The sequence below is a fragment of the Stigmatopora argus genome, chromosome 16 (assembly GCF_051989625.1).
Source record: "Stigmatopora argus isolate UIUO_Sarg chromosome 16, RoL_Sarg_1.0, whole genome shotgun sequence".
NCBI lineage: Eukaryota > Metazoa > Chordata > Actinopteri > Syngnathiformes > Syngnathidae > Stigmatopora > Stigmatopora argus.
This window is the reverse complement of record NC_135402.1, coordinates 7,308,875-7,367,258: the sequence shown is the minus strand read 5'-3', so window position 1 is coordinate 7,367,258 and position 58,384 is coordinate 7,308,875. Positions and strand designations below refer to the sequence as shown.

Genomic DNA, 58,384 nt, shown 5'->3' with positions numbered 1-58,384 from the left:
GTCCGCATAATTATCTCTTCGTTCCGCCCCCGAGACCGGAATGCAATATGCGGTAATGTGTCGGCGGTGTCTGATTGAAATGCATTCTGGGACATTCGTATTAGAAACACATCAGCCATGTATCACTTTCGTCTTCGCTTGCAGGTAGGAAGTCATTTTTTATGCAACACTCGGGGCACTTCATATGCAAGTCACAAGTAGAGCTACACTGATTTATACCGGGAATCGACTTCTGATGAATGAAATGCCTTATTTTTGTCTAAAGCGCCACTGTATAACATTCAAGCAAAATTCATATTTTGGTCACAGTCTGTTTGTTTGTTTGTGGTTATACTTAGTTCTTTTCCTTGAGGTGACTTGGGTTGATTAGGTTTTCTGTCCCAATTGGGCCCGATAGCACCTCGTGTGTGTTTGGCCTAATAAGCTTCTCACAGCCACTAAGGTCGCTACCTTGATTGTATGCGGGTTCAGTCGATGATGGTACGTTATCGTTTTTATTCCCACGTTTTGCCCTCCCAATGGCTGCGTTTACATGGACCGAATATATCAATTACAATCAAATTATAAGACCAAAAGTAACCCGTACAAACACCTCCATAAACATGAATAAACAAGCTGAATCCGGATTGAATTTCATTCCAATTCGCACAATATTTCTTTTTGAAAACTGTAGCATAGTCAAATTTTTCAGAAATTGTCCCGTCGCAACGAAAACGAAAATGTATGTTTTATTTTGTAGCGCATGTAAACACCGTCCCAGGTAAAACAGTTCACCTGACCACTTCAATTGGAGTGATTTTTATTGGGAAGAAATATTTTCCATGTAAACCTAACGAGTCAAACCTATGATTTGTTAATACCTCAAATACATATAACAATGGCAATGACATCAATTTACATATATAAATACTTTGAGCAACATTTTTTTATGGTCATTATACTCTTTAACTTACCTCCCTCTTTGGGTAACAGGAAATGCCCTGATGCTTATGATTAGCTGATGAGAAAAAATATAATGTTTTAAAGAAGTTTACGCATGATTAATGTCTATTAAATATTCATTCAAATACACCCTGTTGCAGCAGTATTGTTATGTTCTTATTATATTTCCTATTTTTCCAAGATTTTTCTGCTAGATTAAAAACAAACTGCATTTTCTGTGTTGACGTTGTATTGTATCACCAGGTGATATCTTCATGAATTAAGCTCTTATTTGGCATTTAGAAACTTCGATTGGATGAAATGTGAGCTCATTTGCAATTATTATTTATCTAATGGATTCATTTCTTGACCTGACAAATGAATAATAATAATTAGAATAAATTTATAATTAAATTTTATAAACAGGACTCGTCCATCAATTATCTAAGTTTTCTAGTTTGATATAAAACTCATCCGCTACAAAAAAAACAAGAAAAAATTCTCAAGCCCATGAAGAAAAACATAGAATAACAAATTGCTCATTTCCGAACAAGAAAAGCTTTGATGAATGACCTCAACATATAACTAGTGAATCAGCTTTCAATTAATCCTCTGTGAATAAATTACTACTTTAAATGGGTGATAAATCTTCCCCCCTCTATTGCGCACTCTCGGAATCTTTAACTCTGCCTGCTTGTTACTGTTGTCACCATTCATAATGCTACAAAGTACAAACGCTAAAACTCAGTCCTGCAATCACCCATTTTCTCATTAAGGCTCTCCCGGTGGTGCCGAGGAACATCTCGGGGGGTGCCTGTGGCATCTATGAGGTGTTAACTGCTCCCCACGGGGAGGCCGTCTGGCTCTCCATCCACCCGCCGACCCCCTTCCCAAGTCCGCCCCCGCCCACGGGGAGCCACACTCGACAGTGCACTCAGACTCACAGATGGTTGCAAGACAAGCAGCCGGCCCGCGTGTCGTGCTTTTCAATTACCGGCGCGAGCCAGAGGGAAGGTCATCGCTCAGCTGTCAGCGGGATGGATGGCAGACGCCGAATTCCGGCATACGCAACCACTGTTGGAAGAAGCTCAGCGCCAAGTGCCTTGTTACCACCATGCAAGAATCAGTGGCGGAACAAATATGAACAAGGCCCTGGTGCAATGAGTATCAACGGGCCTCTTTAGTATGCGTCTGGGGGGGATTAGTCGCTAGCCCCTTGACTTTTCCATGGCACAAATGTCTTTGAAGAAAAAACAACAACAACAATAACTGAAAGTGTACAAGTGAAAATACCATTCATTCATTCATTCATTTTCTGAACCGCTTATCCTCATAAGGGACACCGGAGCCTATCCCAGCCAACTACAGGTAGGATGCAGAGGACACCCTGAAATGAATGCCAGCCAATCACAGGCCACATAATGAATTGCAATTGATTAAAATGACATTTCAACTTAAAACTCCCTGTGTTGCTTTCAATGATTGATTTGGAAATGACACCCTTTGCTTCCTGATTTTGTTCCAATAGAATCCTCCTCCTGTCAAATAGCTTTACTAAACTTCAATCAGTTGTGTCAAGTTGAAAACTATTATAAAGCTACTTAATTCACCTCAAAAGCTTAATTAAAAGCAGCATACTGCAGTTGGGTGATATGTGATATTTTGGTATCGTTTACTTGTGACAATTATCCTCTCATTTTCATCATTATAAATCACAAGAGCGTTTTTTTTTTCTGTACCACTTATCTCCACAAGGGTCATGGGGGTGCTGGAGCCTATTTCAGCTAACTACGGGCACCAGGCGGGGAACACTCTGAATTGGTGGCCAACCAATCACAGGGCATAAGGAAACAGACAACCATTCACGCTCACAGGGACATTTTGAGTGTTCAACCAGTCTACCCTGCATGTTTTTGAAACTGGAGTACCCAGAGAAAACCCACGCAAGCCCAGGGAGAACAAGCAAACTCCACTCCAAACTTCTGATCAAACCTTCGATCTCAGGACTGCGTGGCCAACGCGGTAACCACTCTAGCACCGGATTTAAATGCTTCTGATGACATCGTATTGAATAAGAATTTTAAAATGATGGACAATCAATGTAGTTGAGTGAAATAAACATCTCAGATTTTTTTTTCTTCTGAAATACCAGCTCATTCTCAAAGCCTATTGCAGACGTGCATGATTCATGTGAACAAAATCAATATCAACCCGCACATACATCAGTCTAATTTCCATTATTTCTCCCACATTTCTGGATATTGCATATGTAGAGTGGCGGCATCCATCTCATTCCCTTAATGGCTGTGTTTGACGCCTGCGCCACAACAGCTGACAAGACGCACTTTTTGGCAACGGCGGTAAAGGAAACAAGTAAAAAGGATGAATTTGTATAAGGTGTACAGGTTCAAAGTTCAAGGTGCAGTCTGCCAACCAAATGTGTTTATGTCCCTAATAAGAATGAGTGGATTAAATAGATTGTTCGTCCCTGACCTTGGTGATCAGGTGAACCCGGCGGCACTATATCACGGCCGAGGGGACGGGAGGACGTCGTTCGTGTCTCGGTTGACGGCTGCCACCCGAAGACCTAAGATGGAGGGTGGGGGGGCCGTCGCAAGCGATGGGAGGTGAAGGGGCAGCGGTGGCATGCATGCTTTGCATCTTGTTTGCATTGAGGCGTAGAGCTAGAGGGCGCCTGAAGGACGTATGCAAAGAATATAGAAACGTGAATGTCACGCTTATTTTTGCATATGTATAAACTATTAAGGCCAACCAAAGGATGGGGAGAATTAAGTTACACTATTACAATAAAGAGTCGTAAAATTACGCTTCATACTTTGGAATAGGAGATTAAAGTTGTGGAATTACAAAAAAAGGGGTAATATATCACTATTTTTTCTATTACATTTCATTATTGGAAATTGTATTTGCCATTGGTCTCATTCATCTGATCTTATATACATCTGGAATTTAAATTTTAATGATGCAATTCATAGATTATTATAAGAATTTAAGAATTTTTTGTTTTGTTTTTTTTAATCACAGACAAGGTGTTTCAAAGATAAAGGAATTGAAGCCATGTCGATCGTGCGTGTAATTAAATGAAATGACATTGTGCTATGGTCAAAAGTGAATGTTAATAAAATAAAATTTAATACAAAATACAGATATTTAGAAAAATGTCCTTCAAACCTTTTGAGGAGAAGCGGAATGGAAAACGAATAAGAAAATATTTCATTTGGGCATGATTAATACTTATATTCTTTATAAAACCTTCAAAAAGCTCAAAGCTTTTATCCTAAATAGTTTTAGCCCTCTTGTATCGGATCTAACTGCGTCACAAATATCCGTTTCATTTCGCTGAAAAGACTTTAAATAAACAAAAATATTAAAAAGTCATCCCCAGAATCACGAAGGGAAATAAACCATCTCCCAGGTGGGAAAATATCACATGACAAGTTTTGAACACGATAAAAAAAAGAGCATTTAAACAAGAATACCACAGGGAGCAGCTGCTTTTTGTGTGCAAACTGACTGGACTATGACTCAAACAATAGTCGTGCCTTTTGTCTTTTGTCCCTGAGCCCCCCCGCACCACCACCAGCAGCACCATCACATCCCCTCTTCTCCCCACTCTCCAGAAACCAAATTATAAAATCATCGAGAGCATGATGAGATTGCTGCTCGGGTTATTAATCTTCAATAAATACATCTTGACCCGAGGATTAAGTGTGTGCCCCGGCCGTCCCCCGACCGACCACACAAACACACACACGCTCATCTCTCCAGAGATGCTTTGACATGAATTATGACAAAAAATAGGGAAAGAAAACAACAATCTGTGGGTTGAGGGGAGAGAAAGAGAGGCTGGGAGCCAATGTTTCAAACGGGGATTGAGCCTCGGCGACGGATGGCGGTGACCTTGGATTGGGGATTGCTCTCCATTTTGAGGCTGGATTGCTTCTTCCTGTCGAGCCTAAAGACAAATAGCATGAAGGGCAATGTTGTCAATTTATAGCTCAGGGAATATCTCAGAATATCCCATTCAGGATCAGGTTAGTGGTTCAGTCGTTATTTGTGATGCCTTTTTAAAAGTATTGTAACTTGAACTCCGCTAGGCAGACTACACCCTAGAATGGTCACCAATCAGTCGTAGGGCACACACAGAGACAGACAAATATTGGCACTCACAATCACACTGTCAACAACCGGGAATCGAACCCATGCTACTACTACTACTACATGGTCAGGTGGTCTCCCTTAGAGGGTGATGCTAAATAAGCGCAAATTTAGACATGAAAGACTCCAAACTGCTAGGAATAGCAATCCAACCGCCCTTGTCTAATATCGAACAAAGTGCTCCCCTCTTGACTCCATCTTTTCTTCGAAATGACTCAAGAAGCAAGACAAGAACGATTAGGAGGGAGGGCTGCGGGGGGTGCCGACGGATTCGAGGGATTTACGGTGACAAAATGCCGGGGTCAGCCAGGGTGTTCGGCGGAGGTATTGATCAGCGAGGCGTACGCTGTTCCGAACTCTTGACCCTTAAATAGCGAATGAATCTCAATCCAATAGACTGGAGCGTCCGCTACAGCGCGCACACTCAAGCACCACACAAATATGAGTGCTTGAATACACTCTCGCACATCCGCAGGAGAACGTCGACCCGGCCTCTGCGATCGATAACACCGGCGCATGATTTCCACATTATAGATTGCCGCTGCTTTCATAGTAGGAAAGGCGCATGTACCTTGATGGACACTGAACGAAAACCAATTCAAAGTTAGAAGGAAAAGGCTAAAGCCCACCTAAAAATTTGAAGATTTTTCAAGAATAAGACATTATTTTATAATTCAGAAAGTCATACAAGCACTGAACAATAATCCAAACGCAACTGTAGACATACACTTATATGTCCTTAACCCATTTACAGAGATAGGTGTCCAAGCCATTTAACCAAGTGGCAAGTGTGTAGCACGTCGGACTCACAGGTTTGGGGTCGAGGGTTTGATTCCCAGGTCGCTCCATACTGTGCGGAGTTTGCAAGTTCTACCCAGGCTTGTGTGAGTTTTCTCCGGGTACTCCGGTTTCCTCTAACACCCTAAAAATATATCATTTTTTCATGTGGATTTGCACATCCCATTGGCAATAAATGAGCCCATTGAAAATGTATAGGCTTTAGTCAAATTCTGGTGGAACTTTTTTAGAGTTTGAATTATGTAAATCATTGTAGAAGTAGCATTTGGACCATTTTAAAATCTTTTTTTTTGCCAATGTAAATAAAGGGGGCTAAAAAAAAACATGTTTTTGCCACATCCGTGTACATGAGACAACAAAGAGAACCTGAATAGTGTTGAACGTTGGTAACGGGTGCCCACAATGAATAGACACAAACATGTTGACAGTACAGTACTTTGCCAAATAAAAACACTTCAAATAATCGAGCCGCTCTCTATTCTTCATTTTGGGGTTTTATCATAAGAGTTGAGATCCGACTGTGTTTTACATCACTTAGGGCTTTACTCATAATCACATCTTCTTAAAATACACACACATACACGCACATCACTGCAACAAACACAAACCCTTTTCCATAATGAAATTACACAGAGTCATATGTTACGTCGTCAACTTGAGTTATGGAGGAGGGGGGGTTTAAATAAAATTCACATTGCGAGTGGGGGGGGCGAGAGTGGGGTGGGAGAGGGATGCATGTGTGCATACGGATTTACATTTTATTAAAGAAATGAGCAAGGTGCGGTAAAATAAGGTAGTGGATGAGGAGCAGAGGGGGAGAAAAGGAAGGGGAAAAAGGCGACACAATTTCCTGTTCTATCAGCTCAAATCCTGGCAGCCATAAATAAAACCAGCTCACGTACACACACACACACTTTTCCATGCACACTCCAATAAAAATATGATTTTAGTGGCTCCAAATTCCAACGACATAAATTCTTTCAGTGCCTGTGACGATGACACACGTCCAATCTTGTGGCTTCTTATACTCCGCTGTGACTTATAGACCAAAAACTAAGATAAGTGCTTACAACAGTTAATTATGAAGCTCAAAATTGACCCTAGGTACTTCATGTGTCATCTTGATGGCAACCACAGCTCACTTGAAATACACCTTCTGTAAATTCAAATGGTTGGATGTAATTTGGAAAGGCTGACCCACATGGAAAATGCCTGAAGACCTTCGAAACAGGATTATTTTGAGGCACAACCCCAGGGATAGAACAAATACTTTATCTGCTGCCTTCTGGGTTCCAATCAGCGAGGTGCCTGCCATCATCTGTAAATGGAAGATGTTTCGAACCATCAGAACTTTTGCCAACGATGGTCTACTGTCTAAAATGAGCAATGGGGGGTTAATAAGAATGTCTTCAGTGATTGTGGTAGCATATCGACGCTGTAATTACTATTAAAGATGCATCAGCAAAGTATTAAACAATGTCTGTAAATGCTTAAATTCATGTGATTTTACTTGTTTATTTTTCATTCTTTTGAAAAAATATTTTTCTCTAGAATGTTAAACAACTTTAAATGTCCCATCCAGAAGCAAAGCGTCCTCCTCTGATCTTAATCCAGATCTCGACCGAGCAAATATCATATAATATACGCATATATATATTTACAACAGCGGATTATGTTTTTTATTTTTTTATTTTTTTATTTTTTATTACTGGCACTGAAAGAGCGTTGTGTTGCGGAGGGCTCATATGATGAGGCCCGACTGACAAGATTACCAGGAAAACCCCCGGGACTTAAAAATCGAACAGAGGAATAATAATGATGATTTATTTTTAAAATACATACAGTTCTTTGTGTAAAGATTCCAGGATGCTGAAAACAGGTAAAAGTAGGTCTAACACAAGAGTTGTAATCCCAGGATGAGCCGGAAATCATTTGACAACAGGACGCAGTTGATTACATTCGTGGAAGATGAGTGATTAAAAAAATGTACATACAGACCGAGACAGACAAAGCAGACAAAGAATATGAAATATGGACAAATTGATATCTTGCCTTTAGCTGATCCCGACCTACCAGGACAGAACCAGATTACACCGTTAAAAAAAAAATAATAATAATAATATATGACAGGGAAACAAAAAATGTCATTGTCAAATAAGCAACAAATCAAAGGGAAAAAGAAATATTTCATTTTATTTTGTATAATTAGTAATATTTACACTACTTTTTAATTTACTGGAATTCTGGCAACTGCTCTGCAGTAGCACAGTAGTTAGCACGTTTGACTTCCAAGGTAAAAATGTGTATTCAAATGCTGACTGTTGGATAGATACAAGGAGAAAGGGAGTGATGTGATTGGGACAGGTTTGATCTCATTACAAAATGGCTGTCAATGCCTGCCATTGACAAAAATAGATGTCCAATTCACTTAGATTAGGAGGACTGGCTGTAAATGCTCAGCTTTGACCTTTCGTTCATTTCATTCATTCTGGCGCCGTTATTTTCTACTTTTTTAACGGTACAATTCTGGCCAGCATTTAGCATTTCATATTGTATTAAATTTTTTTAAACGGTTTAGTATGGATCTATTGTGAATGTAAAGCCAACGATATGGCCGACAAACCAACGACCTTGTCCGGAAATAACAACAGCAAGCCTTAATGTGTTGTATTACAAGATATGTGATAAAACACTTTTATAGGGAAGGCTGTAAATGCTCTGGTGTCACCACACACACCAGCGTCCCCACCACTCAGAGGCCTATTTTCTACGGGGGTCCAGAATCAGAGCACCAATAGGGGGAAGTGTTGAAGGGTGAGGAGTGGCTGGTTCAACGTCTTTGTTGTCACCTTGGCCCAGGTTAGTAAATGTCACGCGAAGACAAGCATTATGGTTATAGGAATGATGCAATACTCATTTCAGGGCAATATAACTTGTTTATCATTGGAAAAAAAACTGCAAAAGCGTGAGAAAGTGCTAAACTGCTATTTTTATTATTTAAATTGGACTCTTCGGCAATGTTCCCTCTATTGTTTTGTTTGTCTGGGCAGAAAGACAACCTACCTGAGCACACTGAGTACCGGTGTGAGCAACATCATCATTGCTTGCTATGGGCACACACCAGTATCACTCCTGCCATAAGCAGGTGCATGTCTACTACACATAAATTATTTAGTAATAATAAAATGTAATGATTAATATCTATGAATGGGGCGGCCCGGCGGATGAGTGGTTCGCGCGTCGGCCTCACAGCTAAAAAATAAATAAATAAAAATTTGGGATTTTATTTTGTGCGCTCCATATGATTTGCTGTGCGCAGAGAAGACGAGAGTAGTGCGCAATTGCACATGCGCGCAGCTTAGAGGGAACATTGCTCTTCGATAGTATTGCACTGGTACCATTTTTAAGTTGCCAATACCAATACCATGTTTTTTGAAAGAATTTCATTTTTTACATATTTGCTTTTGAGTAAAGTAGTTATTGTTATGGCTTGGTCAGACACTGTTTAACTCATTGTTGGTGGTAGACGTCCAATCAGGCAGTGTGACTTCCCGACCCAATGAGGGACCATTTTATGGCCAGTTTTGTCCACTCCAATAGGCAAATATACTTCATCCAACAGGAGCCTGTGTGATTCTTCAACTAACTGTCACTCTTTTAATTCCCCCTTGTTCACCTCCCCGCCTTGTTTGTGCACCCCAGCAACGGTCCTGGCCCTGACACTCGTGTTAGGCCAGGACTTATTGATCAGCCTATAAATTACCAATGCATCACCCGTCCTCGCCTTCGGGGACCTTATAGAGACGAGCGGCGTAGTCGGGAAGGAGGCAGAGAAGGAGAGAGCGAGAGTCTGCGGCAAATTGTTAATTAAATATAAATCAATCCCCCGCCATTCATCAAGCCGGGTGTCCGGCTCACCTTTGAGGGGAGGCGGGAGGAGGAGGGGCGAGGGGGAAGACAGACAAATCGATAAGTCAGACCAAGGGGAGGGATAAGTGTTTAATCTACCAATCAAACTATATCACAGGCATTATAGAAAGACAACTGGACGTTACAGCAGTGGTGGACCGTCAGGGCCTGCAAGGTCTTCTCTGCTAGCCTAAAAAAATATCTGAATCACAGACTGATGTTAATTATGTTTTGTCCATGAATACTTATTATTAATTCCAAATTCTCTGTCAGCTTCCTTTCATTGCTGTTCCCCTGGTTGCGCTGCTTCCAGATGTGTGTTTTCATATTTAAGCATCTAACCAATCAAATTTCAGCTATTTGTTGCCAGGGTCAGAAATCTGCCTTGAGGCCTTCACAGTCAGTTCTGCAGGCTCTGCAAGCGACGATAAAACTGTTGCTTTAACCAATCAGAATTCGATTTGGCGACCCCAAAGCCTTCTCGCAGGCGTAGGGATACGTCATTGCCTTCTCGCAGGCGTAGGGATACGTCATTGCCTTCTCGGAGGCGTAGGGATACGTCATCGCTTTCACCAACAATGATTGGCTAGTGGTAGAGTGGAATAGCCAGAGCTACTAAACTGTATCTGGAGCGAGGACAACTCCAAAGCAAGCAAGCCTGTCAAAACCGGGAACGAGCATTTTCAGCACTAAATCGAATAAAAACGTATGCCAGAAATACGACAGGACAGGCTCGACTTTCAGCATTAGCTTCGATGGCGATAGAAAAGAAGGAGGAAAGAAAGGAGGATGGATATTGTGTACAAGTAAAAATGATTTTTGGTGAGTAAAATATGGCTATATTCCTAAATAATATTTCAGTTGTATGAGGTTATTATTGATTATTTTTATTTGTCGCAGCTGTAGCTGCAGTAGAGGTTTTATAGCCATAAAATAGTTTTTGAGGGTTGGATTGATTCCGACAGCTGAAGGCGTCGCTGGGAAATTCACGGACCGCCACTGTGTTACGGGGTGATCAGGAAGAGATGATATAAGCTCTGCTGGCAGTAAAATGTACATTGAATGCCTTTTGTGTGTACTTTGGCTGCTATTTAATAGTGACACCAAGCGAACATAATGGAATCCACAAGAAAAACTTAATATTTCCCCTGGACATTTTTGAAGAACCTGGTTGTCTTCTTTTGCTTCAAACTCTGGCAGCTTAACCCGAGCCAGCATCTGTCTGTGTCCCGGCGAAAGGCAAAGGCCCAGATGTCAGGCAGATTGGTCTTATGGGTAGTCGGCTTCTTGGCCCCTTTACTGGTCCAGTTAGCCGATTAAGAGTTACGACATATCCACTAGCCCAACACAACGGCTGCCCGCTTAACACCACCTTTGCTATAAAAATCTATCGACGAGCGCTTAAATTCAGCGAGAGCCGTCTTGACGGATCGCCGCAATGTCGCTGGCATAAAAGACAAATTAACAAGGTGTCCCAGATAGAAAAACGTCAGGCGGTGGAATAATGAGGCTGATTTATGAAGTGGGCACAGATACATATTTATCACTTATATTTATCGTCGTCCAAATATTGCTCTTGGCGCCTTGCCTCTTCGCGGGTGCCCGTCCCGAGGATATTAACCACTTAATGGCCACGCAGTGTTACACGTCAGATGGATTTTCCTCTATCAGTGTTTGCTTCTGTTTCTCTTTCCTTAATCCCCTTCCACTGGAGCTTTCCTTTTGCCTCCTAATCACGGGCACAATCCCCGCTGCAGCTGGCTTGCCCCGTATAAGCGCCGCCAAAGAAGTGAGCTCATCCCATCTCATCCCTTTTCTGTTATCCGTCAAGTCCTTCGCATCCCTTTCTCCCAACATTACTCCTTCATTTCTCACCCGGGACATTTGGGTTGTTTCTTTTTTTTTCCACTCTTGCCCTGTTTCCTGGAAAAGCAACTTTTTAACTCTGTGAGCCAGGCCTGGGTGATAAATAGATTTTATGAATTCATTGGATTTTTTTTGTGCAGATTTTTTTTTAATTAACATGCCTTTTTTTCTTGTCCTGATTTTTTCAGCAGCTTAGGATCAGACAATAGAGAGAAAATCTGTGTTTCTTTATAGGCTGAATACGGAATGTGCCACATGGTAGTTTGGAGTACTCCTGTTATGTCAATTTGTATATATTTTTTGGATTCAAAGAAAATTGGTGGCTGGAAAAGGGATTGGGGGTAATAGGGAGGAAGGAAAAACAGACAGAAAATCATACAGAATCGTGATCCAAAATTAAAATACCATTAAAAATACATGCTACCGAATACAAGTAGCCTTGCTATTTACTTTACTGAAGGAACACTATGTATGGAGAGGATATCTAGTGGCACTTATCTATGAAATCTATGACAATGGCAAAATTGTACTTGTGATGACATAAATTATAAAATATACTATGCTAGTGTTGCTTAGGTATTTAAGTATTTGGGGCTTTCAAAATTACTTCATGTGGATTTTTTCTTGTTAGTTTTGGGGCATTTTCGGGTTGTATAACATCGTTACTGCCAGCCTATGATTTAAATGAGTTCCCTACAAAATGTTAGTAGATCTTGTCTGCTTACTCACAATGGCAGAGTTCTTCTTATCATGGCAAGCCCACTTTCTACAGTCAACAATCAATAGTCTAGTGTGATAGGTCGTTTTTGCAAGAAAAACACACACACAAAATAAAGAATGAGAGGGTGACATTGAACGGGCAGGCCTTGTTTCTTCAGATGCGAGAGGCGGGATTGGACTGTGGACCAGGGAGTGATCGGAGTCCACCATCAAGGCGAGGCGGTAGGGGGCCAGGAGAGAGATGATGAGAGGTGGTTTGGTGGTGGTGGAGGGGGGTTTGGGGGGGGCAGGTTAAAGTGGGGAGATGAGAGTTGCGGCACCATTTTTCACAGCAGACAAAAACATTTGCCGGGATATCAATTTGGAACTGTGGCGGCAGTCTCCCCTTCCTAACCCACCATCCATCATCTTTTCGGGCACCGCGATGAGTGGGTGACCCATAGGCGTCGTGCGTGGGAAGGAAATGCCGCACTGGCTACTGGGCGGCGCGGGTTGCCAGGGAGGCCGCCCACCTCCCTGCCGTCCATCTCCCCCGATTCACCCTCCGCCCCCAAGTCTTCTCCCATTAGCGCCAGTGCCGGAGACCCCGCCCTCCGCCTGCCCTCTTATTGGCACCTTTGCCTGCACCCCATCACTCATCTCCCGGCCATCATCCATCACCCATCGCGATCAATAGGAGGCCACGCATTCATCAAGAAGGCGACGAAAAGAAGGAGGATTGCAGGAACCCTGAAAACACACGCGCGGCAAAAAAAAACAAGGAAACACCAATGAAAAAGGAAAAAGATGTTTCACACAATACATGGGCTAAATATTCATGCTTCGATTAATTAAGATAACATATAATTTACCTTGGAGTGGTCCAGTGAGCGAGTGGTTAGCGCATCGGCCTCACAGTTCTGAGATCGCGGGTTCAATCCTAAATCCAGACCTTCATCTGTGTAGTTTGCATGTTTGCGTGGGTTTTCTCTGGGTATTCCAGTTTCCTCTGACATCCCAAAAACATGCGGGGTCGGCTAGTTAAAGACTAAATTGCCTGCAAGCATGAGTGTGTGCGTGAATTATTGTCCGTGTCCTTGTGCCCTGTGATTGGCTGCCCACCGATTCACTGTCCCCCACCTCATGCCCGGAGTCAGCTGGGATAGGCGCCAGCACCTCCCGCGACCCTTAACGATTCAGAAAATGGAATGAATGAATACATTTTGTTTTTAAAACATATTTGTCCGACTTAGATTATAAATTATACTGAACAAACCCATATAGTAAGCCACTTCGATTCATCATTACAACTCTAGTGTCAACATTTAGCTAATGTCGGATAGTTTTGTAAAGGTAAATATCAAATTCATCTGAAGTTTTTTGTTTTTCATTGGTGTCAACTGGGGTGGCAAGCTTGTCCTACCACCCTCGTGGATCCACCCTAATCATACCGATACTACCCCGGTATTATCGCCCAGATATGTATTAGAATGCAGCAAGAAGAAGGGATGAGGCACATTATGTTGTAATTCGGAGCAGTCGCATGTGGCGTTGACAGCGATGGCGCCATCACGTTGACAAGTCGCCGTGTCATGCGGATACTTTGAGGGGAAGGGAGAAATATTACCAAGTGCAGCTTTAATCAGACACAAGCACACACACACACACTCACTGAGGCTGAGAGCGAAATGGCGCAATGTCACTGTCAGTCATTTTGTGCTTGTCAGTTTCCGGCAAGGCTGCGCACTTTGTGTTGACAGCCCATAAGTTGTGTTCGATGCACACACATGCGCAATGGGGTTTAGCACGCATACACACTTTTTCAAAGTGGAGCCAGAAGAGAATAGATGCTGTTTTAAGAAGATTGATGCCTCCTCTGCCCAGAAAGATTAAGGCCTACTGCGAACGATAAGTTACCAGGCGATGCGTTCAGTGTACACGGTAATTGTGATGACTAGAAAGACGAGTACATGCAGAACTGTGCTGTGTTTGTGTGGCAGATGTGGAGGAAATAAATAAATGGAAAAAAAGTGCAAGATTGCACGTGTTCATTTATCACAGTTATTCCTGCAGGGTTTAAATGTATGTTTTGATTTTTCTATGACTTCATGCGCACTGCCAATGTTTAAAAACATCCAGGCATATTTGGTTGGTCGCACTCATATTTACACAGTTTATAGAATACAGAGCTGTTTTTTATTATGGGCAACGTGGGCGACTGTCTAGGGCGCAATATATTTGTCTATGTACGATAGCCCTTCTCCCAAATGTGTTTTTACTGATATTACTAGTTGTCCCGAATATTATATTCCTTATTTCCACCTCAAATTAATGACATATGTATTCGAAATTCCGAAAATATTGCTTTGCACTTCCAGAAAGCATTGAGAAAAATTACAACATTATATAAACTGTCCTTTCGTATCCAGAAAATAAAGTCTCCCGTCGTCAATGGCAGTTAACAAATGAGTTCCACAATTATTTTAATAGTTTAACTAATATCCGCTCTTTCCGACCATTACAAGCGTAGTAAACCATCAGAATAGTCTAGTCTTGTAAAAGTAGCGATGAGGTCAAAGAGCTCCTGTCCACATCCAGCGTGTCACGTGTCAGGTTCTCGGGTTTCGAACCCTCACGAGCACCCTCCATCTGCTGGATGCTTGTTTTGGATTATTTATGAAAAGCTAAATGGTCTGTGAGGAATGTTTACCTCTTGATAACAAGGGAGTGTTGTTACTGAAATTGGACTCGTCACAGGTCTAAAGTGCTAGGCATGTGAAAAACAACAACAGTCGATGAGTGAAAATAGAATTTGATCGGATATGAAGTTGCAAATTTAGTTTTATTTCTTTATGTTTATCCATCTTCACTCAATACAATATCGGTTCACGCACCAGCATAAATATTTTGTCTTGATTAGTCCAATTATTGTTTTTATTCACACAGAACAAAGTGATTACTGGTCAACATTTTTTTTAAATCTGGATTATTACATTAGTTAAATAAATATGGAAAAGTCTAGAACATTAAAAGCTTAAACAGTGAGGATGGGTCATGTAATAAATGGACAGTATAAGAAAAATTGCATTGTGTAAGGTATAATAGTGATATTTTGAGTCTTTGAATGAAAAGTGATATTACTGTAAATGCTTTTCCTTATTTCAGCATAGTGTTTTTAGCAATTATGTAAAAGTGTCTCCTTTCCAGCCCCCCCGTTAGCCCCTTCTCTTCGGCAACATACATAATGCGGCACTGGCAATGTGTTGGTATTTTCTTTGTCCCCACAGAGGAATGGATAGATTTTGGCTGCAACCACTAGAGGCACTGTTGGTTCACGACTACTTTATGATCAGAAGAAGAAAAATACATACCTATATTATAATATTTAGATTTTTTTTTAAGTCCAACTCATTAGAATGAATTAACGTTTTGGTATGTTTGTAATTTCTGAAAGAGAAGAGTCAAAGTTTCAGCCACACAATTCAGTTCAGCTGGGATATGCTCCAGCACCCCTTGCAAGCCTTGTTAGGATAAGCAGTACAGATCATGAATGAAAGATTTTCTTTTTGAAAGATTCCAAATAAAAATTGAAATGGCATTGATTGTTATAAATCGATTGTAGAAAGCTCGCACCTCAATGCAATTATTTATAGTCTATTTTTGTAAAATCATGCTATTCTAATGCATCTGAAAAAATAAATGAGTTATGACCAGTGGCACTAAAATAACGAGGATAGCAGAGTTGTTTGTATAGGCCTTTAGCTTTTAAACAGTTTAATAGTCAATAGAGAGCAAGCCAGCTCCACAAAAACCGTGTCACTCCTTAACGTCCTTGTTTTATTAATTATTAATTGACACGAGAGGCGGAAGATACGCTAGAATTTAAAAAGGTATGCAACACAAACATCTTGCGGCCCCTTATTTATTTATTTATTTTATACTACCGTGAGGTAATTTGCTGCATAAATCACGCCACGTTGAAAATGTTCCGTCAAGAGCCGGTCCAGAGGGTCGCGGCGTAAATCAGCATAAGTGATCGGATAGATTTTTTTTCCACCCTCTTCCTGTTAATGTACACCAGCGTCAGAGAAGACGCAGTAATTCAGGTCTAGGGGAAGGTGAGCCTGGCAGACCCGGCATCATGTCCCACCGTTGGGTCGCGCGATCGACAGGGTGATTGACCTGTCGATTGACCTCCGCTGACCCCTCGGGCCAATCTGGCTAATGGCGGCTAGCACAAGTTATGCCAACTTTCCCATGGCGAGATTTTAGCACGTTTCAGGGCACAGTATTCTTGTAGTTTGTTGTTAATTTGGCAATGAACATTTTTAATGGTATATTCTAGCAAACACAGCTTCCAATAATTTCCTCTGAATTCTGTTTATTTTTATTTATTTATTTTATTTTTTTACAGTGAAAGTAATTATGTATGTAGTGTGTGCATCCTATTTTTACATAATGTACTTTCTAGTGCCTTGATGGAGATAGACAGACAATTAATTTGAACTGGGAGGTTTGGTAGTGAATATATAATAATGCATGTTTAAGTTTAAGTTTGATTTATTTAAAAAGGGACAGCACATATTAACAAACATATTTATATTCATGTTAATGAACATATATGTATGTAAAAATGTAAGATTGTAGTCAATGGCTAATTTCCATCTTTAGTCCCTTGTGCAGGTTGAGGGTAAACAATGACACAAACACGCACACACACACACACACACACACACACACACACACACACACACACACACACACACAATTCCACATAGAACTAAACCCAGGAGAAAGCCAAGTAAACTCAACAAAGTAAGTCAAGTCCAGGCACACGGATTCATCTCTTTCTCCGTTTCCCAAACAAGCGGCCGTTTTGATTAAAACTTTCCATCACAATGAAGACTCCCTCATCTTATTAGCCTGAATAATTGATTTAATTTGTCTCACACCAAGTCCCGCCACTGACCTCCACTTAGTTAATGAATTAACTGATTGAGCGTGTTTGAGAAGCAGAGTAGACGAGGCCTTGGGCTTTAATCTTGTGAGCCGCGGCGCCCATGTTAACTGGGGTTAGAGTAATTAAAGCGCAACTTTAGTCTTCCTAGCACAAACAATTGTTCCCCTCTGACTTTTTTCCCTTATTAAACTATTTCATCATCATTGACCATGATAGACGTCCAATTATGTGGCTCATTTTATGCCTCTTTTGTGACTTTAAATGAGCGTGCGTACATTTATTTGTGACTTTTTTCCCTTATTAAACTATTTCATCATCATTGACCATGATAGACGTCCAATTATGTGGCTCATTTTATGACTCTTTTGTGACTTTAAATGAGCGTACGTACATTTATTTGAATTCCCTCCTATCGCTGTCCGTGAAGCCAGTGTGTTTAGTGATTTAATTTCATGGTTTATGAAAATTATCTTTCTTGAAAAAGACAGGAACTCTTTTTGAAGAAAGGTAGGTCTGGTGAATGAGTGGTTAGTGCATCGCCTTCACATTTCTGGGGTCCTGGGTTCAAATCCAGGTCAGTCTTTCTGTGTGGAGTTTGCATGTCGTCCCCGTGGGTGTGTGTGGGCTTTTTCCAGGTATTCTGGTTTCTTCACACATTCCATAACACGCAACACAGGAAAGGCTCCGGCACCCCCCGTGACTAGTGAGGATAAAGCAGTTCAGAAAATGAATGATTGTAGAAACTATTCCTTTAGCATGTGAAACCTTATAGTAAAATCTCTTTTTTTAAGAAAAAACATAACTTTCTTTTAACAAGATTATGATCTTAGTTGATTAAATGAAAATGTACATCTTTTTTATAATAATTTTAAAATAGATAATGTCACCTCTAAATTATTCTTTTATATTTGTGTTTTATCAATTTATTCATGCATTCATGATCCTACTGGTTAATTTCCAAGGGCCCTTTGAGGACTAAAAATTGAAGGGGGTTACAGGGGGGACAAGGGGGGGACAGATCCCTCACCCTTTTTGCAGTGTAAGCACGCCCCCTCACGGACAGAAAGACATCACGTCCCAAAAGATATTTCATTTTATGAATTTGGCTTCTATTCAAGAGGAACCTGCAGTGAGTTTCATTACTAAATCCAATCATCGGCCCATAGAAAACGGTTAAATATATTGAGTCCGCCCAGGACAGCTTTATGTGTGTTTGATTAAACATCAGAGTAATGTTTGTTTTTCTAATTTTAGCTGGCTCTTAAATCCTCAACAGCAAAATGAAGCTTTTCTAAGTTTAATAAGCTCTTTATTTATTGGAGTTATGTAGCCTCCTGGCAGGCTCACAGATATTTGACACATGTATGTGAATCTGAAATTAAAATGATTTAGCAGAGTGGCTACCATTGACGTATATAGACGTCGAAAAATTTGATTGGGAAGGTTCGAAAGGATCATTGTTTGTTGTCACCTGCAGAGTTAAATTGGATTGGAAGTCTATTGTCGTCAATGAAAGTGAAATATGATCATCAAGTTTAAATTGATTTATTTGATGGTTATCACTGTCAATGGCAAAGAATGAGCTAAAAATAATTAATCATAAAATAAATGTATAGAATACTATATAAATACATAGAATGCTTGTTCTGTTTGAGAATATTTGGCTGTATTACATGATATTAAACATGATTTCTAGACTAGGTATATAAAATATGTTTAGAAAAATAGGTAGGTAGGTATACAGTTTTTCAAAAAGGAAAATAATATTAAAAATTATTTGTCTGATTGTGACTAAATGTGACTTTACGATCATATATATGTGTATATATAGTAAAGTGTGCATGAGCTCCAAAATTACAGTGAAAGTACCTTCTCCGTAAAGTGTACTGTGCCTTTAAATGCACAATGCCGTACAACCAGGTGTCGTACTTGAGTTTTTGCGACATTGGCCAATGATTTCCGGTAACCTCGTTTTAGCAGGAGGAAATGTGAGCATCTCGCTATAGGAAAAAAACACATGACAACAAAATTCAACAAGGTGACATCGTGACTCTTTTTTAGTTACCGTGATGTACTTTAGGGTGGAAAAAGACGCCAGTAGAGTGGCGTATTTCATGTAAGTATCCTTGGATGATGAATTGCACGATGGAAACAATGACAGGACTGCTAAGCACAAACAAACTGTAGTTTATTATTCATTATTTCGGGTTAAGATGAGCCCATTTGGATTGGTACGTCATGTTAATTTGATTTGGAACAAGGTTTTAAGTCGTTATATGGATAAATGTAAGGACAACACATATATGTAAAATTATAGCCGAAGGCTAATTTCCACCTAGTCCCCTTGTGCAGGTTAATGTTAAAAAACGCAAGATAAAATCAATAAGGCAATAATGGCTGCCATTGACAGTGATAGACGTCCAGTCCATTTAAAACGCAACTGCTAATTTACTGCCATCCCTCCGCTTCAAATGGATTGGATGTCTAATAAATTGATAAATTGATTTAAATTCACAGCAGGAGAATGGAAAAAAGACATATACATTTGGTCCTGGTCACTTTTGTAAATATTCCACTTTCCAGGTTGGCTATACATGCTATGCTTGCAAATGGAGGCTTTACTGGGTCTTGCCTGGAAAGCCTTGTAGTATATTTGTTCACACGTCTTAAAATCCCCAAAACTGGCAATAATATGATAAACTTGCTCTTTCAGACGCTGTGGATTCAACCGGGAATCGATCAACGCCCGCGGAAAACGGCGGTAGCCACCACGACAGGAAAGACGCCATCTGACCGGGGGGCTCCCGTAGCCCACCCATGCCTGTGATCCCCATCCCTCGGCGAGTGCGCAGCTTTCACGGCCCCCACACCACCTGCATGCACTCGGCGTGCGGCGCGGCGCACGCCACCAAGCTGGTGCGCAGCAAGTACAACAACTTTGAGCTTTACGTACGCTCGCGTTGCATCTACAGCTTTCTGCGCTTCCTGCTCTACTTTGGCTGTAGCTTGCTCACCTCCCTCCTGTGGGTGGCGCTTTCTGCGCTATTCTTCGCGCAGTACGTCAGCGTTCGCGCGCTCCTGCGTCTACAGTACAAGCTGTCCGTTATCCTCTTTCTGCTCGGCCACAGGCGCCTGGACTTCGGCGCGGTCAACGATTTGATCATATACAGCATGCAGATCACCATGTTCATGGTGGGCGGTCTCGGCTGGTGCTTCATGGTCTTTGTGGACATGTAGGAGGAAAGAGGGTGAGGCGGAGGACCTCGTTGTAGGTATGTGTATATTTTTGGGTCTCCAAGCAATTTATTATTTGGCTCGTTTTTGATTTTTTTTTTAACCAACAAATTGTTTCAAAGTACACAAATGCGTCGGAGAAACCCCTGCAGTTTTTGTATGAAGAATGACTTCAAGTGGCAAGCTGTTTTGAAAATAATTTTAAAGTTTTTAATGTTTTCATTTCACAAAAAAGAGCATACACACAAAATATACAGTTTACTGCCTTTTATTTTGGCAAATTTTAGCAGTTTGAACAGTGCACACATGATGGAATAGGAGAGAATGTGAAATCATCATAATTGTGCTCATGAATTAATCAATATTTTCTTCATGAAGCTAATAGTTTATCATTAGTCATTAATTAAGATTTCCAGTGATACCTTATAACAATGGGTGAGGAAATAAGTCATTTCGAGGCCTTTTGTCGCACAATGATAATGACAAAATGGGTTACAAATTTAGATCTGGAGACCCATTGGACTTCTTTTATACATGCTGATGAAAACTAACTGTACTTCCCCGTGTATTACTTTTTATAGAATGTTGATCATGCATTTTGAAGTAGAATTGTTTCATGCAGATTATACTTTTACCCCCAAAATCTTTTGTCACTTACTCATTGGTGACATTTTTATATTTACTGTTCAGCATCTCAAAATTTGGGAATATTGAATGTTGAGTGTACAAGTAGAAATTCTGTTACTTTAATGTTTTGTGAGTTATAAATGTTTTGGGATTTTTTTTGGGTGGGGGATTTTTACAATTGCATTGTAGAACATATTGAATTCTCTCAAGGGACCCACAAACACCCATTAGGGGGGGAAAAGAAAAAAAATAGAAAGTTAATTGTGCATAAAAATTGACTACTTACTGGAATAAACTCCAAAGTGTCCGACATTTGTGTTTTTCACTCTGCTCTTATTACATAAAATTATCATAACAAACATGTTTTATTAACAGTGCCCATCAAATTTAACAAGAAAGCTACATTACTAGGTGCAAATTAATTTAAACGTGTGAGAATGAATCCAAATAATATTGCTGCAGTACTGTCAAGCAACTCTTGGAGACAGTCTAAGCCTGCTTCAAAGAGTAGATTTACGTCAAATTGACCGTTTTCTGCTTAATTCCAAATTTTTGTCCATCCATGAGACTGATTGGCTGCCACTGACGGTTATGGACGTCCAATCTATTTGAAGTGGGGGGCAGTGAATGCACAAACTATTTGTGACAGACTTATTTCAATTCTCGGCAACAAAAATGAAAAATGGCACATGATCGGACATCTATCACCGTCAATGGCAGCATGTGTGTTGAACAATTCCAATTTACGAATAAAAGAATGAAAAATGAATTTTGTAGACTTTCATATGTACTTCTGGTCTTGTTGAAAACATGTGCTTTACATGTTTTATTGTGCTAACTCACATGTCTCACATGCTTTGAAAGCCAAAGGCTCTTTTGTTGCGGTTGAACGCATAAAGCAACTGATTGATGTGTTTGTCACCATGTGACGCCACATGAGCAATTGGCCAAAGGCGTAGTGTTAGGTTCAGGGTGCAATTTTAGATTGTTTTGTCTTTAAATTGATTGTATACTGTGCGATAGATGAGTTTACATTGAGAACTGTTGTTAATACAGCTTCTTTTTAAAAAAAAAATGTTAAAACAGCTAAGTGGGTGCCTTGAACTGTGAAAAAAATGACTCGGTGTTGATACATATGGAATCAAATATCATATCTGGAAACTTCATTTCAATATCGACACATCAATACTTTTTGATACTTTTCCATGGATTAAAGATAACCCTTCATTTACCTTTACTTTCCCACCAGTGTCTTTTTTATGCTAAGTTTTAAAGCAGTGTTGCAATTGGTTTGCACCAGCACTTTTTGTTTAATACTGCATCATTTATTCTATTGTTTTTGAAACACATTTACAATAAAAACTTTATTGTATATGTCCACGTAATGAAAACAAGGGGATTTTCCATAACTGAATTAAGATATCCCTCCATGTTTACACTCAGCAATGTTTTAAAAAAATAGTTTTAAGTCAAAATATCTTTTGATAGATGTGTAAGTATAAATGTTTTTTGTCTTTTTGTGCCCTGCAATTGACTGGCAACCAATTTGTGGTGTCCACCTCCTGTCTACTCCCCATAGTTGGCTGGGATAGGCTCCAGCACCCCCATGACCCTTGTGAGGATAAGCAGAATGGAAAATGGGTGAAGTCATTTTTTTTTATTTACACCCTAAGCTATAATAAATGTAAATATGTAATATCTAAGGTCTCCATGCTATCCAATGTTACCAGACTCACTTCCATTAATTCATTAGATGTTCTATTTGTAAATGTATCTCATTTCTCAATAAATGTAACTTTGCTGAAAGGCTCCATTGTCTTACTCTTGAACAAGAAAAGCTCATGGTGGCCTGTGACATTTGCTCCGTTGTATACAGTACATGTAACATTCTATTTCTTTATTTTGTATCTAACAAATGTTCTACCGGCGGATGGAAAAAAGCCGACGGGTCCATGAATGGCTTCTCTGTGCAACTGTGTTATAAAAGATGCGCCAACTGTGTTATAAAAGATGCGCCAACTGGATACACGCTCACGGGTGAACTGTTCCATCCATCGCTTTTGGCATGTCACCGTTATGCCTCTGATGCAAAAATTTGCCGTGAAGGTGGTATGAAAGAGGCCACAGGGACACACACACACACACACACAAACACTTCATGGCCATCGATGTTCTTGCCAAGTATAACAATGGTCACGGCTGTGTCCCAATCTTATATAGCCCCCCTCCCAGTCGGCTTATAGTGGGGGTGTTGGCATTTTTAGACTGTGCGGCCATAAAAGACCTTATTTTGATACGTGACCTCAAATGAAACCTGTACTGTGGGAAAAGTGGCAGGAGCCATTAGCTGACCTGAATCCCTCAGTTTGAGTGGGAAATTAAGCTCGTCAGGTGTGTGTAGAAATGATGTCGGTGGAATGGAATGCAACTTGTAAAAAGTAGGCGTTTTGCTGATTTTACTGTAAAAAAGCGAAATCTTGAATGATTTTATCTTCAACCTACACAAGGGACTAAAGATGGAAATTAGCCATCGGCTACAATCTTACATATTTACATATATATGTTCCTTAACATGAATATAAAGATGTTCATTAATATGTGCTGTCCTTTATTAAATAAATCAAACTATTATGAATAACGAATGAGATAAAAATTTAATGAGGAAAGAACAAATATATAATTGAAACAAGATAAGAAAAGCGGTCGGAGAAAGAGGAGGAAGATCTGGAAATAAATACGTCATCAATGTTACAATGACTGAGATGACAGTTATTTCATTTTTTATGTTGAAAATGGCACCCAAGAAATAACCTTTTGGTCATTTTTTATATAAATATTAGGCGTGGGACTAGGTGAAAAAAATAATTAGTTATAGACTTTGTAATTAATCGCAATTTAATCATACAATCCTATTTTTCCTGACTTATATATCTATATATATAGATATATAATTTAAATAGAGCTTAATGAGGACTCAATCAAATACACAGGTGAATATTAATAACTCATTGGCTGCCATTGATGGTGATAGACATCTAATCCAATTTGACTTCCCAGTCACAAATGTATTGGCACGTCAATGGCAGTGAATGAGTTAATAGTGAACAAACGCATTTAATCCAATTTACTATTAAATAAAGTTGCGGGGAAGTAAAATATCCAAGGACAAATTTGTTTGCCAAATTTAGTTAGTGCTTGAATGGTGTATTCTGTTATATTGGCATTAAGCTAAGGAGAAAATTTGGAAAAACAAATATTTATTTTGTATTTTAAGTATGTGTGATTTTCCTTATTATGTATTTGTGTGCAATGTTGCAATTTACCTCAACTGGTGTGTAATATACATATTGAGTCTGCAGTTATTTTGGAAATAACTAGATAAATACTAAATATATAACATGAGCTTGACTGCATGTTTAGATGTTACAAAATGGTGTAGCAGCATTTTTTTAAATAACTTTTTTTCCTTTGAAATGAATTACATATAACGCGTTGAAGTAACAAGTGAAATCTGTCTTCTTTTACTGTGAAAGTCATGTTTTATTCAAACAGAATTTAACAAGTTACTTTTTCTATAGAAAGGCCATTGAACAGTAGTACATTTTGTTCATTTTCACATACATTTTTACATCCTTGTGAACAATGGCCCCCACTTCTGAAATGATGGCTACACCCCTGTCAGGTGGTCATTGGCTAATCATGTTTCCAATAATGAGCTTTGTGCGGTCTGTACTCGCTGTACAGTGTACATGCTTAGCAGGAACAACAACATGATCATGAAGTCATCCCACATTTATTTGCATTTCTTCTTTTCCCAGAAAAAACAGAACTTCATCTCTCAGCATACTTATCTTTTATGGGAATGTCATAACTATTTCACTTGGTTTTCTTTTAACCTGCACTAACACAGGAATGCTGAGTAAATGTTGATAAATATGGCCCACTGGGTCATAAAATTATCTATTATGTTCATGCCGGACAACCAAACATGAGTATTCACAGACAGTCTTCCCGGTTTAAATGAATTAGACGTAATTCGCCATCAGTGGCATGCAATACATCAAACGCTATGAAAAGTGGTTATATAATCAATGTATTTTTTTTAAATTCCCATTCTAAGTAGTAATCATTTGCCATATAAAGGGTAAACTAGATTAGGTTTAAAAAAGGGGGAGTTAAATGCCCCAAAACAGTCACTTTCTCTTAATTTTGAAAAACTATCCAATTTAGGGCGGCCCGCTGAATGAGTGGTTAGGACTTTGGTCTCACAGTCTTGAGATCGAGGGTTTGATACCTAGGTTTGGACCTTCCTGTGTGGTGTTTAGGTGATCTCCCCAGGCTTGTGTGGTGACAGTTGTGAGGATAAACGCTACAGAAAATGAATAAATTCATTTCTAGTGCAGTGACCACTGTCCTTCAAAGGTTTAACTTGAAATCATGTCATCCTTTGCTCTGGCTTGCAGTGAAGCAAATCGCCAGAAGAGGGCCCCGTCGGGTTTTTTTCGATTAAAAAAAATAGACGATGGCGCATGCGTAGAGGCTTACTTGCCGCTGTCATCTGAGGACACGTGAGGTAACCACACATGTTCACGTTGTTCTCGCGCACATGGAAACCCTGTGCCGTGTCACTTATTCGCCTTTTCACAAAAGCACTACGACACAATCGGCAGGCAACGAACGCCCGCTTTTGCCGGTGATAGTCACTAGTCTGAGAAGCGAGGTGACGGGGAGGGGGTGGTTCACCGGCTTCTCTTAAATCTCAGAGAGCACGGAGTTCATGTGTCCGTAAAAGGCGGGCCGACCGAGACGCCTCTCCGGCCGCGTTCGCTTGCTTCCGCGTACAGTACTTGTGAAGCGATCTATACAGTACTTTGCCCTTATTTACTCCCCCCGAGCAAGATGTCTGCGTCTTTAAAGCAAAACGTTGCTAGTAAAACGAGGCATGGTGTCAGGGTTCTCCATCAACTGCTCGCGTGAGCCGACTTCCACTTCCTGCGCAGGAGGGCACTCGGAGGACGAGGGTGGCCGAGGGAGGCGCGCGACGGGCGGCCACCGAGGAGCCACAGTAGCCGACAGAGGACTGAGGAAGGAGAAATCGGTGGGAGCCCCGTTTTTCTACCCAACTTCAATCATCGTCGTCGCCGGTTGACAGTCAATGGACTAGCAACACATTCGGTAAATATATATATATTTTCAAATAGAAACTATAGTGTAAATGCATTGATTGCTTTATGTCCGTGACGCAGAGATTGTGTCTCATTTGAATGTGCTGACATGACACTGCGGTGCTGCGTTCGAGTTTCAAAAGTCATTTCAAAATGGTTGCCGCTTGTTCTAATATTTTGTCAAGATGTTGTCATACTTTAACCATACGTGACCATGAGGAGGAAATTGCCTTGTCAGAAAAAAAGAAGAAAAAAGTTGCGTCAAAGCGAAGTCAAAACAAAACCAATTTCTCCACCCACAATCAAGCTATTGTGGCGTGGGAGTCCTGCGATACTCTGGAGAGCTGCTTTCCCTACTTTTCACACTGCAGTGAACACATCTCTTTAAAGGGTTGCTTTTTATGTGCAACTGTACAACTGTACAAGTGCATTATTGGTGAGAAGGATTAAAATGTAACTTTGTGTTGGGAGCTCTCCTGTCTTGAACCCCTACATAATTGCGTATATATTATTATACTATTATATGTATGTGTGTGTATGTGTAACATGTATATGCATATGTATAACATGTATATATATGCATATGTATAACATGTATATGTATAACATGTATATGTATATGCATATTTATATGCATATGCATATGCATAACATGTATATGTATATGCATATGTATATGTATAACATGTATATGTATAACATGTATATGCATATGTATAACATGTATATGTGTATGCATATGTATATGTATAACATGTATATGCATATGTATAACATGTATATGTATATGCATAACATGTATATGTATATGCATATGTATAACATGTATATGTATATGCATATGTATAACATGTACATGTATATGTATATGCATATGTATAACATGTATATGTATATGCATATGTATATGTATAACATGTATATACAAAAGCTTCATAAAAGTCAAAGGAAAAGGCAACAATGGATCCCTAGGTTTGCTTAAAAATTAAGTCTTATGGAATTTTCTTCTTTCACGTGAGATCATGGATGGTGCCAAATTTCATTTTTTCCAAAATGTAGTTTTATCTTCCATAACACCTGTGTTATCCTACTTATTGGTAATCTGTTGTTTCATATTGTCAGTTTTTTTTCTTCTAGGAAGGAGGGAGGAACCTATCAACTGCCATTTGCTCAAGGGTAAAAAAAATACAGCACCAATTGTCTCATATTGACATTGTTTTAGCTAAATATGAACATTCTTTCTAAAAATGTAATTGCAATTCTTTTAAAATGGAATATTCTATTCTAATTCAAGATTTCAATTTTAATTAAGTTTTCTATTACTATTTAACAAAAACTAGAATGAAAAATATTTCTGTGGCAGTTTGAATTTTTTGGGTAGCTATTTTCTCCTTTTATATTAATTTAGCTGATATATAATAAGTGCCCACTAAAAGCAGTTGTTTTCTTTAGCTGGTCACCTAAAATACTCTGGAAATGGAATGTTGCTCTTGTAATATTTATGAAGCCCTTGGACAAGTTTTGGTACTGTTGGAATTTGGAGCGATAGTCCAGCTGAGTGGTTTTTATTTTTTCTCCCTTCCACGTGGTAGATGACATGTTATACTGTATAATGCAGACGCACAGGCGTCTTTACTGTTTATGGTTAACACACACTGTCACACACAGACAAGCACACACACACAAATAAGTTCATGTGCTTTCTTGTCTCCTTTCTTGCAAAACCTTTCATTGCCTGGCGCTCCTCCAGAGGGTCGTGACGACTCTCGGCAGCTGTATTTGTGTGTGCGTTGGCTCGTGTGTGTGCTTGTGTGCTAACCATGTCCCGAGATGCCCTTCCTCCATAGGCCTCACACTATACAGCATTCCACAAGGGGGCCCGGGGAGAGGAGGAAAAAGAGGAGGGTTGGTGGGTCGATGGAAGAGGGGAGTGTCAAGGAGAAACTATGGCAGGACTTTTCAAACCCATTTCAGGCTGGAAAATGCTACTGAGAAGCACAGAAGAAAATTATTAGAAGAAAATATCAGGTCGAGTAGAAGGGTGTTTACTGATGTGGTAGACATTTCCATGATTTTCAATATTCGTCTGCCACTTTAAACATTCGAATTCCACTGTAAAAAATTCCCAAGTGCATCAAAAGTCGCACGCATGCAAACTGGCAACATAGAGGGTGAAACAAAAGCAACAAATGGGTAGAAATAAATTTTTCTCTCCCCATTTGTGTTGTCAACCCCCAAATACAATGTAATAATCACACAGAAAAAACGTGGATTGGATTTGGAATTATCAATAAAATAACTGGTTGCAAGATTTCTATTTTATCAAAAACAACAACAAAACACAAAGGGCAACAAACCAACCAACAAACCCCAACACAAAGCTCCTCCACTGCAAGATTTTGTACAAAAAAATGGGCTGGCTCTAGAGGTGACTATGTAATTCCCTTCAAAAAGAGTGCATTCAGCCAAAGCACCTTCTCTGTCTGTGCCGCACATACCTGGAACTCAATAGCAATTAACTTATGTGAACTCAATACCAATTAACATACGTGAACTCCCGTCTCTGAACCTCTTTACCAATCATCTTAAAGCCTGGCTGTTAGACGAACCAAATTTTGATTACAACGCTGTCTAAAACTGTGCTACGTGTGTGTCTAGTATGTGTCATAGTTTATCTTCAACCCCCACAAGGGACTAAAGATGGAAATTTGCCCTCGGCTACAATATTACAGATTTACATATATATATGTTCATTAACATGAATATAAATATGTTCATTAATATGTGCTGTCCCTTATTATAAATAAATCAAACTCGAACTCGAATCATCAGTAATGAAACAATTAAAATTCCTATCATATTCAATCTATCTCCTAGACCTACTATTTATTATGATGTGCTGTACCTTTAATTAGACAATTTGTTACGTTGTTACAACAATGGGGGAAGTGTTTTCAATACCAATTTCCCTCTTTTATTACAGACCACAAGCGCATTCTCTGTGACCTGGGCTGGCAGTGAATGAGTTAACCTAGAGATAACTTTTGACTAGCCATCCACTGAAGTTATCATTGTCCCATCAAGTGTTTATATGCCTTGGTTTGAATTTATGTGCATGTTTGTGTTAGCCATTTTCCCTTTCTGAGACGCAGAGCTGACTCACCATGGATAGCATGTGATACGCAGCAGCAGGCGTACGCCACACTCTCATACAATAGTCTTGTATTTCCTTGGCAAGTGTACGTGTGTGACGTGTGTGTTTCCTTGGCATGTGCGTGGGTGTGTGCATGTGTGTTGGTGGTAGTGTAAAGTGTTAGTGGGTGTGTGCTGGGGCTTGTCGATGGCTGCGACTCAACTGCAAAGTCCTCCCACTTGTCTTCGTTTTCAAGTCAGCGTCGCAGAATGCAGTATCTAGCTATGAATGCACTGTGTAGGTGTCGGATAAAATGTGTTTCCACATTGTACATCTATTCTTTCCAGGTGCCCAAGGGCTTCTAGAACAATGACATCTCATTAGATTGTATCCAATGAAGCCACCCCGTGAGTGTTTAATTAAAATATTGTTGTCACAGTGTGGCACGGAATGATGCTAATGATTTAAGCGTGAAATTACATTCAAGTACTTAAAACAAGTACTTTTCATTCTAAACTTGAAGCACTTCTCTCCTTCCACAACTTAAACCCGGTGTGGTAATCATAGCATTTCGTCAAAATATTTCATGAATCACTTTTAAAAACCTGTTTGATGCAAATGAACCTGTATTAACCTCACCTTTGTTTGTCTAATACTGAGTCTGACTTCATTTATGACAAATACTATAAAGCCAAAAGATCCAGTGCAGAGAAGTTTTAAAGTGGATATACAATGGAACATGGAGTTGAATTGGTGTCTGCCCTACTAATCAATTGTGAAATTAATTTCCCTCACTCTAACTCGCTGCACAATCACATGGCACATATAGACAAACATGTACACATCTTGCAGCGACCATTGCCAAAACCACAGCAGTTCCGCTCTTCTTTGAATCTCAATATCAGTTGACAGGTTTTCTATTCTAGGAACGTAATTGCACTCTATTTGAATTCAGGAAACCAGAGTACCTGGAGAAAACCCACACAAGCCCATGCAAACTTCACACAGGAAGGTCGGAAACCACTGGGGATTGAACCCTCGATCTCAGAAGTGTGAGGCGTATTTGCTAAACATGCCGCCAACAAACACTTTCTTAATGACAAACCTATAGGTGTCATCATTATTGCTGGATTTCCATTTTGGCAAACAACAAGCTCAAACTAATTATTTTTTAATCACCTACATTATACATTACAAGAATTAAATCCTAAAATCAATTTATAGTGCAGGCTGGGAATGCTGGTAGATTCTTTAATTTTATTTTAAGTTAACGTCAAGGCTGAATGCTACATACTGAAAAACTCCTTCCACTCAATCTCTATGTATGTTTGTATCATCTCTCTGTTAAGTGACATGTTTTGCCATTGGCGTGATGCCAAGCTAGCGCGATCACATGGCACGAAATGTCGTGCCTGCATTTGTGTTGCACATTCGTGTTCATTCCATTCGCGACTGACTGCAGGAATGGAAGGACGGGGAGACAAGTGGTGGAGGAGGGGGGAGTGTGTGCGTTTGTGCACTTGGGGTCGATTGTTACAAGTATTTTCAGCATGAATAGGCAGCATGTAGCATGCGTTCATGCCAAAACAAGTCATGAGATTGTCCTCAAACAGGACGGAAAATTGGATTTTGACACTTAATGACATTTGAAAGTCCAAGTAATGTGCCTTCAAATTTAAAATGCGTTTAAAAAATACTTAGATAAACGACATCAATCTTCGGTAGCCTAATTTCCTTGTCTTGTGACCTCTTTTAAATCTTCAGGCATTTGCTGTGCTGTGAATGGGATGCTATGTATTATATGGTTTCTGAGAAGTGTAAGGCAAATGCATAGTCTAAAGCACATGTGTCAAAGTGGCAGCCCGGGGGCCAAATCTGGCCCGCCGCATCATTTTGTGCGGCCCGGGAAAGTAAATCATGAGTGCCGACTTTCTGTTTTAGGATCAAATTACTAAAATGAAGAGTATAGATGTATATAAAATTTCCTGATTTTCCCCCTTTTAAATCAATAATTGTAATTTTTTAATCAATTTCTTCTGTTTTTAGTTCAAAAATCATTTTGTAAAATCTAAAAATATATAAAAAAAAAGCTACAATAAACATTGTTTTAGATCTATAAAAAACTGAATATTCAGGGCTTTTAATCCAGTTCTTTTAATCCATTTTTATATAAAAAATCTAATTATATCTAAAATGGTCCGGCGCACATAAAATCGAGTCTCACACCCTTTGTCTAAACGTTTTGTAAAAAAAAAAAACAATGCAAATTGTTTAGTTTTTTTTATTCAAGAACAAATCATAGGCAAACACAACCAACATGTCCTCAAATGCCTTCAAATAAACAGGAAATATCAATAGAAAGTTGCCGCGCACTGCCCCCAAATTAACAAGAAGCGTCCTAGGTGTTTACTGACCATCACAGCAAAGCTACCATCGCAATTTCTTGCAAAACATTTTCCAGTTGATGCACGACTTTTTATTCCTTTAATTTTAATTTAGTCTTAGGGGCATCCATTATTCGTGAAGTATTGATATTTGCCCCACATGTTGTCCACAACAACAATTAGTATCACAGTGGCATACAGCAGTAATACAGTTGTTTATAACTAAATGTTTATCTAAATATCCATCTTATCATACTAGTCCTTATAGCAAACAAGACAAGTCATCTGACTCTGCACATTTCCTTGCATCTTTCTAGCTGCAGTGAGTCGGCTCCCAGTGAAAGTCAAACCTATAATTTGGAACGAAATGCCCGCAGACACGCACAAAGGCAAGAAAATAAAAGCCCCGGCCTTAGTCTTCAAGACATCAAGTTGGCAGCACGTATTAGCATGCTTGAATGGCATTTTTCATCGCAGCCCACCTCAATTTTCCAGGCTCTTGTGCCGCGCGCCGTGCATAATTTAATTGCCGCAAACTTTAAGCCTCTCTCAAGGCCCGTGCTGGTAAACAGAGGCTGCAAATTAACGTCTAAAGTAATAAGCGAGAGGAGCTAATTGACAAAGATGCCTCCTATACGTACTCCTCCTTCGAGCGACCCCATGGAGAGTGTCGGTTATAGAAAGCTATTCCCATTACTGCAGTCTCCAATGTCATCCTCTCTGTTCCTTTTTCTGAGCGTGACTTTGCGCCTTGGTGGTTCACCGGATCGGATGTTGACCCAGATGTTTTTTTAGGTTTTTTTTTTATATATGGTCCCACACCTGCTCTTATTTCGCACAGCTTTGTGCGCAAAGCGTGTGGGTGTGAGCAAGTGCAATCGAGAGATTTCAGGCAGTCCTCCCTTGGTCATTATGACGGCAAGCATACACGCTCAGGACGTGGACAGACCAATCAAATGCATTGTTTACCCTTAGTGTGACGATGAGTTGTTCAGAGGAACTTTGCCAGTAGTTTGAGTGGGATTGTGTGAGGTAGGCAGGAGGTGTTTATGCAGGTTTTGTGGAAGTGCATCATGCTCTGTTTTTGTACAAGGGTTTCATTATGGTAGTGGAATCTAATGTAGAAAAAAATAGGGTGGTGCACTCTTTTCCCATGGTTATGGTATGCTTAGGTTGTCTAAAGCAGGGGTGTCAGACTCGGGTTGGTTCGCGGGCCGCTTTAACGTCAACTTGATTTCACGTGGGTTGGACCATTTTAGATATAATATTTAGATTTTTTTAAATAAATGGATTAAAAGAACTGGATTAAAAGCCCTGAATGTTCAGTTTTTTTATAGATCTAAAACAATGTTTATTTTAGCTTTTTTAAATATATTTTTAGATTTTACAAAATGATTTTTGAACTAAAAACACAGAAAAAATGGATTAAAAAATTACAATTATTGATTTAAAAGGGGGAAAATCAGGAAATTTAATATACATCTATACTCTTCATTTTAATTTGATCCTAAAACAGAAAGTCGGCACTCATGATTTACTTTCCCGGGCCACACAAAATGATGCGGCGGGCCAGATTTGGCCCCCGGGCCGCCACTTTGACACATGTTGTCTAAAGTATCCGAAAATATTGATTAGTGTTGTGCCGACACAGCACTAAAATAATGTCATTGTACTTAGAAATACCGATACTGTGCTACGTATCTGTATTTTCAACCTCTCGTTACCCTACTCAAGGTGGCCGCCAGCTACATACACAGCTGATTTTTTTTTTTTTTGTAATTTACAAAAGGAACATATGTCCTGATAATTGACATCCTTTTGCTGTAAATTTCAAGGAGTATATCACCAATAGACATTAGATCCATTTCAAGTGGGCAAGTAGCAGAGAATGAATGTTCATTCCCCTTTCTGCCAACCCTCCTACTTCAAATGGGTTGGAGGTCTCTTGGCAAATTTCATTATACCGGCAATTAGTTATTAAAAACTCATGAATATTCTCTTTGATCCAGGTTTTTCGCTAGGTAATAAATTGATTGCAATTGGACTGTTCTGGTTGTGAAAGAAGACATTTCGCCTCTTATACGACTTATAAGGGACAGTATATATTAATGAACATATTTATATTCACGTTAATGAACATATATATGTAAATATGTAAGATTGTAGCCAAGGGCTTTTATTTTCCATCTTTAGTCCCTTAAAGTGGAGTGGACTACGTCAGTTCATGGAATGGCTTAATGAGAACAGTACCAGTCTATTCTATGTTCTATCTCAAGGGATTCTTATGCATCACTCATAACCCGTGATTTCATATTTAGGCTGAAGCTCTTAAAGGGTTCAGTCATAATTCAGTGTTTCAAGTTAGTGGAAGCCCTAGGACACTTGAGCATAGAATGTGGATTCATTTTATTTTCTTTGTGAACATTATTTGCTGTGTTTTATAAACATGTATGATTAGCAGGCCATATCTGAAGATCTTAATCTGCTCCCAAACACCTGGATCTGATAATATCTCTTGGCCAAGCTCATTCTATGTTTCTAATGTTGTCTCAATGCATCTTTTGGACATGTCAAGACAAGCCTGTGACTTGTTATTTTGTTTTAAAATGAAAATCTGATATTCAGAAGTCAATACTCCTGCAAGCAATTTTTAGATAGACGAAAAATATTGCAGTTAATTATCTGATTGTATTAAAAATCATATGAAACACCAATAATATACTAGGTTAATAGTAATTGTTAGAACTCCTCAAAGGTTAAACCAGAAACAAAAGGGTAAATCTATATGTAGAAAGAAAAAAAAATGTTTGACAAAAGGGAAATAACCTTACAATTTTTTACTTAGATTTTTAGTTAACTTAACTCTTTCTGAGAAAATCTATCTCAAATATAATATTAATGAACATATATGTGTATGTATATATATATATATATATATATATATATATATATATATATATATATATATATATATATATGTAAATATGTAAGAATGTGGTCGAGGGCTAATTTCCATCTTTAGTCCCTTGTGTAGGTTGAAGATAAACGATGACACACTACGTACACGTAGCACAGTTTTAGACAGCGTTGTGATCGTAATTTTGTTCGTGTAACAGCCAGACTTTAAGATGATTGAAGAGGCTCAGAGACGGGAGTTCACATATGTTAATTGGTATTGAGTTCCACGTATGTGAGGCACGGGCACTGAATGCACTCTTTTTGAAGGGAACTACAAAGTCACCTGGTGAAAGGATAACATTTGTAAAAACTAAAGTCGGGGAAAAAAGAGGGAAGAAATTGGCTTAACAAACAACTTGTACATCTGGGGAGAAAAAAATACTCTAAAAATGTAACAAATAAATAATAAAAAATAAAAACAACATATCCAGCCAGGAATTTACTTAACAATAGAACCCTTTCCCAGAAGCTCTGTAGCTTGTCAAAATGATGTTTGCCAAATTCCAGGCCTGATTTGTTTTTTTTTCTACACTTGTCAAGTGCCAATCCCTCACTGGTTTCTCAAATGTACACTGCCTTCTTAGAAATATGGAGTAGACTCAGTTATGTTCTAGATCATTTTTGCTGCATCAAGCATATATGCAATAGTACATCAGAATGACCTTTGCTCTTTTATTTTTTAATGACCTATTCTTGTACAAAATCCTACTTAATCAACTATCAAGACCACTACCTAGAATTAGAGGACCACTTTGTTCCTTAGTACCGGAGTGTCAATCTACTTCAACATGCCCAACCACATGGTGGGCATATTTGTTAGGCATGTGTGATTTTTTTGACGACAAAACCTAAGCATAATTCAGGAGGACAATGAAGCACAGGAGGGAATGGCGGGAGGCACTTTAAGAAAGCGGCCTGTTTTGACTGTTTGATGAGGTCTGACTGAGACAAACAAGCCGTGTTTACCCAGGTCATTTAGGTCTCTTTGCCGTGCACCGAGGTTATCTAAGGTGACATGTCATTTGAGCACATGTACGCCAGAGTCAGTTCACAGCAATGAGTGTGAGTGGGCGGGATCTAAAAGTGGGTGTGTTCTGAAAATAAGTGCGTATGTATAGTCCCTTCACAGCTTTTTTGATGCTATCTTAACACTAGTCCATTGTGTTTTTAACGTCATGAGGCCTTTTTTTCCTTCACCTACCATGACGCACTGTGATTTTTATGTTGTTTTTGTTGTTTTTCTTCCTGGACCCCATCAAAGCCGTGCACTGTAGTTGCTCGGTGTGTTTGCGTGTACGTGAAGATGTTTGACCTGACATATGAGACAGTCGAGAACTGATGCGGAAAGTGTCCTCATTTGGCATGTTCCTCTGGTGGCAGTGTTGAGCCACTGGAATATCACGCATGTGTCAGCTCTGGAACAGCACTGTGACGTCAGTGTTACCTCTTTGCCGGACAAGAGGCTACTTTATTTATTTATTTTGTCGATTGGAACGAGCATTTAAACTGAAAGGTCTGGCTGTGAATGCTCATCTTTCGGCGCCATTGTGTTGCTAGACGTTCAATCCCTTTTGACTGATGTTAAACCAACACTGAGTAACTTTCCGTTTTTGGTGGCAAAACACTATCTTGTAAAAAGGCAACACATTTGTAGTTTTTGTGTAATCAAACTGTCACATTAATATACATCTATATAGAATATTTTAGCCAGCCAGCACTAAAATCTTTTATTTTCCAATCCACATCCTCACAGCAACAATGATTTAGCTTTTTTATTTTTGAAACCAATATTTTTCTAAATTTTGAAGACCAGTATTTGTCGGGTACAAGCGTATTGATTGCAAATTCCTCAATATAAAATCAATTGATCCGGGACATCCTCATTCCCAATCCTAATCCTCCGTGTTTTCCAAGCATGAGAAGTTAAAATCAGGTTATGGCTGAATTATCTTGCCTAATGATACACTTGTAAAAATAGCAGTCATAAGAATTAGAAATTTTCCAATCCTAATCTTAATTGTCCATCAAGCACATTAAAGGGTTACGTCTAAATAAATCGGAATCACAGTTAAAAAGCCGATGGCACCCTGACAAGTTACACAATTGTTCCAACTTCGAAACCAATTAGTTGCTGCTTAAATTTAGCATAATGAATCATTAGAAATGATGATAAAGTGTTTAACCATGGTCTGAGAAGCAACCCTTGCAGGACCCCGTTACTTTTGGGGGGCTCTTCTGATGCACAGAGCATTAATTTTGATATATGCAGAGCAAAGCTAGCAAAATGAAAGTCGGCAGAGTTTAACAAAAAAAGCAAAATATAATAAAGTAAATGCATTCATGTGATGTGCATAAATAAACCATGTGATAGCCCAGCAACAGTCACGCTTTAAATCCGTTATATTGGCATCCGCACATAGCCGCCATATGACTTTGCCTGTGTCTAAAACATAACAGGATTGTACATTTTTTTTCTACCACCCTGAGGGTCTTAATTTCACGCTGGCATGAGCCAGCAGATCATTGATTTGATGGGCTGAACTAATAAAATAAAATAAAAAGTTGGATTTTTAGACATTTTCTTCCATGTAAAAGAACTGAGAAAAAGAAACGGTCGATTGAGGACAAGGCAACGGTGTCACTTTAGGACGACTGCTCAAATTCTGAAACGTGGTACTTGAAAACCAAATTGTAACTTTTTAAAGAAGTTTTATCCAATCCATTTGAACTGGGAGGGCTGAAATTAACTCTGGGAAACCGCTCCTAATAATTATCTTATTATTTCCTGAATTTATTTTTAATTAAGCCATAGCTTGTTTGGCTCAAATGAATTCTAGCATCTGCTTATGACAAAAAGAAAAAAATGGTGGATGTTGGCAACCTTACATGGCCTTTTTAAAAATAAAAAATAAAAATTTCAAGACAACGGCGGCCTGCAGAGTGTCACGGGCTGTCCCACGATATGTGATAATTCAATTCAGTTTTACAGGACGTCTCCATCTTTGACACGTGTCCTGTATTTGTTCCAACCATAATTAAATTTTTGCGCCGCGTAAGATGCTGAGAGAAAATGCTAAGAATCGGCGTGAAATAGGAAGCTGACCAATACAGATTTGATTTTCTTGAAGAGACAAAGCACAGAATGGAGTTGAGCACATATTAATTATTTAATACTCGGAAATGTCCGTCCGTTTATGACGCCACCAGCAGACATTTTAGGTTTACAAATAGAATGCAGTTAACTCATTTCCATGGCTCCAATGGATGAGTATAATCAAAGATTGGGTTCTGATCCATGGTTAGGGAATCATTATTATAGCAGCATATTGTGAAATATAATCATTATCGTGTGTCGCAAATCCTATCGGGAGTTACCCAGAGGTCTCTATGGCTACTCGTAATCAGTAGCAGTCCTGAAATTTTTTTGGCTGTTTTTTGTCGCTCTTAACGACATGGCAGACTTATTTTTTTCTGTCTTCACCGCCATAAAGACGTGATTAATAGACAGTCATTTCTACAGAGTCGACTGAATTTTTCAACAATCAATAATTGATGATTACCATATCCTGTGCAAGTCTTTGTTACTTCAGTTTGATTACATTTTATTATTCTTTGTGAATGTTTTATTCATGAATTCAGCATTTATACTATGACTGTTGTTTTGGGTAAGTCTTTATGATCTTGCCTTATGTATTTTGCGATGCAAAAAGTTGAGATGTGCTGAATATGCGTATTATAGTTGTGCCTCAGTTTGCGCCCACTAGTGATTTGCTTCTTAATTTGTTAGCTGGTTGTGACTTTATTGTGAATCTGTGTGTCTGGATATGATCCAATAAAAACTGCATGTAGTGTTTTGGTGATGGTAATCCATATTGGCATGTAGGAACTTAATAAGATGCGTTCTTTTAAGTTAGTTGCTGCTAGATAAGAAATTCAGTCGTGTGTCAGCACATTTCATGTGATGTCGTCAGTTACCCTGTCAGCTACGACAAAGAACTACGTATGCTCAAACCCTTTTCATGCCTCGAAAGCTACTTATACAATTACTGTTTCTCAAAGTTCATTGTACACTTTTCAAAAGGCTTGAAGGCTTGCAGTTCAGCCGATTTCTGGAATGTTTGGTGCGACTAGCTCTCTTGTGATCTTGCTATAGCTTCTCAATTGGGCTAAGGTTAGGACTTTTGACGCGGCTGCTCCACATTCTTCTTCTGAATCCATTGTGTTGTCGATTTGCTTCTCTGTTTTGGATCATTGCCCTTTCGCGAAATCCATCCTCATTCGAGCCTCAACTGTTGGACAGATGGCCTCAAGTTATTCTCCAAGATATCTTGTCAAACTTGTGAATATATTTCTCCATTGATGATAGCAACATTTCCAGACATTGTAGTAAAGCATTCCCACAATACCACTGTGCTTGTTTTACTATGCTTGAAATCTTGGATAAATATTTCATGTTGGTGAATTGTGCGGTTTGTCCTCCACGGGTGGCGTTGAGGGCTCCTCACCTGTTCAAATTTATCCAAAGAATTTTCAAGGTGTTTGGAATTTCAGATATGCTACAGTCAGACCTGTAGCCCTTGGAGTTCTATTTTTTTTTAAATCACAACTTTAGAAGAATGGCTTGAAATCTACAGCAATGGCTATAATTAATAGGTCATATTAATACAACAACGTAAAGGTTTCATATCTGCATTGTACTACGGATTATATCAGTGGCGGGCCGTCAGGGCCTTCAAGGCCTTCTCTGCTGGCCTAAGAAATATCTGAATCATATATTATTTTGTCCATCAATACTTATTAAATAATTCCAAAGCTCTAGTATTTGTATTTAATCATTAAATGCTGCTAGGAAGTGGATTTTACCCGTTGAAGGCGCTACGAGAAAATGCACGGACCGTGTGTATATATATGTATGTATATATATATATATATATGTGTGTGTGTGTGTATATATATATATATATATATATATATATATATATATATATATATATATATATATAACATGGATTTATGCTTTTCAGAAGCAATTAGCCCAACTTTCCTTGAAACAAAACAATCACAGCGCTTTGAATTCTACTTTGATATTGTCGTCAGAACCATTTTGTGACTTCTTGCCAACCAACGCCGAAAATATGTCAACAAAGACCCTTTTATAGGCTGTATTTCCAAAGCATATCAATGTATTTTCCCTGCGGGCCCCTCTTTGTCAGCGTCACCTTTCTTCGTCACCCTCCCTCCCTCGTTTTCCTCTAAATGTCTTCTCCCCACGACTGTGATTTTGCAACTTCATACTTGTTCTGTTTGCGTTTCTCACACGCACACTCTTTCGCTCCTTGCCTCTTTTGTTCATGTATTACACTCGCGGCTGTTCAGTTATTTTTCTTTCCATCTCTTGAGCCCGGACAGTGGACATAAGTCACCCGTAGATATAGAATGGAGGTCGCTGCAGGTGTCTGTGCTTCTTGAGGCATTAGCCGCTGCCACTGCTGTTTGTTTGTTTGTTTGTTTACCTCCCGCAGCCACTTGGAGTCCATTTGCCTTTGCCTCAAGGGATGAAACACACACACACACAGAAAAATGCACGCGCGATGAAAACATGCATCAGTCCTTCTCAGGTTTCATTATGGCAAAGGCATTGGGAATCAGTATCAAAGGTGGAAAATAGAGGCCCATTGTAGTTTTTATAGTTTTTAAAAGTCATCCGAGGGTCGTGTTGAAATTGTGAAAAAGTATGATTTAATGAGGCAGTGGGCCGGGCCAATTGGTTAGCACATCTGCCTCACAGTTGAGTTCCAGTCTTTTCTTTAGTTTCACGGTTTGGAGTTTGAATGTTCACCTGGTGCTCGCGTTGGTTTTCTTTGGGTACTTTGACTTATATTCTCGAAATATCCATCTTAGGTTAATGGAAAACTAAATTATACATAGATGTGAATTTAACTGCTTCCTTATAACCTTACTGAGGACGAACGCTAGAGGCAATTGAGTTTGAGTTTGATTTATTTAATAAGGGACAGCACATATTAATGAACATATTTATATTCATGTTAATGAACATATATATGTAAATATGTAAGATTGTAGCCGAGGGCTCATTTCCATCTTTAGTCCCTTGTGTAGGTTGAAGATACACGTAGCACAGTTTTAGACAGCATTGTGATCGCAATTTTGTCCGCCCATCAACGTCAATGGCAGCAAGGGAGTTCAATGAGTGGCTTTCTAATGGGTTAAAACAAAAAACGGTATCCATTTTGCATGCCTGTGTGAGGGAATGTTTGCGTTTGTAAAGCTTGACAAGAAAATGGCTCTTTTTCAAAGTGTTTTTCTAGCATGAGCAAGACATTCTTGAAAACAAAAAGGCACACGTCAGTCTAGACATTTTTAAGCGCAGTGTACTTTATGATCCTTGAAATACAACGGGACCTTTACAAGCAAAAGGAATTTTATCTTGTGAGATCACTGTAAGTGACTAAAAGCAGGATGTTAATCTCAGATAGGGACCAACTTTTGTCAAGCCTCTTTGGTCCTATTTTGCTTTAACAGTCACAGCCCAAATGCTGTGTTCATGCTGAAAAGGGACCAAAATCCCAACTCTTTTGTTTACAGCCACTTTAATATTTATGATTGCATTTAACGGACGATAAAAGTTTAAGGTTACGCATCATCTAACCAGGCTGCAATATAAAGTTAACAGTCCATTTTCCTACCTGGAATCTTTTTCTGCGCACTTGTTACATTGCAGTTTGGTGATTTGAGTGGAGAGCTAATACACAAATGGGCCCACTGCAGATCAGTTCATTGCTGTTAGTTATATAACAGCGTGAATCATGTATGTGTGTATATATATAAACACATATATATGTATATATATGTATGTATATGTATGTATATATATGCATATGCATATGTATATGTATATGTATATGCATACATTTATATATGTTTTTGTGTATACATAGACATATACATATGCATTTGTATATGTATATGCATACGTTTATATATGTTTTTGTGTATACATAGACATATACATATGCATATACATGTACATGTACATGTATATGCATATGTATATGTCTATGTATACACAAAAACATATATAAACGTGTTTTTGGAATGTGGGAGGAAATCGGAGTACCCGGAGTAAACCCACCCACACAGAAAGGCCGGGATTGAACCCTTGCTCTCACAACTTCACCCAGCGATGTCTATACTTCATAAGTGATGTACTGTGAACAGTGATAAGCAACCTCTCTAGCTTTTTCTCTCCCTCTCGACATCCCATAATGATACTCAAACAGGCAGACAGCCGCTCAGTCCCCATTGGTGGAAGCGTTGCCAGGGAGCCTTGTCGGCTCAACGTGGATAGAATCTGTTGTCTGGTACAACTGCAGGATCTGAATATCTATATTAGGGCCATTGTTTGCATTGACACTGTATCGACGGGGGAATAAACAATATCATTTTTTTATGCTTGAAAAGCTTTTAACTATAAGCATTGCAAGTTCGTCTGTGTCAGCACTTTTGTACAACTGTAGTGCATTGGACCCAAAGCTGTTTCTTATACTGTATTTTGGTTACATTATGCAATATTAAAAAGCAAACAAACCATGAAAGTCTATTGAACATTTTTGCTTTGTTGATTCTAAATGTATTCCGCAATGGCATCGTTTTTTTAATGTACTTATAGTCTACTGTTCTCACCGTTTTTGATTAAATTGTACATTTACAGCCAAAATATTAATCGCATAACGGTCAACTAATTGCTACATTAATCTGCAATTAGTTTGCTAGAAAAATAATCTGCAAATATTTCTGAGTTATTCCATTGCAACAATGTGTTTTCCATCCAACAATTTGCAGTTATTTTGACTGCTGGCGTAGCTTTTAGTGAATGAGTGTAGCAATTCTGCAAATTTTACATTGCCACATTCTTTAAAAAAAAGCCAATCTACAGGATTTATTGATATCAGTTTTCTGGACTCAGATAAAAAATATATGATTGGTCCTTGACTTAATTTTTGAATTACATCAAAATATCATAAGCTGTATTTTCCCTCAATTGTATAATTTTAATATAACAACTGTTTGGGTCCTCTTTATTGGATTTATGCTTGTTTTTAGTATGTAGTGCAACACAAAATGGTGTACTTGGTTTACAAGTTTCAGAAACTAATTAATTTTTTTTCAGTCCATTTCAGGTACTTAATGGTTAGTGTTGTGGCAGTAAGGTGAGAATAATTGCCACTTGAAATAATCACCCTATCTAATGGCGCATTGCCACCTCCTACGATGAACCTGCGAGGGTCGAACATGTTTATCGAAAAGTTGCCCTTGAGACAGGGATCAATCATTCAGGCAATGTCAATCACTCTAATTTAAGCAAAGCAGTAAAAAGATTTTGGAAAGTGACTCTTTGAAGTAACATCAGAGAGAAAACTACCTCATTTTACATATGATGCCTCAGTAGCAAGACTAATACTTATTTGACTAATGCTGGACAAAACTTCTTCATGATTGCAAAGTTGTTTCTCATAACAGCATTGAAATAATAATGTTACCTTGAATTGGTTAGGTGGAGGGCGGTGTTTCTTTTGACATCCAATTTTTGCAAGCATTTTTTTGTAGATTGGATGGCCTTCCTTCTCTAAGCAATGTTTGGCAGTTTGGATTTTTTTTTGTCCCTGAAAAATTCCAATTCATTTTCTATAGCGGAGAAAGTTAAGTTCAGGGATGTTCATTTTGTTTGGCTGTCATTTATTACTCCTAGACTGGGAAACTCATTAAATAGCTAAGATTGAAAATGTCTGTTTTTTAAATCTTTTTTATGCCTTTGAACCATTACCATAGTTTCCATTCTTGTCTATATTTACAGATGTTCAACAAAAAGATTTGATTTCTCAAAAATATCTTTATTAACCATCAAGATGCTGAGTTCCGCCCTCCTCCTTCATCTATGTTGACCTGTAAGGGGAGCCAGACCCCACAAGTTTTCGTCCTTATGATCTCTGCAGGAGTCTGAAACCATAAAACACTTAATTTAAAAAAATTATACATGCAAAGAAAAAAAAACTCCACTTTGACTTCTAAGCTTGCTGCAGATATTCCTTTTAAATTTCCCCGTAGTTTCTGATCAACTCAGGGCTAATGGCTATCAGCACTAACCTTAGCCTCACAGCTTTGTTGTAACACACTATCATCCTCTAAAAATCTTTCAAATCCATCCAACCACCCATAGTTAGCTCTTTAATTACGTCAAGCATCAGACAGAGCTTTCGTCGGCAGTCAAGTCCTCTGAGTGCTTGTTGAAAAAGTCTGTTTGGCGCAAGCATAACACCCTCTCGTTATAGCAAACGGATTATATCCATTCTTTTTAAATCTGTCTCACCACCCATGATTAAACCTAAATTATCTTTTGGAGGAGCACATCACATCAAAAGAGCCCGATTCGTCTATAAAGTCCCAAGAGTCTCCTCCTATCTTTATTAATGTGAAAAAAAATCACCTTCTCGCGTAAGAAGCCTTTGGAATGCAATCCGAGCACACGTCGATGTGGGGAACTGAAGTGCGTTGTCAAAATGGATCTCTCACGCCAATTTGGGGAGACCTTGAACGCACCCAAAATTTGGATGTTACGATGCCAAAGTGGTAACATTATCATGACGTACCAGGCCGCGTAGCGACATACCAAAACGTTTTTCGAAAAAGCAAGAAGAAAAAAAGCCAAAGGGTTCAAGTGTAGGACAAAATGTAGCGGCTTTTCGTCCAAAAATCACAGTCAAAAACCCCTCCCTGGTTTTCAAAATAAACAATAAAATTTTGAATCTTCATTTGCTGCAAATGTCAAATAAGACAACAGCACACTTCGATTTACTTAAATTCAGGTAAGGTAGCTTCCATTGTACTGTATTTTTTTTTAACTTGTGTGATGCATGTGTGCTATCTGATTTATTTATCTACCAATCTTGATTTTATTCAAATACTTGATACAAGAGCAACAACGCTAGGCATAGCAACGAAGCTATGAAATCTTCGATTAAAATCCACCAAAGAAGACACTAGCGCGACCTAAAATGGCTAGACGGCCCCCTCCCAAGAAAAAAAAAACAACTCGGTGAAAAGTTTGAAGTGCAAACGCAGGGCGAGAAAATGAGGACACGGAATAAGAGGCTGGAGGGTGGGGAGGGATTTTTTTTTCATCCGACATGCGTGGAATTCATATTTAATGCCGACAGTTGGGGTGTTTATATTGGTGCATGCATACGTGCGCCACTCTTCACCCCCTGCATACATTAGTGTGAATATGCGGCTTTGTGTGCGTATGTGCGCATGCTTCTGGCCCGGCCTGTCTGCCTGACTCGACATATTCTCCATCCCTCCCTTCCATTAACACCCCCACCCTCGCTACCCTCCCTCTCTCGGCTGGCACGAACATGCATGTCTGTAGAATCTGTACCGTGCGCCAACTTCACTGCAATGCAGCCCTCTGTGCATTAATTGGCAGCGAGACAGCGGCTACGTGCTATGCGGGCGAGGAGGGAGAGTGCATAGACGCCGGGAGGGGTGGGATTTGGCGAGTGGGGTGGGGGGGTAACATGAGGACAATCGTCACGGTAACTGATGGATGGACGAGCAGGTTCACGGTGACACGCATACCAACAAACATGAGTGTACAGGGAGATGACGTGACTGCGTCTATAAAAGAACACGGCGAGAGGGAAGCGTGTGCATGTGTGCGTTGTATATGTCCAATTGTATTAGCGGATTTGCTTCTCCTGTCTTTTGTGCCTGCTCGCTCATGTGAGCCTATATGTGCAGTGCAGATATCGGTGTTCAGGCCGAGGTTTTTTAAAAGCTTTAGTCAAAGCTGCTGCTTTTGTGTGAGAACTGTGATTTTTTTTTTTTGGAAGGTGAGGTTCAGTATAACATTTTTCCTTTCTTGGAGCACAATACAACCTGTCACAATGGCAATGTTAAAAGGAGTTTGTTCAATTGGCATCTTTTCAAGCTCTGAAATAATGGGAGTTTTTTTTTCTTCTGTGCTGGGGTCAACGTGGGGTCAACAACATTTAAAATGAAAAAAATGTTAGCATTCATTTCTGGCACATAAGAGTAAGCGTTTTTTTTTCTAAATCAGGAGACTCTTTGTCTTCTGTTAACAGGGATTGACATCTGATCCATTTGAACTGGGAGAATTGGTTGCAGGCAAGCACTCCCAGTTGAAATGTTCTTATGACAAACTCATCAAAGAGTGAGCAGGTTTTCTTAATTTCCTTGTTTTCATAAATGCTAAGCACTCGATTGTGCCATTTTGCTTCAAGGTCAAGGTGTGGCCATTGTTAATCCTTTAAATGTTTTACTAATCTAGAAAATGAGACGGCGCAAATGATGATACAAGCTACATCTTAATGCTGATATTTAATCGATTTGGAAGGGATTTCAATTTTATACCCAATTGGACACCTAGTCTTGTGAATTAAGTTAATCTGTTGCAGGGTCAAACTCTAACCAGATCATCTAATTTTTAAGTAACTTTTTAACATCTGGTACACAAGGAAAACATAAAATAGTTACAGGGATAGACAAGACCTTAATCATGTGTAACCCAGCACAAAATATCTTGTTTAATACAGTGAAAATGAGCCAAATTTCATTTTTCCAATATGTAATAGTGCAGAAAAATGTAAATAATACCCTATGTTTCCCCAAAGTTGGCAAAAAAAAGCTGTTGTCGCGCATTTTTAAAGCCAGTACTATTTAAGCCATTCAAATATGATTTTTTTTAGATATCTTGCCGTCATATGGCATATTGGCTATCCAGGATGTGTGGCTACTGGAGAAACAAGTTTTAATGGACCCAGGTAGTGACTGCATTTGTTCCGTTTTTTTCTCTCTCCATTGTCAGAGCTCTAAATATAGTTTGTTCAACCGTCTTTCACATGAAGGTATTGCTTTAATTTAAAAAAAGATTTTCTTTGGTCAACCTCGCTACGTCCAACTGTCCATCCTCAGCCATCTGGCTTTTTATAGTTACAAAAGTGTATAAGAAAGTTGTTTAACATGTGAACAATCAAGCGTCCGCTCAAGCAAAGAGACAAACGCAATCATGTCACATTCTTTGCATCAAGCCAACTACATCTGAGTTGTTGACGATATTTTCTCTGTGTATGCGTGCGTGTAGGTGTTTGGTAGAAAGGTCTTTGCATGATTCACCAGCAACGCACACTTATGTGAGCCAACTTTGAAAAATAAGAAAGAAAATAGACCCAAAAAAAACCTATTGTCTGCCACTGACTCTCAAATGACTTTTCAATGACACATTGTGGCTGCTTAAGATGAAAAAGCAGTTGATGGTAGTATATACAATGTAAGAAATGACGCATTTTCTCTTCGTCTGCGTGTCATACAGGGATTTCAGGAGTTGCATCATTAGATGTGCAAATGATTCGTCGTGCATCCTGAAGTCTTTTTTTCTTTTTTTTCACATTAGTCATCCTTAGTTTGGCTACTGTTTGTCTTCGTAAACCGCTACTCTTGTCTGCTGGATGAGGAAGGTTGATTTGAAAACAGTATTGGCTTAAACCCTTCTTGTTTTTTAGAGAAATCTATTATATTAGTATTACTGTAGTTTACACAATGTAAGCATCAGGCAAAATTTTCACAAATTGGCAACATTGATTACATTTATTGATCCACGCGGGTGTGTTATTATTTTATTAAAGATTATTGACTAGTATTAAGTGTTGAATAGTGAGACTGTTTGGTCATTTTGACAATCAAATCTAATAGTTAAACCAACGCTACATTTTCTTGGTTTCCTGAAAATCTCACCATGTTCTTTGCACAATCTGTATGTTTGTATGTTATACCGCCCCCTGGTGCCCACACTTAAATTAGCAACGCATTGCCTGACTAACCAATGGAACGCACCTGCTGCCATTGACGGTGCTAGACGTCCAATCTATTTTGTCCAACTTTAGGGGGCTATTTGGGGCCATAACCAGTTTGTTTTCATTCATTTTGATGTACGTAATATACATGAACATCTTATTTTATTTAGATGTACAAATGATACACATTTATTTTATGTCATTATAATTGCTATCTTGTGGAGGCCATGTTTTATACAAATTAGTCTCTTGCCCTATAAAGGGTTAATTATTTTCCACACCCCTTTAATTTTTTCTTCATTTTTTTAGATGTCTGGAAGGAAAGGAGGGCACCAGATCTCACTCACTTTGTGTTCTTCGTGGTAAGAACACCAACTAAAATGGCTACTCCTCCGTTATTTGGGTTTAATATATTCTAGGGGTGTACTGTGGTACCTCGACTTTGGAAATTAATTGGTCCCAGAAGTTTCTTCCTAATGTTGATTTTTTTTATATATAGAGAGGCACTTTTTAAATGAGCATAATCCACTCCACGTTCTTTAATAAACCCTTTAAAAATGTACAAGTATACAAATTCCCTATCATAAATGCATGCAAATGTGTGTGCAAAAAATTAAACAGCGCCACAACAACACAAATCATCATTCCTGCACGAAAAGGTTATCAATGTACAACACCTTACTTTAAAGAATGTTTTTTTTTTAAAACAAAAACAGAGTTTTCTGTCAGTCATCTTGCTTTAACTGCGTGTTTTGAGATCCGAGCGTGCAAACGCAAAACCCTAACACCCTCAAATGGAGTCCCCACTCCACCCTGGATGGCAAATAAGTTCTTTTTTCCATCGACTAACCATTGAAACCACCACGTGAAAGCTCCCATGCAGATAGTCACTCGCCTCCTTCATCCAGAGCTTTGCAGCTCGCCTCAACCTAATTGTCTTTCTCTGCTCGTAGCCTCGTCCTGTCCTCAGATGACTTTCTCCGTCTGTCTCAGCGACAAAGCCTCCAGTCCGTGCCCCTTCCCTTCCCTCCCCTTGCTTCCCCTCCCTTCCCCGTTCTTTCCTTTCTCCCCAGCACTGCCCACTTTCTGACGATCTGTAACTGTAGCCTGCTTTTTCTCTCCCTCCCACTCCCTGCGACGTATAGATACTGCATTGATCCAGCAGCATACCCTCACAGCCTCCCACTCCTTTCATCATTGATTCACGCCGCTTTTCCTCTCGCTTCTTCAGTCACACATTGCGTGCGTGTGCGCGTGTGTTTCGCTCTCTCTGCACCGGCACTTGTTGAATCTCCAGTCTCCGGAGGAGGACCACGAGATGGGAGGAGAGATCGCGACAGGCAGGCAAGGGGGACTTTCGACTGTACGGCATGGAATACCGACATAGAAGACGGAAAAGTCAGTCATGCCGCAGAGGAAAAGACAACCCCATTTCAGCGAGGGGGCTTTATTAGGGGTGTCACTTTAAAGTTGGCTTTTCGGGACGTCGTCTGAGCACGTTTCTCTGCATTAGTGTATGGCTGTGTGATATAGTCGCGTTTGCCAGGTGAGTAAGCGCTTACGTGCTAGAATACACACTGCTTTGCCTATGCAGTCCGCGCTGTAGGCGCGCGCGTGGGTTTGGCTTTGTGTGTTTTGACGCGCGCACTTTCATGGGAGTGTGTGTACGGAGTGGGGAAGGGTATGTGAGAAAGGCGGTGACTTTTTTTTGCCTTGTGTTCCTGGAAATTGTTGTGCTGCATTGCTCAGTAATGGTACTGATAGATAGATAGATGTGTGTGTGCGTGCGTGTGTGTAATTAATATATGTTGATAGGCTGAGTAGGGCTGGGCGATCTGGAGAATCGCATTTTTCCCCCCATATCGTTGGATCGCGATTCTTTTCAACTTGGTTTTCTTCAGTTTATTCTTTTTAACTCGTTTGGCATCAGTGGTCAGCTCATTAAAAGTTGACCTTTTAGAACGTTAACTGTTTACCAGATTTGTGACTACTTTTGGTTATAAAAAAATTAAAAACTTCAATATTGTCAACTATTATTTGTTTTTTAAATAAATTATTGATCTTTATTGTACTTTTTAATTTTATTTATAAAGAGGGCTGCCTGCCAGTAGGTGAAAATAACATTTTTAATATTATTCGAGGTCAACATGTAGAACCAAGAATCTATATGCTTGTCTTTTAACATTTGAATTATCCTTGTGTGCCCTACTTTCTATAGTCTATTTCTATTACTTTAAAGGGACCTTGAAAGTATCTCAGGGCATTAAAAATAGCAGGAAAACATACATTTGTTACTTTTTGAGGAGGAAACAAAGGTAAACTGCAAATATGTAGCAGAACTACCATTGTTATTTTGTTTTTATGGCAAAAGTTTGATCAAAGCACAAATATTCCAATATTTGCAACGGTAAATTTGCCATTAACACTCATAATGCTGTGTTGTTTGTCCTCAAAGGGCAGTGTAAGTCCGATTACAGGAACGTATTTGTTATTGGCCTTATATGTGCGCAGCTCTCGGCTCTATTTTTACCTTCAGCGTCCATTCGCAAACATCTTTTCACACCATTTTTCCCCCACGTCTCATCCTCCTTGTACATTTATCCATTTTCATAAGCGCGTCTTCTAATGACGATAGCAGTTAAGCTTGAGCCGAGACTAGCTGACTTTGCACAAGAAGCAAAGTTAGTCCGCTTGTTAATTGTCTTTTTTTGTTTGTTTGTTACAGATTCCTTCCCTCACTGGTGCTTTTCTGCAGTCCACAGCAGAGGTTTTCAGGTCCAAATATGTCGCAACTGCTCCATGTCGAGATCCCAAACTTTGGAGCCACAGTGCTAGGCTCCCTGAATGAGCAGCGTTTGTTGGGACACTACTGTGATGTCTCCATCCTGGTCAAAGGTGAGCTCATGCGAACATTTTAATAACTGTCTTTTTTCTCTACTCCTTTGATGGAAAAGTGAATTTATTAAATTAATCAAATCATGTTGTCATTAGAATACATCCAACTGTCCCCAACACTCAAAGGCAGCAGACAGAACGACTTTACAATAAATCCAATTATAAATACAAAGCTAAATATTAAGGATTGATCGAATCACATAGCTGTCTACTATTTCTTACCATAACTGAAAGGCTAATTTCTCTTTCTCATATGCCCCCATCACGTCTATTCTCTTAAAAGCACACATTTACAGATATGATTATCTAAACCACTACATAATACAACATCACCACCCAGTGATCACAGCCAATAACAATTCCTGTTGAATGTATTACTCCGCAACCGTGGCCAAGTCTACAAGTCGATTACGACAGACAATAAGGTGGCGGATTAACCCAAATAATTCCCCGAACACAGAAAGGCCCGTATCGAATTAAACTCAATCTCATGATGTTTTTTTCCCCAAAAAATATTTGCTATTTTTTGACAGCATTGTGGCTAAATTTCCATCAAATCAACCCACTGGATGCACTCATCTAATATACTATTGTTTCTAAAATCCAGGCCAGGCGTTTAAAGCTCACCGGGCCGTTCTGGCTGCCAGCAGCCTGTACTTCCGTGACCTCTTCAGCACGTCCACCAAGACCCAATTCGAGTTGCCCTCCTCGGTCACACCGGCGTGCTTCGAGCAGATCCTTTCCTTCTGCTACACGGGCAAGCTGACAATGGCAGCGAGCGAGCAGCTAGTTGTGATGTACACGGCGGGCTACCTTCAGATCCAGCACATCGTGGAACGCGGGATGGACTTGATGTTTAAGGCCAACTCTCCACACTGCGACTCGCAGACCGCCGGCACTATGGAAGAGACAAGCTCGGAGCCGCAGAGTCCGTGCAATAACGGCAACGGTTTGGCGGTGGCTGCCCTGCTGGCCAACACCGGCTGGTCCCCGTCCCTCCTCATGCCACCGCGCAAGATTAAACTAGAAGGCGGTGAGCCCACGCCCTTGACCATCACAACCACGCAAGGCAAAATCTCGTCCTCTGAGCTGGGAAGCCGCCTGGCGAGGGCCAGTTCGCTCTTTTACACCACGGCTGGGGGGACCACCATCCCTGGCGTGCCTCCTTACCACCTTTTGGGTGCTGGGGGAGTTGGGCCGGCGGGTGGAGCTGCGGGTGAGCGTTCAAGTCCTGGCGAATCCAGCCTGCACACGACTGACAGTCCCACTTCGTACCAGAACGAGGATGAAGAGTTTGAAGAAGAGCCTTATGACGGAATGGCGGAAGACAGTTTTGGTCACCTCTATGCACGTTCAGCCAACCCCTATGGCGGTGAGAATTCTTACCCCTTGTTTTTTCTGTGACCGGACGATTCGCCGAAAGACGTTTGGCCGACGGACGTTTGGCCGACGGACAGTTCGCCAAACAGACGTTTCGCCGAAACGGGATTCGCGCGCTCGCCCCGCCCCCGGATCGTGTGTACATGTTTTTCAACCTCGGCCCGCGGGCCATATATGGCCCGTTACAGATAACATTCATTTAGGAATAACAAGGGCATGTACTGCCCCCCGCAGGACATATTTCTAAATACAATTACGTACTACAATGTGCTGCCAATTTTTTACATTTTTTATTTTATCCTTGCATTTAAAGTAGTGACACCTCGTCCGAGTACTGTTTTTTTCGATACACCGCAAATTTATTTCATCTTTCTTTTAGAAAAACCCAGTGCGGGTATAGGGTCTTTATTCAGCAGCCACCTTTTTTTCTGTCGGAAAGTGTCTTTGATTTTTGATAGCCACTGTTTAGTAGCTGTCTTCAAGCCCCAGTTAGCCTGATGGTACATTCCGGAAACTCGGTGTGTCATCCATCAGTGTCTAATAAGACATTTTCATTACACTCTGTGAGGACTTGTGCTAAGTGCAGTATTTTTTTTCTCCCGTTGACTTTGGCACATGCCGACAGAGGAAATTCATTTGATGTCTGGCCAAATTTCATCGAAGAACTCAGCATGACTTGCAGAAAGACCAGAGCTTTTTAGTTTTCTTTTGGGGAGACAAAGGCTGGCATAGCATTTGATACACGTTCAGCAATGTTTTTATTTGCTCATTTATGATTGCATATATCATTGGTCCTGTGTCGCATTTAAATGCAGCCTTGTTGCTCATTTAACCCAGTCTCTTTTCTTTAGTGACAGAAAAGCCCGAGATGTCGGGCATGCAGCTAGCCTTGGAGAATCGTAATTGCGTGCTGATCCGTCGGGATCTGGTAGCGCTACCCGCCAGCCTCATCAGCCAGATCGGATACCGATGTCACCCAAAGCTCTACACCGAGGGAGACCCTGGCGAGAAGCTGGAACTGGTTGCTGGTAGGCATTTCGACCGACAATATCATGAGTGACGAGAATGTGGGCGGTTGACAAGAGTTCAACTCTATATCGCCCATATATTTAGTGGTAACTCATCAAAGGCTAGTTACAGAATAGTGAAATGAATGTTCTTTTGTTCAAAAGTTGCTCAATAACTGCTGTTCCTGAGCGTTCCAACAAGTCGGTTAGGTAGTTAGTGGTTTATCCAAGAAGCAGTTATTGTTTACACAATGCTTTGTTATGTCAAACATTGCAAACAGATGGACTCAACGTCACAACAATAAAAAGAGAAGCCAGCCAGCTTTGTTGCAAAAATTTGGTTATTGTACGAGCCAGATGAGTTCTATCAAGCGAACTAGAATGAGAAGATCATGTTACTGATTGTTCTCCATATTTTTTCAGTGCTTTCAATTGCTTAGGTTAAGTCCTGCATCCAAATCAAAGTCCATTATTCACAAAGTTTGTTGATTACAGCTAACGCTGGGAGAATTTAAATCCGGTTTGCCAACCCTGAATATTGTGAACTCGGTGCTCTTTCTTGTGAAACAGTACAAACAATGGACTCAAAATAGATCACCCCAGTCAAAGATGTGAGTTATTCACAATTAAGTGGGTCATGTAAGCATGTCCATTTAAAAAAAATGATCGGCATCGTTTGCTTTATTATAATAACTGTGTTACAGAAGGGGTAGCAGGGCGTCAATTCATTTTAAAACCAAATTTTTAAAAATTGCTGGATCAACTTGGCTTTTATTGCATCAATGTTGTGGGTCAACCATAGATAGCTACTGGGAAGTTGGAGATGCAGCCAACAGTTGCACTTTAACGAAACCAAGCTAGCTAGCTTTAAAAGCCTGAGTAGATGGCCTTTCAGCATTTTTCAAAAGTACTGTAGTCAGTAAATCATTAATTTTGCAACATCCGCAGTAAATGCGTGCCGTGTTCAGCACCCCACAACTTTCATCAGGCTTCTTGTTGTGTGGAACAATTATTTGGATTATTTTGTTTCTTATCTGGATTTGAATTCATTCATTGTCCAAAGAAAAGGCTCTGGTTTTTAAAATCAATCACTAAGTTGACATCACTTACTGTTTTCATTTCATCAAGTGTACACAGTTCACATCAGTGGGGATACGTGTAGAATACAGAAGCTTAAAAATTCTTTTCAAGAGCCTTTGTCGTAACGGTTTAATTTGTCTCAAAACGGCCATATATAAAAAAAAGTTTAATGAGATGACCCACGAAACACATTTGGATGCTTTTGTTCTTCATCGCTCACAGGTACACAAGTGTTCATGACCCGAGGTCAGTTAATGAATTGTCATCTGTGCGCCGGAATCAAACACAAGGTCTTGCTGCGCCGTCTGTTGGCGACGTTCTTTGATCGGTAAGACTGCCTTGAAATCGTTTCTTTTGAGTCTGGTAAAAGTCACAACACATTTTGTGTATTACATTTGGTCTGTTACTGTGTTTGACGTCGACTTTGGTGGTGAATTGCAGAAACACTCTAGCCAACAGCTGCGGAACTGGTATCCGCTCCTCCACCAGTGACCCCAGCAGGAAACCCCTGGACAGCAGGGTTCTCAATGCTGTCAAACGTAAGTCTTTGCTGCAATAATACAACACACACAAGAGCTGAGCAATATGTTCTAAAAATGAAATCAAATTTTTCTAATACTTGATTTTTTTTTTTTAAACTTTTTTCTAACCAACCAAACTTTTTTTAGATAAAAACAATTGAACTCAATGGCTGCTATGTTTAGCGCTTAATTAACTTTCTCAACGTGTTTTATCATCTACTTGAAATAAAAAAAACGAAGCGGAATATTTTTAAATCAACTACTCTTTTGTTTTTAATTCTTTTTTCTTACATGTTTTAATTAATATTCTCTTATTTTAATGTCTTTTGTTTAGATTTTTCTTTATACTTTATGTAAAAATTTTATTCACTTAATGTTTTATTTAAATGGTAATATAATTTTTTATAAATTATTGATTTTTAAACAGTTATAGGAGGGTATCACTAGTTTATTTCTGTTTTGGTTGGATTTAATTTACAATTGTATTTATATGAAAAATATTACATAGATCATGACTAACGGTTAAGAATTATAATTATCATTGAGAATTGACATCCGCGTGTGCAGGTGTCACAATCGGTACCAAGTGTTAACATTTTGGCCTACATCAATAAAACAGAAATAAATTAATGAGATTATTTTTTTTCTTCATGAGGCTAAATCACTTGTGGAATATTATTTGAAAAAGGTACTGCTTCGCTGTCATCTTTTGGCACGTATATAATCATACTAAACCTTTTAAAGGTGACGTCAATTAATCACAGATTTCCGCTATTCGCAGCAGTATTTTAATATAGTAGGATAGTATTATTGTTTGTGAAAAGTCAGCAGAACTTAAAAGTTGAAGTGAATTGCTCTGAAGTTTAAGTACACGTACTGTACAAATACAAAGATCTCATCCAGGTTATCACAACTGCTAACGAATAAATATATTGCGAATACGCTAACTGTTTACTGGTAAACATTTGGATTCTTCCTCTTTAGGGCCTTAAGTTAGCACAGAGTATGAGTATTTACCTGTTTACGTGTGTGTTTTTTGCAGTCTACTGTCAAAACTTCAACCCTAACTTCAAGGAGAGCGAAATGAATGTGATCGCTGCTGACATGTGCACCAATGCGCGGCGCGTCCGTAAGCGCTGGTTGCCCAAGATCAAGTCGATGCTCCCCGACAGCATGGAGGTGTACCGCGCCGGCATGGCCGTGGGCGCCGCCACCCCCGTGCCGGTGGGCCTGAACCTGAGACTGGGCGCCACCCCGCAACAGGTGGCCCTCCCCTTCGAGGCCGACTTCAAAAGCTTTGACCAGAGGCTCTACCCTGAACGCAAGGACCCCCTGCGGACTCATCCGGCGCTGGCAGACAGCAGCCCGGGCCCTGCCGCCGCCGCAGCTTCCGAGGGGGACGCGGCGGGGGCCCAAGAGGAACAGGAGGAGGACGAGGACGACGGCGGATTGGAGACCGGCGACGCCTCGGCCAATTTGATCCCCAATGGCGGCGGTGGCGGCGACGCGTCCGCCTGCGACGACGTGCCGGCCGAGCAAGAAGCTTTCGGACAAGGCCTGAGGGTGAACGGACAGTGAATGTCGCCCGATCAAGTTCTACTTACCTTTTGCTTGTTCTCCTCCTCTGCCATCATCTTTCTTCTTCACCCGTACTTCCTTCCGCGGCGCAGAAAGCTTGTGATCGTACGCTAGGGGGTATTTTCGCCACCCACGTACGCATACTGAGGCGCTCACATGCACCCGCCCTATTGTCGATGCACAAAAAGTGCTCCAAGCAGACGCAGGCATCAATAAGTCACTGTTCTACTCTTTTCAAGAAGTCTATTCGTTGCATTTCACCTTGACAGATATCGTGACTGCCATACAAATTTTCCCACGCCTGCACTGTATAGACTTTCTCCAAAACAGAAAGCAATTGTTTTAGAGATAAAAGTTCACTATTTGGCTGCCTTTGACATCCAGATACGTCCAATCCATTTAAGAAGGGAGGGTTGGCAGCCAATGAACATCTAGGTGAAAATTAAAAGGATTAAAAGCCACATGACTGAAAATCTTATCACCGTCAATTTCACTGAAAGAGTGAAGTACTACAGGCAAAATTAATACTTTAAATTCATAGATTATATTTCTTATCCTTTAGTGATCGGATATTTCATGGACTTTTTTAAGTCCAATTTGCAACTTGGCATAAAATGTCCTCAGTTGATTTTTTACATTGATAATTTTTTCTTATTTTTGCACATTGGACACGGGTCAATTTTCATTTGATACACAAATTTCGACAATATATCTTGCCTAAAAAGGATCTTATCTTAGGGAACTTATGTGGAAAATACCAGTCACAATTTTTATTTGGCTAAACATGTGGTGAGTTAATAAGAGCGCTGCCATCCCTGTGTTTTACTAAAATAACAATATTTAGCAAAATAACATATATTTATGTCGTTTAACTTTTACCTAATTTTGTAGAAGTCGTAACTAGGCTCAAAGTCTAAGAATTCCGAGTTTTTTTCCCCTATTTGGACCAAGTTGAAACATTGAGAGTCAATTAAGGGCCACAAATCTTATCTTTTTTCAATTTTAATGAAGTTATCTTACTTTATGACTTAGATTCAATGTCATATCAATGTTAAAATAGTTCTATTATAATTGCATTTTGACAATTTACTGATTTAACCATGCATTTATAGTCTATTAATGTGACTATGCCTACGTCTGCTTTTGGACCTCACACACACACACACATACACACACACTCTGAATACTTAAAGTATAATTGCTAGCCAACGCATTGAGAAAAAAAGAAAATATTCATGCACTGCAGCAATGCTTTTGTAGTACAAAATTATTGTCTTGGGGTAAAAGAACATGCACTAAATGGTACATTGCATGCCCACGTACCGAGGACGGATGATTTAACGACCGATCTATAGAGAACTGAAAGTGTCTAACATGAAAATGACTGTTTAAGGGGTTCATGTTATTAATTGTATTTTCATACTGAGAGCTTATACTCAGCTCGGTGCGCTCCGTGTGGTCACCTGGGTGTGACCCAGTAGTGGCTTGTGTATGACACAATGCACGGCGCGAGCTGTCAGCCGGCCCAGATTTTTCCCCGAAAAAAAAGCCCTGTTTCACCTTCACGTCCACGCCATCCCTCCTATCGTACGAGCGGTTAGGGCGGGTCGATCATCGACATGCTGGCTTATCGCATTTGCACTCTAAAAGACTCATTTTTCAAACTACGTGACTGAATGACCACGAGACTGAACACCGTCAGAATGCGAAGGAGGGCGATATCAAATATGGATTTAAGAGCTATTTATTTGTCTTACGCACGCGCTTTTCTCTTTCCACGCCATTTAATCCTGCCCTGTGTTAATTTGTCCATGTCCATGATTGGTGTTGAATTATCATTTTACTCCCTCGGAAAAAAAAAGACAGCAGAGGAACAAGTGTCAGGAAAAATAACAAAAACAAAGAGGGGGGAATGTCCAGAATATGTTTGTTTATTCTAAAAAGACGTGCCATTTGCAAGGTTATTTGAAGGTGAGCGTTAAGAGGGTCCTGCACAGGGTTGTAATTGCACTATAGGTAATAATGTAAATGATGTTTACAGTGACGTTTAGGTTTTTCTTGTTTTTGTTTACTTAGAAGAGGGCTAGTGTAGACTAGTATGGGTGAGTCGCTCGGATGAATGTAAACGTTAGCTCTGCTTGAGCAAAAGTTTTTGAATGGTCTTCCAATAGGGGCAAATGGCAGCCTTGTCCACCCCCCA

General features: G+C 39.7%; 2 protein-coding genes across 4 annotated transcripts; both read left to right on the top strand.

The window, feature by feature from the left end:
- The first annotated feature begins 19,277 nt into the window (after positions 1-19,277).
- On the top strand, positions 19,278-21,852 carry tmem250 (transmembrane protein 250). The gene is made up of 2 exons (XM_077622829.1): positions 19,278-19,448; positions 20,046-21,852. Exon 2 carries the CDS (start codon positions 20,150-20,152, stop codon positions 20,567-20,569), a length of 420 nt encoding a protein of 139 aa, XP_077478955.1. The 5' UTR covers positions 19,278-19,448; positions 20,046-20,149; the 3' UTR covers positions 20,570-21,852.
- A 3,898-nt stretch (positions 21,853-25,750) lies between these two features.
- nacc2 (NACC family member 2) lies at positions 25,751-56,607 on the top strand. Of its 3 annotated transcripts, XM_077622720.1 has the most exons (8): positions 25,751-25,766; positions 26,194-26,368; positions 50,449-50,618; positions 51,226-51,990; positions 52,850-53,026; positions 54,308-54,413; positions 54,527-54,624; positions 55,649-56,607. In XM_077622720.1, the coding sequence occupies exons 3-8, from the start codon at positions 50,507-50,509 to the stop codon at positions 56,182-56,184; spliced, it is 1,794 nt and encodes a 597-aa protein (XP_077478846.1). In that variant the 5' UTR covers positions 25,751-25,766; positions 26,194-26,368; positions 50,449-50,506; the 3' UTR covers positions 56,185-56,607. The 3 variants fall into 3 exon arrangements, with proteins under 3 accessions (XP_077478846.1, XP_077478845.1, XP_077478847.1); XM_077622719.1 differs by lacking the exon at positions 25,751-25,766 and having other exon boundaries at positions 25,818-26,368; XM_077622721.1 differs by lacking the exons at positions 25,751-25,766; positions 26,194-26,368 and adding an exon at positions 48,837-49,269.
- Positions 56,608-58,384: the final 1,777 nt, after the last annotated feature.

Coding starts and splice junctions, on each gene's coding strand:
- tmem250 (XM_077622829.1), top strand. CDS start 20,150: ATGCCTGTGATCCCCATCCCTCGGCGAGTGCGCAGCTTTCACGGCCCC.
- nacc2 (XM_077622720.1), top strand. CDS start 50,507: ATGTCGCAACTGCTCCATGTCGAGATCCCAAACTTTGGAGCCACAGTG. Junction 54,414..54,526: donor TTGGCGACGTTCTTTGATCG/GTAAGACTGCCT, acceptor GGTGAATTGCAG/AAACACTCTAGCCAACAGCT. Junction 54,625..55,648: donor GGTTCTCAATGCTGTCAAAC/GTAAGTCTTTGC, acceptor TGTTTTTTGCAG/TCTACTGTCAAAACTTCAAC.